This window comes from Miscanthus floridulus, chromosome 17 (assembly GCF_019320115.1).
Source record: "Miscanthus floridulus cultivar M001 chromosome 17, ASM1932011v1, whole genome shotgun sequence".
In the NCBI taxonomy this organism is placed as follows: domain Eukaryota; kingdom Viridiplantae; phylum Streptophyta; class Magnoliopsida; order Poales; family Poaceae; genus Miscanthus; species Miscanthus floridulus.
Window position 1 is genome coordinate 58,439,005 of NC_089596.1, and position 65,152 is coordinate 58,504,156.

Here is a 65,152-nt window from a genome sequence, read left to right on the forward strand (position 1 = left end):
CTTCTAGAGAGAGAGCGTGTGTGAGAAATGGGGAGGGGATGAGTGGGGCTGATGGTCTGGTGTTGGCAAATATCTCCCACTCGTGCTAACTTATGGGCCATGTCCCATAGTGGATGACAACTCATTTCCCACTCCACCTGCTACCTCTGTATATTTATCGGATGGTCCGGTAAATGTATCGGATTGTCCGGTAGTTTCTGGATTTGCTTAACCAAGCTCAGATACCTAATCTCATAACTCTTGGATCCATTTTGAAGCTTATGGTGACCTGCTTGAGATTGTTAGGGAATTCCAATTAACAGGATCTCTGGGTGACCAAAATGAGAGTCTATGATGTAACGTGACTCAGGCCGTTACAACAGCTACTAGCACACTACTAACGATAGGATTACAACTAGAGGTGGGGGCAAGAACAAGAGGGAATAGAGCTGCTAGCCTAGCACGGACACGGATTATTAACTCGCTTTGTTCGAACTGATGAACTACTACTTAGCCGAAAAAACTTAGCATAGATCCAGAGGGGAAAAAGAGGGTAAGGAGAGATGCGGATCTCTCTGGGCTCAGATCATGCCGCACGTCGAGCAAATCTGTGGCTTGCAGCACCAGCGGCGGTCTCCTCCTCTCACCGCCTTTGGGTGCGGCGTCTGGTGTGGTGCTAGGCGAGGGTGAAGTCAGGCATACACGACGCCGTAGGAAAGTGCCACGAGCAGGCGGCTGGTTGGGGGTCGAAGAAGATGCCCACACGTCAGTGAGTAGAAGGAGATACAGGGGTATTTTGGGACATACGAGAATACACAGACCTTTAGTCACCTGCGCGTGGATCCAACGCTGTCGAATACGTAGAAAAGGCAACATATCAGGTGCAAACCAATCACCCTGTACAAACTTGGAAACTGCCAATCAGGACCACTAGATGTTGATCCAATGGATGGGGTGGGAGGGCTTAAGCGCAAAAAAAGGTCAGCGGGTGGGGGGCTTAAGCGCAAAAAAATCTCATCTCTCACCACATCCATTACATTAGCCTCCAGTGATCCTGATTGGTAGTTTCCAAGTTTACACTAGTTGATTGATTTATACTTAATACGTTGCCTGTAGAAAATGGCACGATTCAAACTAAAGAAAAATTATAATGACATGTTTCTAAATAGGCAAATAATAACGGTGTTTGTCCAAACTCGTAAAATTGTAATGGCACCTATGAAAAAAACCATTATTTTTCTTGCAATTTTCCGTCACATCCATGGCCCCTGCCTCTTCCAGTCACCCCGCGCGCCCTCTCTCTCCGACTTTCTTTCTGGCGAGTGGCGGCGACGACTGGCGGTGCGCCGCCGCTCCGTCCTACGCCAGGTGCCAAGGTCTTCATCGTGCCTTTCGCCGGCGACGAGTACCCACCAGGTATGCCACCGCCACCTTGTCTTCCCTTCTTCTTGTGCGAAACAGAACACCCAAACCCTGATGTAAGCTATTTGTATTCGGATCTGATGTAATTAGCTGAATCCCCGTGCTCCCACATCAACCAGACTCTGCCTAACCCGCTTTCACGTCCTCCTCGTGACAGAGTAAGGAGATTGGAGATAGATTAAGAATGGCTGCGCGGAGCAGTTCTATGGCCGTCGAGGATGACTACGAGGTAGGTTCCAGTTCTTTGCTCTCTTCCTGGCTGTTGCTTTGTTTTGTTTCCCCACTTACTATTGCGATCAAATTGTACTAGTTTGGACACGTGTGGAGTTATGGCCTTATTGAGCAATTGATAATTGCTAGATGGTGGATGAACAAGTGAACATATTTAACTACTATATATAGGGCAGGATATTTAGGTAGTAAGGTAGAACTGGAGTTTTTTTTTTTTTGGATGAGTTCACCTTTAGTTTCTACTTGTACTTGGGTAGATTTCTCGATTGATGACTTCGTTTATACAAATTCTAGGGATACAATGGTTCTGAGAAAGTTTAGTAGCTTTGTACTCCTTTGGGGTGTGATTAGATTGAATGGAAACAAAAAATCAATTGTCAACGTATTTTTGGGTGATAGTGAAAACTTTAATGCCTAGGGTATTAGAGCTGGATATATATAATTGTAATTTCGCAAAAAGAAGAAATACTTATAGCACTATAAATACATATTTGTTTTGAGTTACATTGGACTCTGACTAGATCATGATGTTGAATCATGTGGCATTACTGCATTAGCATAATGGGGTTTTGTAGAGGATGCAAATATCATCCACAATAACATAGCATTTTTTTTGTCACGTCCATATAGGTCTAAATTTACTCTGAATTGTGATTGTATGTGCTCTTATAGTGAGTGATGTGATGCAGACTGAACAAAAGAAGCAAGCTGCTGCAGATGTTCTTTTTCACTATTCACAATTTGTTATGGTCTGCATTGGTGAGGATGTTCGCCCGACTGATCTCAGGTTGCATCTTATGAAGGTATATTTATATTTATTATAATCAAGGTTGACCTTTGTGGTTCCTCTATCTTAGGAATTTATCATATGCTTTTCTTTTGCGAAGAAGTGTTCCCCTTGTAGATAAATGCTTTGTTCTTGTTAGTTTCCTTCTTATTTGTTGTTTGCATGACTATTTGCTGGCACCAATGTATTTTATTGTGTCTAGATACTAAAATTGAGAGGTGCCTCTACATATTTAGTGAGAAAGGGTAAGCGATAATAATGGTTGCTCGGCTAGTCCAAGCAAAGGTTAAAATTATCCCCAAAACCAGTCATCTATGTTTTATAAAACGTTCTGCTTTATCTTCTTGTCATGTGTGCACCTCCCCTCTGTATTTTTTGGTTGTTCATAGATGGGTCTCATAATTTGTACAAAAAAACAGATGAAAAGTTTTTAGTATTCCCATTGTTCCCACCATCTCCATCCTGAGCAATGGCAACTCTTGAATATAACCATTGTTTTAAAGTACTTGTTGCAACCAGTAGTAATTTCATAAAATCAACTGGCTATTCTAAGTTGGGTCAAACTATATATACAGATAGCATGAACACAGGAAAGGAGCAAATTCTCTCATCATTTTGATCACGTGGTTGCTATGGAAGCACCATAATGCCTGTGTCTTTGTGGAGACTCCCCTTCTGTTAGTGAGTTTCTGTGACAGTTTAGAGATGAGTTTAAGCTTTGGTGCCTAGCTGGAGCTAAGAAACTTCATGCTCTCGGACTGCATAGGGTAGGAGCTTTTGGATGAGTCTTTGCCTTGCTGTTTGGTCATTAAAAGTTTTTTTCGAGTAATTGTGTTGTAAAGTGTTTCCAACCTTCTCATGTATGGTACTGGCATGAGTTGGCAATGTATACGGGCCATTTTTTCCTCTATAATACAAAGATGCGCAGCTCTCCTGCGTATTTGAAAAAATATACAGAAAGCATCCACTTAATCTTTTTTGGTGAGCTATGAAGAGGGGTTTGAGGAGTTGGATTTATTTTGATCGTGACAAGCTTGGTGAGCCTTAATTTATTTTGTTTTTCTATCATACAGATTCTTGCCTGATTCAGTTTTTTCTATGCAACAACAACAACAACAACAACAACAACAACAAAGCCTTTAAGTCCCAAACAAGTTGGGGTAGGCTAGAGTTGAAACCCATCAGAAGCAATCAAGGTTCAGGCACATGAATAGCTGTCTTCCAAGCACTCCTATCTAAGGCTAAGTCTTTGGGTATATTCCATCCTTTCAAGTCTCTTTTTATTGCCTCTACCCAAGTCAACTTCGGTCTTCCTCTGCCTCTCTTCACGTTACTATCCTGACTTAGGATTCCGCTACGCACCGGTGCATCTGGGGGTCTCCGTTGCACATGTCCAAACCATCTCAACCGGTGTTGGACAAGTTTTTCTTCAATTGGCGCTACCCCTAATCTCTCACGTATATCATCGTTCCGAACTCGATCCCTTCTTGTATGACCGCAAATCCAACGCAACATACGCATTTCCGCGACACTTAGTTGTTGAACATGTCGTCTTTTCGTAGGCCAACATTCTGCACCATACAACATAGCAGGTCTAATCGCCGTCCTATAAAACTTGCCTTTTAGCTTCTGTGGTACCCTTTTGTCACATAGGACACCAGACGCTTGCCGCCACTTCATCCACCCTGCTTTGATTCTATGGCTAACATCTTCATCAATATCCCCGTCCCTCTGTAGCATTGATCCTAAATATCGAAAGGTATCCTTCCTAGGCACTACTTGACCTTCCAAACTAACATCTTCCTCCTCCCGAGTAGTAGTGCCGAAGTCACATCTCATATACTCAGTTTTAGTTCTACTGAGTCTAAAACCTTTGGACTCCAAAGTCTCCCGCCATAACTCCAGTTTCTGGTTCACTCCTGTCCGGCTTTCATCAACTAGTACTACATCGTCCGCGAAAAGCATACACCAAGGGATGTCCCCTTGTATGTCCCTTGTGACCTCATCCATCACTAAAGCAAACAAATAAGGGCTCAAAGCTGACCCTTGATGTAGTCCTATCCTAATCGGGAAGTCATCCGTGTCTCCATCACTTGTTCGAACTCTAGTCACAACATTATTATACATGTCCTTAATGAGCCCGACGTACTTCGTTGGGACTTTATGTTTGTCCAAAGCCCACCACATAACATTCCTTGGTATTTTATCATAAGCCTTCTCCAAGTCAATAAAAACCATGTGTAGATCCTTCTTCTTCTCCCTATATCGCTCCATAACCTGTCTTAGTAAGAAAATGGCTTCCATGGTTGACCTTCCGGGCATGAAACCAAATTGGTTCATAGAGACCCGCGTTATTGCTCTCAAGCGATGCTCGATAACTCTCTCCCATAGCTTCATAGTATGGCTCATCAACTTAATTCCCCGGTAATTCGTACAACTTTGAATATCCCCTTTATTCTTGTAGATCGGTACCAATATACTTCTCCTCCACTCATCAGGCATCTTGTTCGATCGAAAAATATGGTTGAACAGCTTGGTTAGCCATACTATAGCTATGTCCCCGAGGCATCTCCACACCTCGATTGGGATACCATCCGGTCCTATCGCCTTACCTCCTTTCATTCTTTTCAACGCCTCTCTGACCTCAGATTCTTGGATTCTCCGCACAAAGCGCCTATTGGTGTCATCAAAAGAGTCATCCAACTGAAAGGTTGTGTCCATATTCTCACTATTGAACAATTTGTCAAAATACTCTTGCCATCGATGTCGGATCTCATCCTCCTTCACCAAGAGATGCTCCCTTTCATCCTTAATGCACTTAACTTGGTTGAAGTCCCGTGTCTTTCTCTCACGAACCCTAGCCATCCTATAAATGTCCTTCTCTCCTTCCTTCGTACTCAAATGTTGGTAAAGATCCTCGTACGCTCTACCCTTTGCCACACTTACAGCTTGCTTTGCAGTCTTCTTTGCCACCTTGTACTTCTCTATGTTGTCCACACTTCTGTCATGGTACAAGCGTCTATAGCATTCTTTCTTCTCCTTAATAGCCCTTTGGACTTCCTCGTTCCACCACCAAGTATCTTTAGCCTCGCGTCCCCTTCCTTTGGTTACTCCACACACCTCTGAGGCTACCTTCCGAATGTTGGTTGCCATCTTGTCCCACATGTTGTTTATGTCGTCTTCTTCCTTCCAAGAGCCCTCTTTGATAACCCTTTCCCTAAATACCTCTGACGTCTCCCCTTTCAGTTTCCACCACTTTGTTCTTTCAATCTTAGCTTGTTTATCCCTACGGGCTCAGTTTTTTTCTATGGCATTTTGCTAATTGCTTTGAGTTGTTGGGATCATATCAGTTGCTTTTATGTTGTTTCACTATCAGCAAATGATTTATCTCTTGTCAGATCCCTTCCATTCTTGTCTGTTGGTTGTGTTGCTTGTTTGGGACCTGAGGCAGTTAGCTGATTTGTCTGTTGATCTAACTTTTCCAAACTCAAGTTATGATTTATTATAATTGTTAGCTGTAAGCCAGTAACTCAACATATACAAGATTGAGTCTCAAAAAAGAATGAGAAAAGGAACTATTTGCTAGAAAAACTCTGAGATGATGATCTTGTTCACGTCGCACTGTGGAAAAGGTGAGGTGCGTGTCATTAGAGGGTCAGAACATCAGTGACGAACATGCATGTGGCACACTGTTTAGTAATTTAAGCTTCCAGTGCATTTAAACATAATTGGGACGACTCAGAAATTAAAATGGTGTGGTTCTATTGTCAAATTTGTGTGCCTTCGTATTCAGGCTATGTGATAAAGAAGTTCCTCAGCTTGTAGTGCATAAGGTGAGATGCATGTCACTAGGGTCAGCGCACCAGTGACTAACTCTTGTGTAAACTGCACGATTGGTTTGGGGTTCCAAGTTGCATGGGTTTTAGTTGGTGTAATGACTATAAATTGATATGCAATTTGTTTGGGTAAACAATAAGATTCGACTATGAGTTGTTTCTCCTTGTCTCTTTTTTTTTTCCTATTCTATAGTGCACATTTGTTCTTGATGCTTGCTGTGATCCATAAAGGCTCATATAATGATAACATACATCATTTGCTTTCTCTTTCCCCAGGAAGTTTCAGGAATGCCCACTTCTCTGAAGGAGCCTCAACAGGCTGCTGCCTCGCCGGCTTCCAGTGGCGAACCGTCTTCCTCTGGAACGATGAAAAGCGACAAGAACGAAATCTCCTAAGCTTCATAAATTATCCAGCTCTGTGAGAAGATTGTATCGTTCAGAACTCCAGATGATGAGGCCTACTTGCATTATAGGAATGTAAATCTGTTAGGAACATTGTTCATAGCTGTCTGCTGTTCTGCTGCTTTAGCTTCTTTCGTGACAGCCTGCCTGCTTCATGTTTGAATCCTTTTTTATTCAGGGGGGCAGTAACGTAAATGCTGTTGTATTTTTCTTCAAAAAAAATGCAAATGCTGTCTATATAAACATAAAGATCGCAGGTGAATAGTCATGTTTGCCTGAACTATTTCTTCAAAAAAAAAATGCAAATGCTGTATATAAAGATAAAGATCCCAGGTGAATACTGTGTTTTGAATAGTCATGTTTGCCTGAACTGTTGCTATGGCTCTGATTGGTTGGCTAGGGCTAATTGTTAGCTGCAGCTAAAATTTGATGGGGCTGTTTGGATCTTTGGCTAATAGTTGTGTAGATACCTAGCAACCGACCACAATTACCCTTGTCTTTGTCCTCTCACCTAGAACCATCTTCTCTACCCCTCATTTCTCTGTTCTCTTTCTCACCACACATGGAGTAGCCTTGAAGTTGCTTAAGCGAAGGCTGTGGTGGCTGGTGCTCCCAGGGCCAATGGATCTAGCACTGGGGCGGGGTGGACTCTAGCCCCCGCTACCACTACTCGAAATAGGAGCCCCTCCTATAAATTGGTATCCACGAAAGCTTGAAAGGAGGGGCTAGAGATAGATGGTAATGGAAGAATTCACTCCTAACTTTGTCTTAGATCCGCCATTGGTTGGGCTGGAGGTGGTTGTGGCGGCTGACCCTCGCTAGGTCGGAGGTGGTGCAGCGTCGAGGCTGGATATGTCTGGAGGAGGCAGCGACGTGGCGCTAGAGGCGGAGGAGGTGGTGCGGTTGGTGGAGATGAAGCCGACAGGGGTGGGCGGCGAGAGATGTTGGCATTCGGGTGTCTTGCATCCACGCCATCTTTGATGCCTATGTCTTTGGCCTCTGGTGCCCAAGGACTTCGAGCTGCTTTTAGCCATTGCCCTGGCATAGCTGGATTGATAGCTTGGGCAGCCGGATCCACTACCATGGTGATTGGATGGAAGGATAAGGCGATCGGATCTACAGCGAGGCGGAGCTGACACGACACCGTGTTTGAGGTCAACTAGGTTGATCTTCAACTTTTAGCCCCTTTTAGCCTCTCTATCGACTAATGGCTTCATTTTTAGCTGCCCATTTGGATTCAAGGCAGCTAGAAATTAGCCAACGAGGTCTCACTAGCTAGGGAGGAAACAAAGAAGAGGATGCTTGGTTGGGAAACTCAACCACCGTGAACTCATTCGTACTTAGGTGGGGGTTGGGCAGGCCACTAACAGACTTGTTTCAATGTTTATATCTACCTCAATTCACGTGTGTTGAAGTGGATTAGAACGAAAATTAAACTAAGTTTCATCCTAATCAACCCCAACACACGATTGAGGTGGATATGAGTACATCCAAACAAGGCCTTATAGCCTAGCTAGTTAACGAGACCTGCGTGGCGTATAATTAAAAGTCCTGTTGGTCCATTTTCTTCGTTTTTTTCTGCTATGACTAGCAAACATATTCATGCGTTGCAATGTGCATATAATTTGTTGCGCGGTGCTCATGTACATAATACGTGCTAGCTATTTTTGTAGATTTTAATTGGGTTTGGCCCACCTTAAAACAAATAAATTTTAACGCCTATAATAAATGCTAGTGTGATACAAATGATTAACCCGTATGAAAAATTAGCAAGAGAATAACTCAACTTAAATAGATGGCTATGGTGCGGACATGTTTTAATAAGTTTTAAAAAGGTGGAAGGCGAAACACGAAAACACTTAGGTGGCCAAGCCTAACATGAGTGCTGTGGCGCCAGCAATTGCTTTGTAGCTCCAAACTCAAAGTAAGAAGGGTAAGTGTGAGGGATGAGACGACGGATGAGAGAGAGAAATAGACAGACACGGATGGGTCAGATAGGAGGGACAACAGACCAAGATATAAGAGGAGTAAGAAAGAAATTCTCGCTCTTCAAGTACATATCTCTATCAGAAGGTTAATATCAGAAGCAATCAACTAGATGCCTAATTATGTTACTCAATATTGAGCATATGCGTTTGTAACTAGGTCTCGCAAAAAATATATATAGTGGAATATATTATGTTAGGTACCGAAATCACTAAGTCAGATTCAGCTATACCTAACATATAATAATATTATTGAAGATCAAAATTTTGTCTCACCGCTCACTACCCCGCTCTTCTCACTTTCATGGTTTCCTCGTATTTTCACCTCTCTTCTTCCGTCCCACGGTCCGATCCTTTGGAGCTGAAAAGACCGAGCTCATATGTGTTACGACACGCCTTGGGCCATGCGAGCATATGACTTGTCTTCTAAGGCTATGTTTTACTGCACTACTTCAACAGTATTTTTTAACAAATAAATAATATTTTTCTCTCACAATAAACCAACATAAGCCAAATAGATATGCACTGTAGCCACATTTAAGCTAAGTCAATCCCCTATTAATTTTTTATAAGTGATTAATATTTTTTCTTGCATATAGCATTTAAGGATTAATTATGTGGTCTGTCATAGTCATCCGTCTAGGACTAGGCAGCGGCTGATTTTCTTATAGGCAGAAGATGCCACGTGCGTTGCTGTGGAAATTGTAAAGAATTTAGAATAAAATTGAATGAAGATGATATATGTGGTATAGCAATTGAGATGTTGAAATTTAGTGGGATGACATGGCTATTAGTGAGAGGTGATGTGGATAGTTAGTATGACATAATGTGAATGACTTGTATGTTGAGATATATTTATAGTGGGGATTAACTTTATAAGAGGTTGATATGCTTCTTATTCATTTCCTCCTTTTTCTGTCTGTCACCGTGTCTGCAGTTTTTGTTTTTTTTTTTACTTTTTTCTCGAAAGTTTTTCTCTTTTTTTTCTTTTCTCTGGTCCACCATTACCTTGGTCGTTTTTTCTTGTTTTCAAGTCCGCATGTGTAATTTTTCTAGGAATGCTACGAAGCGGACATCTGTTCGTCCAGATGGACCGCTCTACACTCACTCCCTCTGCCTAGGCCTGGCCAGCAGCCCAACCGGCCACCCCACTTACTCCCTCCCTCTCTCTTACATGCGGGCCCGAACGTCAGCTCCTCTTCTCCTTCCTCTAGACGGGAAACGCAGCCGTTGCCTGCTCGTACGAGAGCACGCGTGATCACGCGCGACTCCCGCCCTTCATGCCTCGGATTTCGCCGCTCCACAACAAGCGTCCTAGCTCAAGATGCCGTTGTGCCCGGTTGCACGATGCCGCCCGCGCGACTGCTAGATGCTCGCTTTCCTCCCTCTCCATCGCGCTCACCGGCCACCGCACAGGCGTTGGCCACCGTGTGTGGCCAGGTGGCCAGGAGAGGGGGCCATCGCTGGCTGGGCCCGACGCAGGCGCAGCTGACTGCTGCCAGACCGTGCCAGCATCCTCGGCCACCGGTTGGTCAGAATTGGTCGTTCTCCGCTCTGCTCTGCGTCGTCCAGAAGAAGTGGGGTGAAAAACGCGTGTTGCAAGCGTATGTTTCAGGTGTTTCAGATGTATGTTGCAAGTGTTTCATATGGATGTTGAAAAAGTAGACCGAAATGCTCCATATGTTGCGAGCTTCTATTCCCAATGTTTCAACTGTTTTTTCAGACGCATGTTGTAAGTGTGTTTATCTGGATGTTGGCTCCGTTTGCTTTGCTGAATTTGGTTGAAAACACTGTTCCAGCTGAATTGTTGTGAGAGAAAAACTCTGTTCCAGCTGAAAAAAAAAGCCAAACAAGCCAACTTTTAAGGTCAGCCGAATGGGGCCGTTGCATATGTTTCACACGTATGTTGCAAGTGTTTTATCTGCATATTGCATATGTTTGCAATGGTTTCAAGTGTTTTTCATGTGTTTTTGCAAGTGTTTCATACGAATATTTTAAGTGTTTTATCTGTCGTCAGATGTATATTGCAAATGTTGTATGTGGATGTTTTAAAGTAGATCGGGTGTTGCACATATTGCAATGCATGTGAGATGCGGAAGGGGCGCAAGCGGTCCCTGCGCGTGGTCTTGCGGTGCGGGTGGCGTCCGGGTGGTGCGGGCCCCTTGTGGGCGCGCGAAACGCAGAGGCGGGTGGGGGCGTGCTGGCACGAGCGCGCAGGTGTGGAGTGTGGACGCGTAGTAGAACTGAGTGCAGTGCGGTGGACAATCTTATTTTTTCTTCTTTCTTTTTCCGTCTGTTTTCTCGTTTTTTTTCACGCCTTTCCGTTTCACTTTTCTTTTTTCTTCTCTTTAAAATTATAAGAAAAACTATATTAACTAATATCAAATAGACTTTTTTTCTTTTCGTCTCTTAAACAAGAGTTTTTGTCGTCCGGTTTAGGATTAGACACCTAACTTTGCTAGCTACCTGAGTTTCGGTTTTATTTTCACCTCTGTTTTCCCTTTTCAGCCGTTTTTGCCTTTTTTTTCCTTTTTTTTTTTTGCATTTTTTCGTCTCTTCTCGGATGTTATTTTTTCTTTTTCGGCTGTTTTTATTTTGTCCAACGTTTTTTCTTCGTGTATATGTTTTTCCTCTGTTCTTTTTTTGTTTTTCCTTTTTTTTCTTCCTGGTCGTTTTCTCTTTTTTTCTATATCATTTTTTCTCGGTTTTCTTTTTCTCACGCTTTACCTCATGCCAACATAACTGCACTCAAGTCACCAATTCTGTGTGGATGGACACCACGTATAAGTCACCAGTAAATACATGGTAGCTCATAATAAAGTAAAAAAAAATCATGTACTAATAAAATATTTGTTAATTAAGCCAGAATCTTAAGGTATATCCTGATCCGTGACCATTTAGGGCTGGCGCAAGCGGCGGCGGCACGCTGGCTTGATGATGTCCGGATGTTTTGACAGCCGAGGCATTGGCGGCAAAGGAGGGGCTTGGGCTGGCAGTTGAAAATGGCTACGACCGAGTCGTTCTGGAGATCGATGGCCGCAGTTTGAAGACTTTGCTTGACGATCGTGCTTGTATGAGGTCGTCTGTTGGAGGAATCTGTTCTGATATTAGGGCAGTCCCAATGAAAAAAACTAGTAGTTTCTATAACATAGGATATCGCACAAAAAAAGTACTGCTTTTCAACCCATGGTTTCTATGAGTAATAACTATTTTATCTTTCTCTCTCCCAACTCTATCTTTTCCTCCAATGGGAGTGCGACACGAGCTCCCTAGAAACTGGTGGTTTCTCCCCAATGGCGATTTCATGGTTTCTTGGTGCATTGGGTCAAGAGTGGACCTGGTTTCTTCATGAAGAAACCATTTCTATGATTTTTGCTCTCTTTCTTCGTTAATTACGTTGCCATGTCAGCATTTTGCCTACGTGGCAAGTCATTTAATAAGGATAGAAACTATCATCAATGCACCATTGGAACTGCCTTACAGAGCTAGGCTGGAGTTTTATTAAATTTAGAGTCGAGTGGGTGCATAGGGATGCCAACTCGGTGGCCCATCACTGGGCACGAATGGTGACGGCCACGAAGCTCTCCCAGTTTTGGTTTGACTATTTCTCAGATTGGTTATCGGGATTAGCAGCCGCTGATTATACTCCTGCTTTGGCCCTGTGATGCTAAAAAAAAGGTATATCCATATATTACCAGACAGGACAAGTGATTTTTAGAAATATTAAACGGAACTGAACTTCGTGGTGTCATTAGAAATTAAGACAAAAAGACATGGTATTTGTTTTATTCTCATCATAGTCAATAGCTTTAATCTTTTTGTTTTTAAGAATTACACAGTACAACTACTGAAGCACTTGTAACCACTGGGCTACGAGCCCTTTGGCAGTCAATAGCTTTAATCTGGCATCTTGAACCCTAAAACTTGAAAAGGCCAAAACGTAAGATATACAGGTACTAACTCCGTTCCAAATTATAGTTTATTTTACTATTTTGACTCTAAGTTTGACCACTTATCTTATTCAAAAATTTATATAAAATATTACTTTTTTTGTTGTGGCTTGCTTTATTAACAATTTTTTTTAAGAATGACTTAAATTTGACTATGTTTGCACAATTTTTTAATAAGAGAAGTGATCAAATTTGGTGTCAAAAAAGTCAAACGAATTATAAATTAAAACGGAGGGAGTATTAATCTATGTTTCTAGCCGTGTCCACACAGACTAAGAGGGTGTTTGGTTCCTCCTCGTAAACTTTAGTCGCTGTCATATCGGATGTTTGGACATATGCATGGAGTATTAAATATAGACTAATTACGAAACTAATTGCAAAGTTTGTGACTAATTTGCGAGACGAATCTTTTAAGCCTAATTAGTCCATGATTTGACAATGTTGTGCTACAGTAAACATGTGTTAACGATGGATTAGTTAGGCTTAAAAAATTCGTCTCGTGGAGTACTAACGGATTATGTAATTTGTTTTTTTATTAGTATCCGAACACCCCATGCGACATCCACATTTAACACCTCCTAAATTTTAGTCACTGGATCCAAACACCCTCTAATTAAGTGAGGAAGGCAGAGGGTCTTACAACTCTGAGGCCATGTTCGACTTACCCCATATTCGGCTTGTTCAACTTCTTTTTTTAGCCGGAACAGTATTTTTCTCTCATAACCATTTAGCCGGAACAGTGTTTTCAGCCAATTTCAGCCAAATTTCAGACCATCGAACGGACCTGAATTTCTTACCAAGGGCGACATTGATGAAGACAATGCTATGCTAGATTGGCTATAAAGTAGATAGCTACTGAAACAGTGTTCTGATATAATTTTATTCTCCCATAAATGGAAATGAATAACTAACGCCTGTAGGAAGTAAAAAAAAGCTCCATCATCCCAATTACAGATGCCACTATGTGTTCATGTCCCCTTTATACAGACTGATGCATGCGGCTGTTTTTTTTTTTTTTTTGTCCAACGTTTTTTCTTCGTGTATATGTTTTTCCTCTTCTCGGACAAGCTTATACCACTGCAAAATGGAGGAAGCAATTGCTCGCTACTTAGGGAAGAAAATTAACATTATAAAACACAAAAAAAGACAAGAGAATGGAAATGTAACAAAAAAAAACATCAATAGTTCGTAGACTAATGTACCTATGCACAACGGAAAAAAGAACTGCATTTGGAGATCAAACAAAAAAGATATATATGCACACTATGACTGTAACTTCAATAAATTGCAGAATAAGTCAACATGACATTTGCTTACTATATACAGTAATTGTCAATGAAATAACTTCTCCCTCATCGGATGGAAATCATCACATTCCGGAGGCCTTTTGTAGGTCAGTTATATGGTAATTTGTTTGCCATTTGTGCTTCCTTTGTAAACCAGCATGACAGAACTAGAGTCTGTTTGACAGGGCTCCTCCTCGACTCCGGCTCTGGTTTCTGCGGAGGAGCCTTGCCAAACGTTTTTCTGGAGGAGCCGTTTTTCAGTAAAAAGCAGAGAAGCCGGAGCCGTTTTGGAGGAGTCACAAATTATGGCTCCTCCAAAATAGCTCTAGCTTCTATGGACGAGCCCCTCAAGAAGAGTCGTGCTAAACACCCCCTTACACTTCTACACTACAGGAAATTGGAATTAACTTGAGTGCTAGGAATTTCCTTAAGGGACAGAATCAAACCGCCAAGGAATATATAGTTTCCTTGACGGTGCTAGTGAAACATATATTCCTTGCAAGTTGAAGTAAACTGCCAAGGGACATGTCCTTGGCGGTTTCCAATCACCTCTAAGAAAATGACATATTTCCTAGAGTGTAATTGTAAACAGTTAAGAAAAATACCTATTTCCTTAGGTGTTATTCTAAACCATCAAGTAAATTATCATTTCCTTGAGGTTATTGAATTTTCTTGGAGGTTGGCAGCCAACGAAATGCTTATAAGTATTTTGGTGACTCTGATAGGAAAAACAAATATCTTAATGGTGGCTGAAAATCCTAAAATTTGGCATGAGATCATAATATGGTTGTACTATCTTGGCATAAAATTTTCAAATCATATATACGATATATCTCTCATATAGTTATAACTGTGTGAGAGCTATATCTATTTGTTAACAATGTATAGTGCCACTTTGTTTAAATCATTTGGCTTTTTAAGATTATACACCAAAACCATGTTGTCATGCAAGTTAGTAGAATTTTCTAAGAAAGTTTAGATATTATAAATATCTTATGGTAATTTAGAGATAGAACTATGAATTATCCCTACCAAACAAATGATTTTTTTGTCTAACTACAAGATATTGGCTTAAATGAAATGTATGATCCAAAATCTATTTTTATTATTTTTTTGAATCTAACTAGAGCTACAGGCAGTTCGATTCGGAATTACATTTAACAAGCACATAGAAATTCATTTAAACTATAGAAACTAGTTAATCTGTTCGAAAATTTCTGAAACTCCTACACAACAACATATTCTTGAGTGCCAAAACCGCCAAAGAAACTAATTTCCCTTGTCTTCTATTCTTGAGTGAGTTTACTTGACGGTTTATGGCCAAGAATCATTTTCTTAGCGGTTTTACCCCTTTTCTTGGCGGTTTTTGGCACTCAGGCAATTTGGGATTGTGGTAGTGCTAGATCTCCATACATACAGTCAACCTGGCTGTGCATTTCTGATCAATCGTTTAATAATGAATCCATTTTGGAAGACAACCAAATCGGAAGAAGAGTAGCAGGAGGCATGCAGCAGCTAATCAGTCTTACAGAGGAAACAACGAAAAAAGTTACATCCTGGAAACAACGAAAAAATGTTACATCCTGGCGTGAGTGATCCTTGTGCAACGTTTTGAGCTAACTATATATGCATTATTTTTGTAACTTGACGGCTTCTAGAATCATTTGCTACAGCATCCAGCTCAGCGCCTAAAGTGAAAGGGCGAGGATCTGGATAGTGCTATAAGGTGTGCAATTGTTAGGAGCAGACAAATTCACATATATACATTCCTGATGCCACCGAAAACAGTCCAGACTCCAGAGGCATACACACAATACTCAAATTCACCACAATTAACTGGGCAATGTTATAAATCAGTACTCATAAACAAGTCGCCAGTGCAGTGCTGCATAAAACAGATTTTGATTGAGCTATTTGTTCATGCATGCGTAAATCACTGAGATTGAAGGATAGAGAAAAATCAACTATTAGCATTACCTTGGATCGGACCCCGTGCGAAGTATCCGGCCTCAAAGTTCTGGACTTTCGGCCAGTCCCAAGACCCCTGTGGGATGTATGTTCCCGCTGCAGTTGGAGTCCGTCAATCCGCGGCCGCGCCCAGCTGCCGTGATAACTTGATGAGCATGTACGGAGACTAGAGGAGGGCTGCGCGGTGTAGTACGTCGGGCCGCTGGCTGCCGCTGTAGTGGCGGGGTCTTTGATGATGACGGCGGTGAACCAGCGCGTGGAGAATGATGGGGGCGGGCGAAGCCGATTCATCAGAGCTGGGCCGGAACACATAAAGAGGCACGATGGCAGGTGGACATGTCAGCCGGAACTCTCTCCGGCGGCCGGAATTCTTCCGGTGAACTCGCTTACCAACCCTAAGATGCAAACGAGACTCAGAAGTTTTTGGTGCTGCACAAACTGTGACAACTTTTCTCAATATATTAGCCAACTATTTATATACAACGCTGACGCTAATTCTGGAAAGTAAAAGAAAGGAAAAACAAAGATGCATACGGGAGGAACAAGCAAGCTAATCTTGCCGTCCACCATACCATACGTGCATGTACATGTACGTATACCATACAAGGACGCGCTCGGGAGGAGAATTTCCATGCCAAACTCAACGCTATCTGTAAAAAGGAAATAAGCAGGAACTCAGGATTACATGCCTTGCTTACATTTCACCCCCTAAGCCTGAAGTTCCTCGCCGATCTCGACAACGCCCAGCTTTATACGTAGTTCGCAGAAACGATCTCGCGGGAGCGGCTTCGTCGGAATGTCGGCAATCTGCTCCTCAGTGCGAACGTGCTTAATGTCCATCTTCCCATCTCCAACACACTCCCGAATGAAATGAAATCTCACATCTATGTGTTTACTTCAGTCGTGGAAAACAGGACTCTTACTGAGGGCTATAGCCGATTGGCTATCCATCTTCAGCAGGAAAGATGTGCGTTGCTCGCTCTTCAGCTCTACAAGCAACTACGCCAACCATATACCTTGATAGGCCACCGTCGTCCCTGCAATGTACTCCGCTTCGCAGGACGATAACGCGACGACCTTTTTGCTTCTGGGACTGCCAAGTCACGGGGCAGGAGCCAAGAAAGAACAACACGCCAGTGGTGCTCTTCCTTGTATCAATGTCGCCGCCCATGTCGGCGTCGCTGTACCCGTGCAGCTTCAGCTCCTTGCCGCCATGCTTGTAGTAACAGCCGTAGTCGATCGTGCCCGCGATGTAGCGTAGAATCCGCTTCACCGCGTTGAGGTGCTCAGTAGTGGCATTCTCCATAAACCTGCTGACGTAGCCGATGGCGAAAGCGATGTCCGGCCTAGTATGCACCAAGTACCGGAGGCGGCTGACAAGACCTCGGCACTCAGTGGGATCAACCGGCACAGCTGTACTGGCCTTCGACAGTGAAAGGTCCTTGTGTGATTTTGGTAATTGAGTGACAACCTAGGTGGACTAATGGTGTTTATATGAGATACACAGGTGATTAGTCCACAGGTACATGTGTGTGAGCAACATATGCCATGAAGGTGAAGATGGCTTGAAGATGTTGCAAAGCTCGCACATGTGATGATAAAGGAGCTTATTGTACATGAGACATGACATTGAGTCATGTGATCAAGATGGAGAAGATCAAGACAAGACTTAGCTTAATGGACCGGTTGCAAGCGTGAAGGGTAAGTCGAAGGCTTTGGAATGATGGACCGCGTGGTGGTGAAGCTTGAGCAAGACTTGGCGCCGATGGACGAAGGCAACGGTGAAAAGCAAGTGAGGTCAAGATCGATGAACCAACAAGATCACGTGGTGATATGAAGTGGATCATATCATTGATGATCATGTTGGCGCATGTGTTGCATCGACATTGGAGGAGATGGAATGGAATGCGCAAGGCAAATGTATAACCTAGGGCATTTCATTTCACCGGTCATAGGTGTGTAGAGAAGTTTATGACCGGGTTTAGGATAGATGGCCGTACTATCAAGAGGGGCAAACTTGTTTGCATATCGGTCATCTAGTGTCACTCGAGTGATCTAACTTTGCATCGTCGCTAGGATCGAGTGGCGTGGCAAGTTGAGTGGCCAACATCCTTTTGGGAAATGATTGTGAAAAGCTAACACACATACACATGGTGGTGTACACTTGGTGGTGTTGGCACATTTACAAAGGAGATGGAGTTGGAGTTGATGTGGATCAACTTGGTGAAGAAACTCCACCGGCGGAGTGTCCACCTGTAGAGTGCGGACAGTCCGACGGTGCCACCGGCGCCCTACACAGAAAAGACAGGGTCTTACTGAGTGCATCGGACGCTGGCACTGGAAGTGACCGGACGCTGGCAGGGCGCGTCCAGTCAGGCTGACGCATGGTGACGCAGGAGCTAGAGTATGACTGGACGCTAGGCTCCATCCGATCAGTGCGACCGGACGCGTTCGGTCAAGGTCGGTACATTACTGTAAACGACCGGACGCTGAGGTCCAGCGTCCGGTCAGTTGAAGCTGTTGCGTCCGGTCAGAAGATGACCGTTGAGATCGGAAGAATGCCGTTGAATGCAGGTGACATGTGGCTGTCATCGGGCGACCGGACACTGAGGTCCAGCGTCTGGTCAACACGACCGGAGCGTCCGGTCGACCCGACAGTTGCCCAGTGAAGGGGTAACGGCTAGTTTAGCCCTTGGGGCTATAAATAGAAGTGGCCTTCGGCCATGGCTGGTGCTGAGCACCTTGGGGGACTTTGTGTCCATGCTTGAGAGTGCTTAGGAGCCCTCCATCTCACACATACTTGATAGTGATCATCCGATCGTGTGAGTGAGCGATTCTAGTGCAATTGCATCGTGAGGTTGCATCGAGTGGCACTAGGTGATCGAGTTGCAAGCCGATGGTGCTTGTTACTCTTGGAGGTTGCCACCTCCTAGATGGCTTGGTGGTGGTCTCCGTCGAAGCCCGCAAGAAGCTTGTGCGGCGCTCCGAAGAAGTGCTTTGTGAGGGGCATTGTGCTCGCCCCGCGGGAGCCGCGAAGAGCAACTTTAGTAAAGCGTGTCATTGAGCTACCCTCACCTTCGGGGTAGGTTCTTGTGGCGCCCGACGTGCGGGCTTGGTGGGTGATGCCAATTAGCCGCCGAACCACCAAGTGAGCGGTCGACACAACGGGGACTAGCGTGTTGGCAAACACATGAACCTCGGGAGAAAAATCATTGTGTCAACCTTGTTCTTCCCGTTGGTTTGCATCCCTGTTACACAAGCTTGCGTTTACTTTCATATACATTAAGCTTGTGTTGTTGCTTTTGTAATTAGTTAGCTTGTGTAGCTTGCTAGTTACCTTCATGCTTGTGTATCATAGAAGTAGCTCCCTTGCGTGGCTAATTTGGTTTGTGTAACCTTGTTAGTCACATTACTTAGTTTGTGTAGCTAAGTAATTGCGCTCTCTAATTTGGCATTGGTTGCCTTGTTATTGAGCATTGCTAGTGAGCTTAGTTGGCTTTGTGCTTTTGCTTACTAGCATGTGTAGGAGCTCCCTTGTAGCTTAAAGTACTAGTGGCATAGGTTTGTGTGACCTTGCTTCTAGAATTAGTTAGGAGAGCTCTAGCTAGCCCGGCACCTTTGTTGCTTGATTAGTATCTTTGCAAGGTGCTAGTGAACATAGATAGAGGGGTGTAGTCTTGGCTAGACCGATAGTTTTAATTCTACACTTATTTCGGTTAGCCAACGTGATTAAGTTTTAAAAAGGACTATTCACCCCCCCTCTAGACGCCATCTCGACCTTCAGACAGCTTCAGGCGGGGCTCCATTGGAGTATGGCACGGATTGCAGCTCGCCATGCCCGCACGCTCTAGGATCTTGCGCGCGTACGCCGCCTAAGACAGCTTGATGTCGTCGCCACCCTAACGCACCTCAATACCAAGATAAAAACAGAGTAAACCCAGATCACTCACCTTAAACCTGGCACTCATCTCTCGCTTGAACTTCGTGATCTCGCTGGCGTCGTTCCCGGTGATGATGAGGCCATAGACGTAGACCCCCACCAGCAGATGGGAAGCGCCTTTGCCACGAGCGTAGACAGCGTGCTCCGATGCGCTGTGGCTGAAACCAAGCGCCACCAGCGTCTCATCGAGCTTTATATTCCACACACGCGGTGCCTGACGAAGTCCGTAGAGCGCCTTGTCCAGGCGCAACACCTTGTCCTCATGGCCATCGACGACGAAGCCAGGAGGCTGCCTGACGTAGAACTCCTCGACTAGCTCGCCATTGAGGAACGCGGACTTGACGTCCATGTGTGCACCGGCCACCCTTCCTAGGCAGCGAGTGCCAGCAGCAGCCGCACTGACTCGATGTGAGCTACGGGCGGGAAGACCTCGTCGAAGTCCACGCCCGGCTGCTGGACATACCCCTTCGCGACGAGCCGCGCCTTGTGCTTGATCACCTCACTAGCGGTGTTCTTCTTCACCTTGTACACCCACTTCAACCCGATCAGCCGGTTGCTCTTGATGGAGTCCATCTCCTCGATCATGGCACGACGCCAGGACTCGTGCTTCTCAGCCTCAGTGAAGGTGGCTGGCTCCTCCTCAATCTACAGATGGAGCTCAGCAGCTACCTGACGTGCAATGAGGCCAGGCGGTGATGCCGCTCCGAGGATGTTGTCGATGGTACGGTACCTTGGCTCGACGTCATCATCGTTATCAGCGTCCAAGTACTCCTCCATGTTCGGAGGTGGCAAGACAAACTCGGACTGGGGTAGCCAAGTTGTTGCCGGTGCTGGAGTCGTAGGAGGAGGAGTCGGTGCAGCGGGCGACATCACCGGTGTGCCCGCCATGAGTGTGTCGAGGATCGCTGCAGGGGCTACTGTCGCTAGGGGATCTGGTGTGCCTACAGTGGTGTTGATGTCGACGTGCCCAGTACCCAGCTCCATCGCGTGGTACTCCACGACGAGGTCCGCAATGACCTCCAAGTCCTTGCCCTCATCCTTCCAGCTCCAGAACATCGGTTCGTCGAAGACCACATCCCTGGACACGACGGCATGATGCGTCGCTGGATCGTAGAAACGCCACGCCTCGGTGCCTGGCTCGTAGCCGATGAAGACAACCAAAGTGCCACGGTCGTCAAACTTCTTCATGTGTGGCTTCGTCGCCTTGACGTACGGCACACACCCAAATGTGGGCAAGAAGCTGACATCTGGCCTGCGACCATGCCAAGCCTCATACGACGTCATGTCGTCGATGGCCTTGGTGGGCACCTGGTTCAGCAGGAAGACGGCGGTGGCTACCGCCTCGCCCTAGAACATCGCTGGCATGTTTCGGCTCTTCAGCAGACTATGCGCCATGGTGACGACAGTCTGGTTCCTCCGCTCGACGACATCGTTATGCTGTGGCGTGTACGGCGCCATGTGCTGCCGCTCAACGCCGTGCTCGGTGCAGTACTCCTCGAACGCAATAGAGGTGAACTCACCCCCATTGTCAGTGCGCAGAACGCGCAGACGCCGGCCTGTCTCCACCTCCACCTTCACCTAGAATTTCTTGACAGCGGCGAGGGTATCGCTCTTGGCAGCGAACAGCGTCACCCACATGTACCTACTCTTGTCATCAACCAACAGAAGAAAATATTGCTTGCCACTGGGTGTGGCTGGCGTAATTGGGCCACACAGGTCGCCATGGACCAAGTCCAGCAACCCCTCTGCCCGCCGCTTCACCTACGATGGGAACGGACTCCTCTTTAGTTTGGTGGTAACGCAATCAGCGCAAAGCTGGTGGACGTGCTCAATGTGGGGCAGCCCATGCACCATGCCCCGCTGCTCGAGCTTGCGTAGGGCGTCGAAGTATCAATGATCGTAGTGCTCATGCCATAGCCATGCGCTGTCACTAGCATGTGCAGCTAGGCAGAGTGGTCGCCTAATCTTGACACGTAGCAGGTACAACCGGTTCGCCGAGCGCTGGACTCACACGATCAACCGGCCCTTGTCGTTGTGGATCCGAAGGACGCCGTCCTTGGTGTGGACGTCGTAGCCACCTTCGTTGAGCTGGCCAAGGCTGATGATGTTGGTGATCAGCCTTAGGATGAAATACACCCCCATGAGTGGGAGGTGCTCGCCAGTCTTGCCCTCGAACAACACAGTGATAGATCCCTCGATCATGACCTCTGAGCCATCGCTGAACTTGATGGTGTCACGGATCGCCATGTCTATGTGGATGAAGGCATCTCGATAGCCCGTCATGTGGTTGGTTACCCCGCTGTCGAGGTACCATAGGCTGTCGTCGTGCTTCGTCTCACCATCGAGCTGCACGAAGACTTTCTCCTCGACGACGCGTAGGGGTCAGCGCTCGGACGGAGTGTTGGGGAAGACGGTGGCTCAAGCCATCAGCAGTGTCGGCTCCGAGTCTTCTTCAGCTTGTGCGACGTGAGCCTCGCCCTTGGGCTTGCTAAAGCAATCCTTGGCCCAATGACCGTATTTGCCGCAGCGCTTGCACTGGTCGTGGTTGAGGGCCTGTCCACTGCCAGATTAGCTCTTGTTGCTGTCACATGACGTGGAGCCATCGCCTTTGCCACGCCCACGCCCATGCCCGCGGCCACCGCGCTTCTTTCTACTAGAGCCACTGGAGCTGCTCCCGCTACCCTTCTCCTTGGACTCGCGGAGCTTGAGCCTGGCGAGCCACTCCTCTTCATAGAGAAGCCAGTCACCTCCTTGACAAAGATGTTGTTGATGTCGAGCAAGGTCTCGATGGAGATCGCCACCTGAGCGAGGTGCTCTGGCACGACCTGCAGCATCTTCCTCACGACCTCGGCGTCGATGACATTGTCGCCAAGGAGACGTAGATCAGCGGCGAGCCCGGTGATGCGGTTTGTGAAATCTTCCACGGTCTCCGCCTCCTTCCACACCAGGGCACTGAACTCATGCTGGAGCTGCTGTGCGTTGGCCTCGCGCACCCGCTGGACCTCGACACGGATCCTCTTGATTGCCCCCATGCTTCTGCTGCCGTCCTTTTCTCGCGAAGACCTGCAAGCATCTCAGGTGGAACGGATCGTAGGATCGTGGCGAGCGCCAGACGATCATGGCGGTAAACGATCTCCTCGTCTTCCTCCGGCTCAACAACATACCACCACCCCGCCGCCTCCAAGTTCACCTGCATCAACATTGCCCACTCCTGATAGTTGGTGCGTGTGAGCATGGGGAACTTAGTGCCGGTGTCATCCACGGTGCGGTGGATCATGACCTCGTTGCGCCCTCTACGCGGCGCTGGCGAGGGCGAGACACGGCGACCTCGTCGCCAACCACGGCCACCGGGTGGAATGGAATAGTGCTCCATCCCTTCTTGTGGTCAACGGCTCTGGTACCAAATGTCAGCTAAAACTCTCTGCGGCGGCCAGAATTCTTCCAGTGAACTCGCTTACAAACGCTAAGATGGAAATGAGACTCAGGAGTTTTTGGTGCTGCACAAACCGTGACAGCTTTCCTCAATATATTAGCCAACTATTTATATACAACGCTGACACTAATTCTAGATAGTAAAAGAAAGGAAAAACAAAGATGCATACGTGAGGAACAAGCAAGCTAATCTTGCCGTCCACCATACCATATGTGCATGTACACGTGCGTATACCATACAAGGACGCGCTCGGGAGGAGAATTTCCATGCCAAGCTCAACGCTATCTATAAAAAGGAATTAAGCAGGAACTCAGGATTACATGCCTTGCTTATAGGATAGAGGGTTGGCTAGGCCTGGGGAGGGCACACCCGTCATCGTCCATCACCCGCATTGGGCTAGGGCGTTTGGCTAAACAAGGTCGGAGGTGCGCGGGGAGGAGGCACGCCGAAACGTGGGTGTTACGATTCCTCGTGTATATAGAGAGAGAATATAGAGATAGCCAGGTAGGTTAACCATGCGCCATCTTGTTTGTTTCTATTACCTAGGAATATACACATACGGTAGCATGGGAGAGGAGGAGGTGGCGAGGCTAAGCAAGAAGGCAGGAGAGGAGGCGGCGGCAAGGCCAAGCAAGAAGGCATGCGGGGCCGCCGCTTCTGTCCTAACAACATGCACGCTCCACCTAGCGAAGCGTCTCGCCGACGACACTGATGAGGGCGCCAGCGTCGTCGACAGCGATGGCCAAAACGTTGTCTTCTCGCTGGTGTCCATCTACGCGGAGCTAGCCCTAATGTCCGCCGCCGCACGTGGTACCAACCTAGATGAGGTGCTGACCGTGCTCGGCGCGGCGTCGCGCGACGAAATCACTGAGTTCATACGTGGCGTGGGGAGTGTGCCCTTGCCGACCGTTCTGAATTCGGTGCGCCGCTTGTCGCGTTAGCGTGCGCACTCTGGCATGAGAAGACGCTGGCTCTAAAGACATCTTACAGCGCAGCCGTCGTTGAATCCTGTTAGCCCACAGGATCACCGGCCTTAGGTGAGTCGATCACTCACCAGTCTTGTCGAGCACCTGCTAATGTTGCCGAGCACTCACTAGCTATGCCGATCATGAACAAGCATTGTCCGATCACACACACTATGGCTCGCGGTAGAAGAAGAGGGAGAACAGAGCATACACACACAGACAAAGCACCAGCATTGGCCAAAGCCTTGTATAGGAGATGGCAAATCAGAACTCTCTTTGTTGAGTTGAAGTGGCAAACTATATATACAACTCTATCCATCTAGTCCTAATACAGCTGCCCTGCTACAACAGTGACTAGATAACATAGCAGGACTGACTTCTGTGCCTGCCCCTGCATGTGGCTACAGTACGGTAGGTGAGCCCTTCGACGCCTGCCCTACAGTGGCTACAGTACCATATCAGGGAGCCTTTTTGGTGCCATCTTACCTTGCTGTGTGTTCACATAAGAAAGCAGTATGTCTACAATTCTTCCCCTAATCCTACTACTATCCTTTGTACCCCTCCATGCCGATCATCTTCTTCAGCTCCGTGAGTCAAAAACGTCCGAGTGGCTTGGTGAGGACGTCCGTGAGTTGCCGGCCAGTTTTCACGAACTTGATGACGATATGTCCTTTATCGACACAGTCCCTGAGGAAGTGGAACTTCATGTCGATGTGCTTGCTCCGGTCGTGCACAACTGGATTCTTTGCGAGGGTGATGGCGGGCTGGTTATCCACCATCAGTACTGGTGGGTGAGCTTCCGCACCGATCAGCTCGCCCAGCAGCCGGCGCAGCCACACAACTTGGCACGCCGTTGTGGCCGCCGCTACATACTCTGCCTCGCATGTTGATAGCGCCACCACCTTCTGTTTTAGCGACAGCCATGAAATTGGAGCCGACCCAAGGAAGACGAGCATGCTAGAGGTGCTCCACCGTCCGTCGATGTCTCTCGCCATGTCTGCATCGCTGAACATAGTGAGCTGTAGCCTACTCCCACCGGTCTTGGGAAAAATGATCCCCTGATCCACCGTCCCCTTGACGTAGCGTAGTAGCCGCTTCACCGCAGCCTAGTGATCCTCTCTAGGATCCTCCATGAAGCGACTGACATAGCCCATGACGAACGCAATGTCCGACCTCGTATGGACTAGGTAGCGCAGACTGTCGACGATGCTCCAGTAGAGTGTTGCATCCACCTTCGCCGCGGTACTAGCCTTCGTCAGCTTAAGCCACTCCTCCATCGGAGTCATGCATGGCTTGCACTTAGTCATGCTGCTCCGCTCCAACAGCTTCGAGGCATACGCGCTCTGATCGAGCATGAGTTCCTCCTTCCCTTGTCTCACCTCAATGCCGAGGTAGTAGGAGAGTGCGCTGAGATCGCTCATTCAAAAATGAGCCGCCATCTCGCGCTTGAAGCTATTGATGTCCTCCGTGCACGCGCTGGTGACAATTAAGTCGTCCACATACACGTCGACGACGAGCTCCTCCTTCCCCCATCGCCACGTGTAGAGCGCATGCTCGGTTGCGCACCGCTGAAACCACTAGCGAGCCCATCATGTGGTTGCTGGCACCAGAGTCCAGATATCACCGCTGCTCCTGGTCGGCGCCCACACGTTCGAGGTGAACTTGGGCGCGTGGTTCGTCGAGGTTGACAGTCTTCAGGGCCTTCATCATGGATTGGGCCATGCCGACCACCGTCTGGTTCCGCCTCTCCACCACGCGCACCGGCCCGATCCATGATGAAGGCCCTGAAGACTGTCAACCTCGACGAACCACGCGCCCAAGTCCACCTCGGACGTCGTGGTGGAGAGACGGAACCAGACAGTGGTCGGCATGGCCCGATCCATGATGAAGCCTCTGAAGCCTGTCAACCTCGACGAACCACGCGTCCAAGTCTACCTCGGACGTGCGGGCACCGACTAGGAGCAGCGGTGGTATCTTGACTCTTATACCAGTAACCACATGACGGGCTCTGAAGATGATGGTGCCACGCTCTTGGATTGCCACCCTTGAGCCGTCACCAAACTTCACCGTACCGGTACGGTGAAGTTAGCCCACAGGATCATCGGCTCAGGTGAGTCGACCACTCACCAGTCTTGTCGAGCATCTGCAAGTGTTGCTGAGCACTCACTAGCTATGCCGACCACGAACAAGCGTTGTCTTATCACACACACTATGGCTAGAGGTAGAAGAAAGGGAAGAATAGAGCATACACACACAGTACAAGCACCAGCGTTGGTCGGAGCCTTGTATAGGAGATGGCAAATCAGAACTCTCTTTGTTGAGTTGAAGTGGCAAACTATATATACAACTCTATCCATCTAGTCATAATACAGCTGTCCTGCTACAACAGTGACTAGATAACATAGCAGGACTGACTTCTGCGCCTGTCCCTGCATGTGGCTACAGTACGGCAGGTGAGCCCTTCGACGCCTGCCCTACAGCGGCTACAGTACCATATCAGGGAGCCTTTTCGGTGTCATCTTCCCTTGCTGTGTGTTCACATAAGAAAACAGTAGATTATCTAACAATTCTTCCCCTAATCCTACTACTATCCCTTGTACCCCTCCATACCGATCATCTTCTTCAGCTCCGTGAGTCAAAAACGTCCGAGTGGCTTGGTGAGGACGTCCGTGCGTTGCCGGACAGTTTTTACGAACTCGATGACGATATGTCCTTCATCGACACAGTCCCTGAGGAAGTGGAACTTCACGTCGATGTGCTTGCTCCGGTCGTGCACAACCGGATTCTTTGCGAGGGCGATGGCGGGCTGGTTATCCACCATCAGTACTGGTGGGTGAGCTTCCGCACCGATCAGCTCACCCAGCAGCCGGCGCAGCCACACAACTTGGCACGCCGCTGTGGCCGCCGCTACGTACTCTGCCTCGCACGTTAACAGCGCCACCACCTTCTGTTTCAGCGACAACCATGAAATTGGAGCCGGCCCGAGGAAGACGAGCATGCTAGAGGTGCTCCGCCATCCGTCGATGTCTCTCGCCATGTCTGCATCGCTGAACATAGTGAGCTGCAGCCTACTCCCACCGGTCTTGGGAAAAATGATCTCCTAATCCACCGTCCCCTTGACGTAGCGTAGTAGCCGCTTCACCGCAGTCCAGTGATCCTCTCTGGGATCCTCCATGAAGCGACTGACATAGCCCACGACGAACGCAATGTCCGGCCTCGTATGGACTAGGTAGCGTAGACTGTCGACGATGCTCCAGTAGAGTGTTGCATCCACCTTCGCCGCAGTACTAGACTTCGTCAGCTTCAGCCACTCCTCCATCGGAGTCACGCATGGCTTGCACTTAGTCATGCCGCTCCGCTCCAACAGCTTCGAGGCATACGCGCTCTGACCGAGCATGAGTTCCTCCTTCCCCTGTCTCACCTCGATGCCGAGGTAGTAGGAGAGTGCGCTGAGTTCGGTGCGTCGCTTGTCGCGTTAGCGTGCGCACTCTGGCATGAGAAGACGCTGGCTCTAAAGACATCTTACAGCGCAGTCGTCGTTGAATCCGGTTAGCCCACAGGATCACCGGCCTCAGGTGAGTCGATCACTCACCAGTCTTATCGAGCACCTGCTAATGTTGCCGAGCACTCACTAGCTATGCCGATCATGAACAAGCGTTGTCCGATCACACACACTATGACTCGCGGTAGAAGAAGAGGGAGAACAGAGCATACACACAGACAAAGCACCAGCATTGACCGAAGCCTTGTATAGGAGATGACAAATCAGAACTCTCTTTGTTGAGTTGAAGTGGCAAACTATATATACAACTTTATCCATCTAGTCCTAGTACAGCTGCCCTGCTGCAACAGTAACTAGATAACACAGGAGGACTGACTTCTACGCCTGTCTCTGCATGTGGCTACAGTACGGTAGGTGAGCCCTTCAACGTCTGTCCCTGCAACGGCTAAAGTACCACGGCAGAGAGCTTTTTCGACGTCGCCTTCTTTTGTTGTGTGTTCACATGAACAAACAGTACATTATCTGACAAATCAAGGCCGAGACGCACGCCGCCGATTTCCTCTATAAGGTTCAGTTCAGTCCCCTGATCTATCTATCAATTACATAATTAGCAACAGCAAGAATTAATTAGATCAGCTAATGCGTCCAGTCCGTGGTAAGCTAATCGATCTATGCATATAATGATGCATGCAGCCAGAGGAGGCAAGAGAGGAAATCAACGCATGGGTTTCCAAAGCCACGAAGGATCTCATCACCTCAATCCTTCCTCCAGATTCTGTAAACTCTGACACCGGCCTAGTGCTCGCCATCGCCAACGCCATCTACTTCAAGGGCAGGTGGTCCATGCCCTTCGCCAAGAAGGACTCCGAGACCAGGCGCTTCCAGCGGCTCGACGGCAGCCACGTGCGCACGCCGTTCATGCGCGGCCGTCAGGATCAGGCGGTGGCGGAGTACGACGGGTTCAAGGTGCTCAAGCTAGCCTACCATCCATACCGTCTACCCCGCTGGGAAGACAGATATGGGAGCGGCCGTAATCGTCAAGCTAAGCAGCAAGACGGGGAGGCGGACTCCCGGTTCTCGATGTGCGTCTTCCTCCCTGACACCCACGACGACCTGCCGAGCCTCGTGGAGAAGATGGCCTCCTGCCCGAGCTTCCTGTGGGACCACATGCCGACTGAACGCGTCGAGGTTCGCGAGTTGCGGCTGCCAAAGTTCAAGCTCTCACTACTAAAAAAAAGGTCGGTAATAATGAGATTATTTTTTTTTATAGGGACGGCGGGTGATGGAACCGCTCTTACGGTGGGCATGCTCGAGACCCACAAGACTAGCCGTTCCTATAAATAGCACAGTAGGGGCGGCTGGTAATACAAGTCGCCCATACAAATTGGTCGATTTGTAGGGACGACTCACTCACCAGCCGCTCCCGGTGTTGCGATTTGTAGGGGCGGCTCAATCACCAGTTATCCCTACAAATGCCCCACGTATAAAAACCTGCAGCCCCTTCTTCATCAGGTCACTCACTCCAACTTGTGAAAAAAAGGTAGGGAGGCCTTGGGCACCTTCCAAAAATTGCTCTACTAAGGGGGAAGGTTTTGGTCTCAAATCCTTTGGTGGAGATGTTGTAAAAGGTAAGAAAATGTTATTCCACACTTTTTTTTTAAAGTTTTAATGGTTGGTTAATGAGTAATTAGAGTTTTGTTTTTCTCTCTCTTCGATGGTGCTTGAGCTACTTATGAAGCAAATTAGACTCAAGTTTTAAAAGTACTAGGGTAAATTAGACAGGGGAATAAGATCATACCCTTATTTGGTCCATGTTTCTTGATTTTAGTGAACAATTAGTTAGTTTTATGGATGTTTCATGTATATGTAGATCTAGATCTAGATCTAGGGTTTGATTTTTTTATTAATTTCGTTTTTGTAAATTTATGTTTGATGAAATTGGACTAGGGTTTGCATGAAAGATATTGGGTAAAATATTAATTGTTGCTAATTATTATCTTTGAAATTGTTTATTATAATCAACAAATATATATTTTAATTATTTATGGATAAATAGGCCATTAATTATTTTTCCTCTACCATGGTATGTTTGTATGCATCATGTAATTATATTTGATTTATATTCATATATATCCGAAGTATATACAATTATTCTCAAGTAATTATTAATTTGATTCATTTATATATATATATATATGAATAAGTAGTTCTTTAATGTTTGTTTTGTTGTTGTTGTAAAAGATAGAGTATAGGAACTCTTGGATGTATGGTTCGTTAAGGTTCAAGGCAGGTTTCCGTGAAGAAGTGGATAAATTTATTGAAGCCGTAGAGAAGCATGCAACGACGTTGATAGAGAATAAGGATACAATTATTTATCCCTGTAAAGATTACAAAAACCGTATGGCATGGACAGATGTGACTATCATCAGATCACAGTTGATTATGCGAGGATTTGTTGAGGACTACATAGTGTGGATTCATCATGGTGAAACGGTTATTGTTAACGACGAGGATGAGGATGAATACGACGACGAAACCCTAGAATCCCTGTCCCAATATTCAGCAGAGCTTGATGCACGAATGGATCCCGAGTTTGGCAATAAACAAGATGGTGATGCTGGTGGTTGGGATAGTAACGACGAAGGTGGTGCCAATAATGATGGCGGAGCACGTGTCGGGGATGAAGATGATTTGGAGGACATGATTCGAATCCTTGGACCAGAGATTTTACTAAAGAGCCCGAAAGATCTAGAAAATTTAAAAAGGGTAACAAAAGCATCGAAGAAGACTGTGTATGGTGTTGAAAAGGGTTGTCCGATACATTGGACATTGCTACGTTTTGTGCTTGAGCTACTCATCGTGAAGGCTAAGTACGGTTGGTCAGACTGTAGTTTCAATGATCTATTGCGCCTCCTGTTATGGGTGCTGCCACAACCAAACTCACATACCAAGCGAAGAAGGTCATAAGTCCATTGACAATGGGGGTTGAAAAATCCATGCATGCCCCAACCACTATATTTTTTTTCGTGGCGAAACATTAAGTCACTGGATAAATGTCCTCGATAACGACAACTAAACCAGTTATCATACATGTATCACCTCATAAATGAACCGTAGAATTCTACGATGCTTTGAACGCCACCAATAATCCGTCGTGCAGCCTCTCAAATGAAAAACAATACATCGCGTGTGGTTGCCCCATGAGTCAGCCTTGTGTTCGACAAATCAGAAATCACAGCATCATCACATCTACTTTTGGCAGTTCACTTTGTTTTGTTCTCCGTCTTTATGTCCTCGTCTCACGACAGCAAGTCGCAAGCCTTCAACTCTTCAAGGTTTGTAGTTAGTATATCGTATAGATTATTAACAGTAAAAGATCGATGGATTTCATCTCTTGGCTCCTTGCATGGTTCCTGATTCCATTTAGGTCTATTGTTGTTGTTTTATTTTCCAGTCAATGGTAGTTATTTACTTAGGCTAGATCTTATTCTATCTCATCCTCATAGTGATTGAAATCTAGAACCTAGATAAAAAAACGAGGCCATGTTTGGATCTCATTCTCATGCTGGTTATTGCATTTGCATAGTGGAAAACTAAAAACCTACAAATAGTAGGTTTTAGGTAAATAATTGGATTCTATAATCTCATCCTAGAATCAAAGTGTTTGGATTCATTGTTATTTTCACACCTCATTCTCAGTTTTGTTTAAGAGATCCAAACAGGACCTTAGTATCTTAAATTGTTAGAATGTTAGAATTCTAAACTTTTAATTTTAGATTAGCATTATCATCTTATTTAAGGTAATCACACTAGTTACTTTATTGGTTTTTAGTTTCTTGTATTATCTTTTATATAAACTAAATAAATCCAAGGTAACTCTTACTAGTACTACTAAATGCTTTATCATGTTATAAATAAAAAAATCATTTAGCGTAGTGTCGTGTTTAGTCTTAGAACCGTAGAGATAGGCGAGAAGCCATTGCTTGGCTTTCTCAACCACCCTTTTGAACGAGGCAGGTGAGACTCGATGCTGACAAGAGATGCGTTCATTCCTTCGTTCCTAAATAGACAATCATATAATAGCAAACGAAGAACATGAACCAAGGGACTCAATAGTCAATATACTCGACAGTACAACCAGACCACAAGTTCACCACAACGTCAAACCACACAAGTTAAACATATTACAACAGTAGGAGTTCCAGCATAGCAAGACGCAAGACAAACATATTGTTACAGCAACAACAAACACATTATTTTCCTTCCTTCCTGCTTCAGATTGCTCTATTGTAGTTTCTTCGCAACCAGAACCAATGCAAATAAGATTGTGGGAACCTCAAGTGGATATATCATAGGTCACTTGGTTCCAACAGTATTCTTTACAACCAAACAGCTCCAAACTGAACATTTACAGAACAGTATCATCGTACAGCTCCACTGTAGCAACAAAGATTACAGTTCAAGCACATATAGCATATTAGCACAACATGCTTGTCACAGTACAACTAAAACCAAGCTTACCATGATTAATCTTTTCCTTCAATAGAAAATGCTAAGAATGGCAGGGAGCCTCTTATCCATCACTTTTCGTGCTATCTTGCTCATAGTTTGACTTGGATAGAAGGACCAAGGACAGCCAATGATCTAAGAGATAAAAGCTGATCTATATATACTATACAAAACGCTGTTGCATCCATCTGTATGAATGTATCTCCAATGCAAAGAATCCATGTTACTCCTGTTCTTTGATGTACAATTTGTATTCATTTTCTTCTTTTAGGGAGTGTTGAACGATAGTTCAACCTGCAAAGGAAACAAGAAATTTTAATTAGAGAATTAGAAACTCAAAGAAATTAGGCATGAAGCCAATAACATGACCTAACTAAAACATGCAGATACCAGTTGCAAATGAAAGGAATTTAGCAATTGTTGCCATCAACGCTGGTGTGATATTATTTACTTGCCTGAGCTTCTGAAGAACCATCTGGCATAGCCATACAACGATGGCCTCTCGGGTGTCGGCATAGCAGCCTCAAGATCCCACCTCCTGGACCATGTGTCTGTTTCGCTGTGTCCACTTGATGCCAGGGTCTCTGTGACATGCCTCGAAGTCACCGGCAACCCCATCTCAGAAGAACAGCTGCTGGAGCACCCACTCCAGCTGCCAGAGAGCGTGACCAAAGATCTCGGCCACCCGATAGAGCCCCTGACAGCCTCTGGCACCTCCTTACTATCTGGAACTGGCAGCGGCTTCTGTACCTTAGCGCAATCTGAGTCATTGTCGAGTCGGCCACTCGAGCCCTGGCTCCAACTTCCAGTGGTGCGCCGTGAGGACACTGGCACAACCGCTGCAGTGGCACGATTGCTGGAGCATCCTCTCCAGCTGCCAGATAATCTGTCCAGGGAAGAGCGCAGCCACCCATGAGATCCTCCAACAGCCTCTGCTACTGCCTCGCCAGGTGGAGTCGGCATTAACATCTGAGACTCAATGTCGTATTCAACTGAGCAGAAGGTCGGAGCAACTTTAGTCTTGTTAGAGGCAGGGATGGTGATAGAGGCATGGCAGGACGGGCAGCATGACGGTGTGGTGCGGCGTAGCCAGCTGATGATGCATGACTGATGGAACATGTGCGAGCACGCTGGCAGTATGAAGAGCACATCAGTAGGTAGAAACTCTTTGCACATTGCACAGTCGCTCCCAGGCTTCATCGGCACTGCAGGTAGCACGAGCAACTCCAATATCAAACGCTCCACCTCTGGAAGATACGGCGCCGATGGCACCAGTGTGTCCATCCCACCCTTTGGCATCTCAGCAGAGACAGGCATGGATGCTACCAGTTCAGACCCCTTCACTGGCACTTCTGCAGAATGTGCCACAGACGACACAGCTGAGGCAACAGCTGCTGATGCAGCTGACCGCATTCCAGACTCAGAACTGCAGCAAGAGAGGGATGAGCTGGACAAGCGGCCCTGGCGACAGAGACAACCTTGGCGCAGGAGCACGACGCAAGTAGTCAAGGTGATTGTGGCAATTACGACAATGAAAATAATGGCAACACTGGCCCCAATCGATGAAGACTGTGGGTCTGATGCCGGCAGACTTGGTGATCCTGTAAACACCGAAGGCAGAGGTGGAGGTGGGAGAACGGGGCCTGGAAGCATATCTGCAAAATTAAAACACAACAACTGTGCTTAATAAGGCAAAGATATTCAAATACGAATCTAATCCGTTCTAAAAAAAAATAAGGCAAAGATATTCTGCTAATTCAATAAACTTAGTAAATGGAGATTGTAGCAAACATATAATAATCCAACAACCAATGGAAGGTAAAATGTAACCAAGCATGTTGTGGACGCTTGTATTTTGCTGGATAGATCTGCATGTTGCACAAAGAAAGAGCTTGGTCTGGAATTGACATCCCTTCCCTTTTGATAAGACAGGGACATGTTTCATGCTTAAACTTTGGTCACAGCAAGAAAGGGAATACAGTTTGATTCTGGTTCTCAAATTGGATTTAAGTGAGTGCACCTAGAAACATTGGTCCACTGCTATTCGAAAAGGCAAAGAGGAAGAAAATCTAGGTGGAAATAGCTCTGAAAAACAAACGGTGGGTTAGGCAAGTACTTCCAGTATCTATCAACACCGGTTGAGACACAAGAGTTTGTATTACTCTGGGAAGCTATCGGTAGGATCCAGAGATTTAGAGATTCAAGGTCAAATTGTTAGATAATCTACTGCTACCTTGTGTGAACACAACAAGAGAAGGCGGCGCCAAAAGGCCCCCTGCTGTGATACTGTAGCCGCTGCAGGTGCAGGCGCCGCACGGCTCACCTGCAGCACTGTAGGCACATGCAGTGGCCGACGCAGAGTCGGCCATGTATGTTATCTAGTTACTGTTACAGCATGTGCGCTGTACTAGGACTAGATGGATAGAGTTGTATAAATAAACTACCACGGCAACTCAGTAAAGAGAGTTCGGATTTGCCATCTCACAGACAGGGCTTCGGCCAACGCTGGTGTCTTGTATTGTGTGTGCATGCTCTGTTCTCCCTTCTTCTTCTAGCTCCAGCCATAGTGTGTGGGAACGGATAACGCCTGTTCATGGTCGGCATGGCTAGTGGGTGCTCGGCAACACTAGCGGGTGCTCGGCAAGACTGGTGAGTGGTTCACTCACCTGAGCCGGTGATCCATTGGGCCAACACAAATAAGCCAGTGATAGACATCTCTCGGAGTATATACAACCTGTGTATCTAATACAATTCATGTGGGGACTCTAATAAACTTAGTATCAGCCCAATTTGGTGGCCCAAGGGTGCAACCAGAATGTAATTTTTTCGCTAGGAATTATTGCTTAAAAAGATTGACTGCTGAAAACCTAAAAAGAAAATGGCTAGCGAAATAACCCTATTTGCATATTGTTTAACTCTGTGCCGGAGACTTCCACTAACTTGTGCAAAGACCGTCCTTAAACAAGAGTATGGGATACCTTGCTACACAGGAGCAACCTATCTGTGCTACAGAACATCAACCATGGTGGATTAATTTGTAGTTGGTGGTGGAGATGCAGGGCAAAGATTGTTAAGGCTATGAGTAGGCATTTTGATGGCATGGTGATATTCTTCTGGTGGAATATCTGGAATAAGCGCAATTGGAGGACCTTTCACCACCTCAACAAAGCAGCCTCTGGAAGTTGCATTCTTGATTAAGGAGTCGGTTCATCAATTTAGTTTAGCTATGTCAAAGTTTACTCATGGTTGGTAGTTTGTGTGGGCGTTTTCTCTTGTTTTGATGTCGCTCTCTCTCTCTTGGTTTCGCCAGTTGGGTGGAGGAGAAAGTTGCAGTGGTGCAAGTGTTGTTTTCTAATTTTTTTTGTTTTATTCTTCTACGAATAAAAATAGAAGTTAACCTCTTGCGGGAGCGTGAACATAGTAGAAAATTCGAAATGCAGCGACCTGATCCCGCCCCCCCCCCCCCCCCCCCCCCCCCCCCCCTAACCCGGTAACCCCCGAATGAAAATTTGTCATCTACTTATACCTAAATAGGAGAACCCCACCATCACATTTCTCTGTGATTCCGTGAAGCCACGTCATCTGGGCCCACTTCTCTTCTCCTTTGGTCAACGCAGCTGATTGGTCATCAAGATGACCTGCACTAGCATATGTTCTAATTCTGTGTCCATCCACAAGAGCCCCTCAATGTTATGTTTCTTCTCCTTCCAAAAGAAAACGGTCAGTCACCAAGCCACTAATTAAGCAAGGTTTCTCCTTCCCAAAGAAAACAGTCAGACACTAATCCATTAATTGAGCAAGGCCCTCCACTTCGTGATGGCCTTATTAATCACCCTCCAGGCCTCCACATAAAGCTGTTGTCCGATCATCTCCTATAATCGTTGATCGGCCTATTTATCAGAAGAGCGATAGAGCATCCCAGATTTGCTTCCATGTACGCCATTCCGCCCTCTACGCGACCTTGATGCCCAGCTGTGCTTGCGCAATGCATGCACCTTGGTGGTGACTATCCACGACAACGGCGATGTGGCCATCTCTCCACCTTGCAGTCGCACAGCACTAATTACTTTATCATTGTCCCACAGCACCAATTACCTCATCATCGCAAAAACTGCAGCCATGTTTCGCTCCAATCGTGGTCATCCCCAATCCAAGCATTCTATGAAGCTGGTCGGGACTGCCTTCTATTATTAGGAGATCCACCATCATGAGCTCTATCCAGGTATTTTCTCTCTTTCATGGATGCATGATCTCAATGTGTTGTTAATTTATTTAAACCAAGTAGCATCCTACGACCTACGCACAGGAGCACTTTGGAAGTGTTATGCCATTCTGCATCTGTATAATATGGAAATTATGAAGTGAGACTATTTTCTACATTCCCTCCGTCATTAACTTTCATCCCTGTTTGTTATGTTGTCTTCTAGATGATGCAAGCCCTATAATGCATTGAAGGATACAAATATCCAATTGGACTGGGGTATCTACTCAATCTCAATCATATAAATAAAAAGAGATGATTCGATTGCAGATTTGAGGATTAAGGACTCTATGCTATCGTAAAGAGTATCGAGGAATATATTTACTGCTACAGTAATACTGCAATATATTCAATATGCTTAGATATCTACTTGGCAGTTTCATCAAGCAAAAAGCAAGAGAGATGCATCTGTCACAGCTATTGCATTTTTATTTTTATGTCTCCATTTATTTATTATGTCTTTTGAGTTCTGAAGGCAATGATCGTGTTTTTTATTCTGTATGATCCTCTAGATTCTTTAATTTACATTTTAGGAAGTGTTTATTATATTAATTAGTATTTTATATATATACTTCGTACTGTAATTTCACATTTAATCTCGCAGTAGCGCACGGGGTATCATCTAGTTGAATTGTAGAGGTAAATACACAGGTCACCGGACATCATTACAAGTTACGATCTTATAAATGAAGTTTACAGAAACGAAACGACAACTGAGAAGGCACTTAGGCTCCTAAGAACAATGGAATTCAAAAGTCTTTCTAAGAATAAATTTATGCTCAGGAAGATTCCCAGAAAAATTGTGGTTTACGAATTCAGTTTCAAAGTTTGGGTAAAGGGTGACAAAGTCGTCTAAGTTGATCTGTAATATGCCTATACATACACGTACAATACTGAGCACGAAATTATTGATTCCACAAAAAAAAAAGTTGGATCTGTAGGTAAGAATTGGTTGTTCACATCAACAGCTCTAGTTCAACATATGTGCCCCCCAAAAATGAATTTGGCTGCGACAACCTAATTGCAATTGGCCTAACTGATCCAATTGGGTGATCGTGTCCTGCTTCTACCCCGACACCCGACTGAATCGAACCAGTTCAATTTTCTCATGTGCATCAAGCGGACTGGGAGCAGGAGCTGGGTAGAAGAGACACAGACACCGACACGCACCTCGAACGTCACGAGGCGGGGACGGTGGGCGACGCAGCGGTGGTGGCGGAGCCTTTTCGATCCTCGGCACTCGCGATGAACCTGTAGGAGAAGGAGGACAACGATTGGTCGAGGGCTAGGGTTTCGCAGCGAAGAGAAGCGGGGGCGGAGGAAAGCAGCAGTGCTAGCGCGGGACGGGGGCATACCCGGCGATGTACGGCCGCGGGGCAGGGTCCGCGGCGATGAGTTGCGACCGTAGCCGCGGCCCGAGGTTTTGCCGGCGAGGTCGCGGAGGGGAGGCGGTGGTGGTGGCGGTACCGGTACCGGTAGCGGTGGCGTTGGTGGGGAATGGTAGGCCGGGAGGGAGAGGGGTTTTGGCGTGGGGTTTGGAAATGGTGCGGTACGCGGGACGCGGGACGCGGGAGGGAGAGGAGCAGGACAGCAGCAAGGAAGAAAAGGCGAAGAGGAGGGAAGCGTGAGGTTTGAGGGCCCACTGTCGGTCACACGGACTGTGTTGCGGCAGCCTGCCTGGTCGGGGAGTTTTTGAGGGGCTTTCCGCGCCGCCTGATTGTTCCGGCGCAAGAGAATTTTTTTTTAATTTTAACCTTTTTTTAATATAATTTTAAATCTAACACTGTTGGGTTTTTTTTTTAAACTAACACTTTTGGCCGTGCCTATTGCCCTGGCGCGGCCAAATGCCTGTGCCGCGTTATGCATGGTGGCGCGGCAGAGGGCTGACGTGGCGTGGGCCGGCCTGGGGGACCGATGACGTGGCAGGTCTTGCCGCGCCACCGAACTTGGCGCGGCAGTGCCGCGCGACGTGGCGTGGCAGAGGGCTGACGTGGCGTGGGCCGGCCTGGGGGACCGATGACGTGGCAGGTCTTGCCGCGCCACCGAACTTGGCGCGGCAGTGCCGCGCCCTGATCCGTGGCGCGGCTGGACCAAATATATACCGCACGAGTAGCCACACCACCTGGCCGCTGCGCCTGCCACCCGCCCGGGCTACCTGGATGGTTGAATCGAAACGCGTCGCGCCCGTATTTTGTTGAGTTTTTTTTCACGGCCGAATAGAGAATTTGATAAGCCAATGATTAGTTTTTCGTCTTTCATAATACGGTTATGCACCATTTTAACTAATCAATTACGAAAAATTGTCGCCGGCGTCCAGATACGCCGGGACTGTCGGTTCCCGAACGCAGGGTACTTAATCTCGCCGGCAGTGCGGCCGCGACTCAAAGAAACGAATAAGAAGCAAGTTGACAAGCTGGCATATAACATATTCATTGTTTTGACATAAGTTTGAGATAACATAACCAAATAACCCCGCAAGTTTCGAATACCAATATTCGTTTGACCTAACAAACTAAGACCTAGGAGTGTAAGGATCCCTCGGACGCCTCTATCTCTTCGGATTTGTTGGCAACATATTAGGGGTGTAGCCAACGTCGGTATGGTCGTGTCAACGGTGCGTACGGCTCGTACCCTGCAGGTATATGATACGCACGATTACTTATAATTCTTTATGATCGTTAGTTCATGGAGCGTATGTATTTAAATAAACTATCTTTGATAGTACCTGTGAGGCTCTTTGGGTACTAAGCGGGGCACCACCTAGCTGAGACATGTCGATCTCGTGCTGCGGCCAATCGTCCCACTAGGCGTGCTGTCTGTGGAAGCCCGGGGGGTCGTCGTCATCGTCGTCCTCGGTTGCAGGGTCCTTCCCAGCGCTATGATGCGGTGGTGTACGCACCGTGGAAGTGGCACCCGACCGCGCCGAAGTCATCGGCTGAGAAGAGCCGGCTGGTGTCCTCAAAGAGGCTGAAGACGTGCCACCCGACCGCGCCGGGAGTGGCGGTTCCTTATAAGGAGTGTCCATGCAGCTCAGCTTCTGAGCTAGCTTCCTGCAGCTCTTCTTCATCTTCTGCATAAATAGACATTAAAGTTAGTGCATTACCCAAACGCATATACATTAAAGAAACATTTTTGAAACGGACAAGTTTATGTTTACCTCCACAAAAGCCGCGAGAACGCCTGGCCCCTGCCCTTTAGACTCATGAAGCCGGAACGCTGCTTCGTTGGACAGCCTTGATAATTGTGTCGTCTGGGTACAGAAATGCGGTTGGACAGTTTTAGTACACATACTTAATACCAAAAGGATAATAAATTGTACCATTCAAGTATCTTACCACGTATCTTTGAAGCAGGGTTCTCTGTAGCTGTGTGTCCTTCCTAGTGGTAACGTCGTACACATCTTCGATGACATCTTCCTCCGAGTCCTCGTCAATCGCCACGTCAGTGTACGGGGGCTTGATATGTGTCCTCGTAGACCTGTGAAGCCACCGTAGGTACTCATTGAAGGTGTGCTAGTCGTGTGAAGGACCCGCAAGGACCGCATGTGGTACCCTGGTCTGCCACAAATGGATGTACGAGTTATGTGTCACGCGCCAATCCTTGGTCTTGTACATCTTCCTGCGGTCAAACCTGCAACAAAATGATGTTAGTTGTACCAAACACACCTCTAAATTATAGCATTGTTATTAATCGATAACGCACCCGTGCAATTCTTGATTGGTGGAGTAAAGCGGTGGTGGGCAGCCTGTCATTCTTCCAAACTGTCTACAGACCCAGATGGGCAAGTGAATCTTGACCACATGAAAGAAAATAAGAGAGACGTCGCAGCGATACTCGTGTGACTCATCCCTAGTGATAGGACTCAGATAGCCTTGGAGCTCCGGAGAATCCCAAGGACACCAAAACACCTAAAATTTCGTAATTGTTTTAGGTTGTGATATAGTATACATCGAAGAAGACACTGCTACGATAGTATAGAGAGCGTAACCTAGTGCTGTGTCAGGACATCGAGACCGTCTGTATACTCCCTGTACTTGCGCCACGCATTCTCTCTAACTAACTGTGCTTCCGTTCAGATATACAGAGCTGTAGGGAGTGTATCATGCCCGTTCCATCGCTGCATTGAACACGATAATGAATTAGCAATAAATAATCTCATCATATCTAACTGCCTGGAAGAATATAATGAACCAAAGTACTTACCGGTAAACCATTATTAAGGGGCCTCCCAACTGGCAATCGTTCCCAACACCAAACCTGGAGTAGGTAGGAGCAACCCCCAAGGTTCGCATGTCCTGAGGTGCGATGGCAGGCAACGCATAGCTGTCTATACGTCCATGCCAGGACTGCGCTGCCCCAGCTATACCCCGCTATGTTCTCCCACGGCTGGCGAAGTATGTCAAGAAAGATCCAGCTGATAGTGTTGCCCAAGGCGTCTGGGAAGAGGAAAGCACCAAGAAAGTGCCAGAGCCACACTCGAGCGAACCTGTCGATTTATGCCTCCTCAGCTTGTGGGTCCAAGTACTCAAAGCGCTCTGTGATCCAGGACGACGAAACACCAGAACTTTTCCTGTAATTGATCAAAGAAAATGAGACCTGATGCAGCTGTAAAGCAATGCAAGTATTAAATAGGCTTGAATTACTCACTTATTTTTCTTGGAAGCATCGTCGTCCGGTGAAAGAAAGCCAGTAAACTGAGCCACCAGCTCCCTCCAGTGATCGTTGTCAACTATCCCTGTCACTAGAAGTCCCCCCAACCGAAGGCCTAAAATACCTTCACGTCCTGCAACGTCAAGGTCATCTCCCCACGAGGTAGGTGGAACGTGTGGGTATCAGGCCTCCACCTGTTATAAGAATAGAACGACTATTAGTTGCCTCTAATTTGTTACAAGAAAGTTTACGTACAAAGAATGCACTCGCACCTGTCTACAGTTGCAGTAAGTAGTGCTGGGTTAAGGGGCGGAAGACCGTGGTTGACAACACGGATAAGCTTGAGGAAGCCCTGGTGTGAGTACGGGGCCTCAAAGGAGACAAGGACACCTCTGCGTCGTTGTCACTCAAGATGTGTGCTCGGTGCTGGTCGTCGTACTCCACCTCAAGAATGGGGTACAACGGGTGCTGCGTGGGAGGGGTCATCCTGTTACAAATTGATAAACAAAGCGTTAGAGTATTCAAATTAACAAAATTCAAGTTAACATTAGTAAGTTCACAAACAAATCACAAACAAATTCACTAACCTAACTAGCCTAAATCCCTAAACCCAAAATCCTAACTATACTAGATAATAAATACATAATCAATTCATATAAAACTTTGGTTCCAAAATTACAAGTAATCCCTCCGTCTCAAAATAAATACACATCTTGCTTCTCGAGTAGTCAAATATGTTTAAGTTTGATCAAAACTAAAAAAACGGTATCAATATTTGTATCTCCTAATAAGTTTATTACGAAAGTATACTCCATACTTAATGTAATAGTACCTATTATGTATCATAAATATTAGTACGCTATTATATAAATTTGGTCAAATTTTTTAAAAAAATTTAACTTCATGAAGCGAGATGTGCATTTATTTAGGACGGAAGGGGTACTTCCTCCGTCACATAACAATAGTCGTTTTAAGATATCGCAAAGACACTAATACTCAATGAAAATAGCTTCGATGCCCCTACATGCTCCTAGAAATGCTAGCACTAGCAAACCATCATCAACTCTTTTGCTTCTGCGCCGGCCGCTCGAGGATTGCGAGGGCACGTAGGGGTACCGTAGGGATATAAAAAGTACTAACTATACTAGATAATAAAAAAATATGAAATCGAGAGGGAGGTACCTTATGAGGGGGCGGCCTCGACGCGCCGGCGTTCGTGGCGCGGCCGGCTAGGGCGCTGCGTGGCGGGAGTGGCCGGGCGCGGCGTGGGCGAGCGGTCGAGGCCGGGCCGTGCGGGCGCCGGCGGGGCGAGGCGAGGCCGGGCGGGCGCATGCGGCCACAGGCAGGGCGCTGGCGGCGGGGCGCGTGCGGCTGGCGGCGGCGGCGGCGTTCGGGCGGGCGGGCAGGGTAGGGGTGCGTGCAGGCGGGTGGGCTCGCACGCGGTATATATTTGGTCCAGCCGCGCCACGGATCAGGGCGAAACACTGCCGCGCCCAGTTCGGTGGCGCGGCAAGACCTGCCACGTCATCGGTCCCCCAGGCCGGCCCACGCCACATCAGCCCTCTGCCGCGTCACCATGCATGACGCGGCACAGGCATTTGGCCGCGCCAGGGCAATAGGCGCGGCCAAAAGTGTTAGTTTAAAAAACCCCGACAGTGTTAGATTTAAAATTATATTTAAAAAAGGATTAAAATTAAAAAAAAACGCGCAAGACGCTATTAGGACCAAGGATTGGTAATTTGGTATGGATGCTCAGTCGTCTCAAACGGTCTAACTAACTAGCTAAATCATGTATTTTACTTAGGACCCGTTTGGATCATTTGCTCTAAATTTTAGTGCTCTAAAAACTTTAAAGCACTTTAGCTCGTCTAGAGCTCTAATGTAATATTGGCTAAAGTTTAGAGCCAACTTTAAACTATTTGTTTAGAGCGGATGATCCAAACAGACTATTATTGGATCTTAAAAAATAAGAAGCTAACATAGAGTTTAGAGATAAGTTCTTATATTTCACGATGCGTCGATGCCTCTCTCACACCATGATATGCCCACGTTTGCTAGCTTAGAGCTGGTGTTAGCTCATATTGTTGGAGACACCATGACAAGACGTAGGATTTGTATCCGTGTATGCGTTGTTGTATAGGTACTAAAATAGTAACATAGATAACATCATTGTTGAGAGGCTAAATATAGATGCCGAGGAATCAAATATGGCTATCGAGGGACAACACTACTGACCAGAAACAGATCGTATCATGCCGGATGTCGCCGATGATTTCTTTGGTGGCAACAGCGTCGATGAAGAAGATGGTGATGATAACGAATAAACATAATTATTCATGGCATTATTCAAGCGCTCATAAGGATGAAAACGGACGGAAATGGACGGAAAAATCGCTCTACCGTTTTTGTTTCCATATTTTTAGACGGAAACGGGAGCGAGAGCCGGACAACTGGGAGCGAAAACGGTTACTGGATAAACGGTAATACGAAAACGGGTAAATACGATCGAAAAATAGACGGAAATGAACAGTAAATGAAAACATAAGCCGGAATTACATTTTCAAATATAATAGCCCCAATACATAAGTAAAGGTGAATGAGTAGATATTAAGAAACCTAGCATGATTAGTCAGCAAGTACTATAAATCATTGCTCCATCTAAACTGCTTAGGGCATGTTTGGAACGCAGGAATTTCACAGGAATAGCGTAGGAATTTCACAGGATCAATTCAATTTCACAGAAAAAATACAGAAATAAGAAAAAGTTTTCCGCATTCCAAACAGGCTATTAGCTTCCTGGCTGCTAAGGCTCCTAAGTCTAACCGTACACATACTGCCCACCTGCAGGCTCCGGCCAACAGCTACATGCCCAAAAAGCAAGGCGCCAAAGCTAATTACAGAAGACAAAAAACATGACGGCCAATTACATAAGTTTATTGATGTGGCTAGGGGATGAAAATTGCATAGTACTGTACGTAGGATGCATGCAGCTAGCAGCAGCCTGACACGCTGCAATTCTGCAGTCCTGCATTCCGTCGAATGGCTGGACGGAAAGCCAACCGGGGGGCAGCAAAGTACTGGGCTTATCCCGTTTACAAAGAAAACGGGATGAATACCGGATCATCCGGGTAAAATACGGTATACCGTAAATATGGCCGGAAAATCTATCGTCCCGTTTTGGATCATGGTCCCGGTGCAGCCCGCCTGTTTCCGTATTTTCTCAAAGAAACAAAAACAGTCAGGATAAATGAATACTAATTGAAAGTAGTGACATCTAGTTACCAGAGGAATTTGGGTCCATAATATTCACTAACACACTTGACAATGATTTTGTCCATCATGATACACCCCATGAAATGCACCTAAACTTTGTTAAGTCTCCAAATTCCCCGAGGTCCGACGGACTTCTCACTTCCCTTTTGGAATCCAAACCTTCTTGGTGCTCTTCATGTTTGAAATGATTTCCTTTGGCACCCAAAAGTGTTTGACCCCATTGTTGGCTTGCTTGTTCACCTTGATGGCCACCACCTTGTCATTTTTCTTCTTCTTCAAGAGATAAGGTGTGGAGGCCTTCTTGTCCACTTTGTTGGTGTAGGTGTTGGAGAGCTTGCTTGTTTGTTTTTTCTCCTTCTTTGCTCCTCCCCTATTCTTCACCTTGCACTCATAGGACTTGTGACCTTCCTTATGGCATACGTAACAAACCACGGTTTGTCCTTCATCAAGCTTCTTCACTCCCTTGACGGTGTTATCTTGATGAAGTTGGATTTGCTTCGCTTTGCCTTTCGCTTGAGTCAAGTCCTTGGTAAGACGAGCTACTTCTTGCTTGAGTTGCTCATTCTCCTTTACAATCTCTTGCGTGCATGTATCTACAACAACTTTCTCAACACAAACTTGGTTGCATAAAGGTGAGTCTAAACATAAATCATTACAAGAAGTAGAGGCATCCTTTTTAGGCATGTTAAAGATAGAACTTTTCTTTTTAGATGTCTTAGTGGGGGTTGTGCTAACGGCTTAAAGATTAGCAACTTTATTAGTTAGCTCATCATAATGTTTGCACATGGTTTCCATTTTAGCAAGCAAACTATTATATGCTTCTTGTGAGCTAGCTAACTTTTCTTTTAATTTTTTATTTTTCTTTTCAAGTTGCTCATCATTGATTGTGCATGCATTTGTTGTTGCACTAGTCTCAAGTTTCTCAATTTTAGTAGATAGTTCAACATTGAGATTAACAAAGTTCTCATATTGTTCAAGCAAGGTATTATATGCTTTTTGTGAACTATCTAGCTTTTCTTTTAAGCTTTTGAGCTTCTTTTGTTGACTAGTGCAAGCTTTAGCAAATTTAAGATTTTCTTGCACAAGTTCATGATAAGAAGACATATCATCATCACTATCACTCTCACTAGAGGAAGAGCTTTCGTTACCTTGTGCCATAAGGCACACACGAGAAGAGCTTGATGATGAATGCTTGCGGCCTCGCCTCTTATGATGGGGTTCTTCTTCACTTGAAGAATCATCCCATGATCTTATCGATGTGAGGGCTTGGTTCTTGCATGCCTTCTTCTTTATCTTGGGTGTGGGTTTGTTTAGACAAACTTCCACAAAGTACCCCAACTCGCCGCATCCATAGCATCCTCTCTTTCTTTGTTCATTTCTTTGATTTGAGAAAATGAAATCTTGAATTTGGATGGGCACACCCTTGACATTGAGCCTTTGGATCATCTTCTCCACCTTGTTGATCACTTTGATTGATTCTTCATTAAGATCGGAGGTGGAGGAGGAAGATTGATCATCACTTGAGTCTTCATCATCATCATCATTGTCCTCATCTTCTTCTTCTTCACTTGAGGAACTTGAGCTTGAGCTTGTCTCAACTTGCTTGCCCTTCATCTTCTTTTTCTGGCTACAAGCGAGAGCTTTGCCTTTGCTTGATGAAGAAGCTTCTTCTTGACCCATCTTACGTGACATTTCAAATGCCACTAACTTACCAATGACTATGCCCGGGGTCAAGTTGCTCAAGTCCTCCATGTTGTGAAGGATGGTGATGATGCTTGCATATTTCTTTTATGGTAGCACGGAGATGATCTTCCTCATGATGTCCGCATCATCTAGCTTTAATAATCCTATAGAATGGAGCTCATTGATAATTAGATTCAAACAAGAATACATATCACGAACAAGCTCATCATCATTCATAGCAAAGGAATCATAATTTTGCTTAGCTAGACAATGTTTTTGCTCATGGACATTACTTGTGCCGTCATGGAGCTCTTGGAGTTTTAACCAAATTTCATGTGCCGTATTTAGGGTGAACACTTGGTTAAACACATCCATGCTAAATGATTCAAACAAGCAATTCTTAGCTCTAGCATTAAAGTGCATTTCTTTTTCGTCACTCTTTGTGGGCTTTTCGGGATTCTTAATGGGTTTCATCCCATCATGAGTGACTCTCCATACACCTAAATCAACCGTCTCAAGGTGGCAAGCCATTCTAGCTTTATAGTAGAGGAAGTTAGTGCCATCAAATTATGGAGGCCTAGCGGTATCCATCCCAACCACTCTACAATAGCGTCGGCTCAACGGCGGTTAAGCCAAAGGTCCAAATATGAGCCAACCGGCTCTGATACCAATTGAAGGGACCGTGACGCCTAAGAGGGGGTGAATTAGGCAACTTAAAAAATCTAACTCTAAACTATGGCCTCTTTTCTTAACCCTAGTGTCGGGTACCTTAGAATGGGGTACCCCAAGCAAAACATCCAATGGGTCGCTAAAGTCCCATCTAAAAAATAAAATCTAGAAGGTAAGTCGTGGGCCCCTCACCCGCCATGACCAAGCCCACTGGGTCCTCCCCCTCCTCGCCTCGAGCCTCGAGGAGGGGGTCTCGGCATCCTGACGCCAACCCCGCTTCGCGCGAGGCTCCCCAGGGAAGGCCTCGGCAAGGGACGTCGTCTCCGCCTCGCCCGAGGCTCTCCACGGAAGGCCTCGGCAGGAGGCGCGTTCTCCGTATCGCGCGAGGCTTCATTCTTCGTGTCGCTCGAGGCTGGCTCGTCCGCGGTCCGTCGCCCCCCGCCTCGGCCGACCCTCCCGACAGCGTGTCACGTCTCATTAATACTTTCAACCACTCCCGCGATCTCAGCCGGACAGCGGCTCAACGTCACAGAATGGCCGACGCGACCCGAAGTCGCATCAGCGCCATACCGACCGGGACAGGGTACGGCGGGGATTACCGGTCACTGCGTCCTACCACTGTGTCCACGATCAGCGCCATACCGGCTGGGACAGGGTACGGCGGGGGTTACCGGCCACTGTGTCTTAACGCTGTACCCACGACCAGCCGCTCGCTTAAGGCCTCGGCACTATACATCGAGGCCTCGGCGATCTCGGGGTTCGTGCCTGCCGAGACCCCCCACCGCAATACAAGCCTCGGCACCGACCAGGCCTCAGCCTTGCGCACAGTCTGTCCGCCGTGGCTTGCACGTTCGCCACCACGACCGCTTACCGGCCACTGCGTCCTACCACTGTGTCCACGATCAGTGCCATACCGGCTGGGACAGGGTACGTCGGGGGTTATCGGCCACTGTGTCTTAAACGCTGTACCCACGACCAGCCGCCCGCTCAAGGCCTCGGCACTGTACATCGAGGCCTCGGTGATCTCGGGGTTCGTGCCTGCCGAGACCCCCCCACCGCAATGCAAGCCTCGGCACCGACCAGGCCTCGGCCTCGCGCATAATCTGTCCGCCGTGGCTTGCACGTCCGCCACCACGACCGCTCCGAGACATTCCCGGGACTCCCCCGACGCACAGGATCTGATGGGATGACCACGCCGCCCCTTTACTCCCAGGACAGACTACTCCGACGACCACGCCGCCACAGGAACAGGCCACAGGGTCCAGACATGCCGCCCCTGTTGGCACGATGCCGCATAGTAATACATGTACTGTACCAGTCCTCCCTTCAACTATAAAAGGAGAGGACTTGGGCCACTTAGAGGGGGGAACACCGGATAACACACACACACATATTCCCGCCGCTTGAGAGCAACGTCTTAGACGGCCCACACGACACCCCGCCGAGACCTGGGACTAGTTCCCTCTCTCCCTTAGCTTGTAACCCCCTACTACGAGCACTTCGGTGCAAGAAATACAAGTTCTATCCCTTAGACTGGACGTAGGGCGCCGATTGCCTGAACCAGTATAAGCCTTGTGTCTCTTTGCATCACCATCCGGTTCGGGAGCACGCAGAACAAATTCACTAGTCGGTTGAGGACCCCCCGGTACGAAACACCGACAGTTGGCGCGCCAGGTAGGGGCTGCGCTGCGTGTCAGTTTCGTCATCCCAGCAGGTTCCGAATGGTAGATCCCATACGACCATTGCGTCTCGGCACCGTAGTTTGGTTTGGGAGCCTAGAGTTCATGTCTCTAGGGCACGAGTACGACATGGTACTCCTCACCCCTCGAGCCCCACCGTCTGATGATGAAGCTACGCACCGGCAGTCCAGGCGCAGGCGGCGCCTGGGCGGCCGCTCTCGCCGCGCTCGCCAGGCACGACGCGAGCAAGGCCACCCTGACGCTACGCGAACCCGGGGCGGCACGCCACTCCCCGCCGATATCCTACAACCAGCTGTTGGTACGGGGTCCCTAGCTGGGGACCTATCTGGCCTGAGCTTGGACAAAGGGAAATCGCCGGTGGCTCGCGATGATGCCTAGTCGTCAAGCTCCGCTCCACCACTCCCTGAAGGACCGACCCCGGCGGAGCAGAATCTGGCGACGACACCATCCCCATACCCCTTTGGGTTGAGAAATGCCGCCGCTTCTTACACCTACGCATACGCTGCTGCTCATGAGGGTCCCTCAGAACGCTGCCAGCGCTTTGGTCTCGACCTAAGCACCCACGCTGACTCCTCGGATGAGGACGAGGCATGGCCCGGAGTGGATTTCTCCGGGCTCCACGACCCTAGGACTTTGCGCCAGTTCTTGGCCGCAAGCGACTACTGCTTCGGTTACTCCGACTCCGACGACGAAGGCACTTACGACCCCACTCGCGAATATTTTCACGTCGGGCTCGGGATGCCGAGGGCAGGCGAAGAGGATGAGGGGGCAGGTAGCCGCTCCCCACTTCATCCAAGGGCGGGCGCCGTCACGCCCCCACGCAATGTCCTGACGGCCGTGCGAAATGAGAACGTCGCTCTTGCGCGAACTCAGCGCCCAGACCTAGAGCAGCTCCGTGAGCTCCAGGCCAAGGTCGAACAAGACCAACTCCTTCTGCAGCAGCTTCAAGACTCTCTCGAACAGGAACAGCGAGGCCGCGGCGAAGGCGGGGGAGCTCGACGAAGAGCCCGCGATGTGCATCACCGCATCCATGATGACGAAGGGAGTGAGCAACCCCCAATCTTCAATCGCGCCAGCTAGAACGTCGCGGTTGCAGCAATGCTGGTCCGCACAATGCCTGAGCCTTCTACCACGGAGGGGCGACGGGTCCGCGGCGAGCTCCGCGATCTCCTAGAGACCGCTGTGGTTCAGCAGGCCGAGAATTCCGCCTCCCGACGGCACGGGGGCGCCTCGAACCTTCTCACGGCACCGCCTCGGCAGGACAGGGAAGCCCCGGCTCATCCCAAGCCCGACCGAGCGCCAATAGCCCACAGGGTCCCCGTGCTTCTGGACCGCCTCAGCAATCGACGCGAGGTGCAGGGAGACCATGAAGTGGTCAGCAGGCGACGACGCCATGACAATGAGGGGCCCGCTCGGGGCTACCACCCACACCAAGGCGGTCGCTATGACAGCGGTGAGGACCGCAGTCCTTCCCCTGAGCTGCCAGGCCCTTGGGTCTTTAGCAGGGCCATCCGCGCTGCTCCTTTCCCCGCCCGGTTCCACTAGCCGGCCAATCTCACGAAGTATAGTGGCGAGACCAACCCGGAACTCTGGCTCGCCGATTACCGCCTGGCCTACCAGCTAGGTGGTGCGGACGATGACCTGCTCATCATCCGCAATCTCCCTTTGCTCTTGTCGGACTCGGCACGAGCCTGGCTCGAGCATCTCCCTCCCTCGCAAATCCACGACTGGCGCGACTTGGTTAGGATCTTCGTCGGGAACTTCCAGGGCACAGACGTGTGCCCTGGGAATTCCTGGGATCTTAAGAGCTGTCGCCAGAAGCCAGACGAGTCCCTCCGAGACTTCATCCGACGCTTCTCCAAACAGTGCACCGAGCTACCCAATGTTGGTGACTCGGAGATCGTCCAGGCTTTCCTCTCCGGTACCACTTGTCGGGACTTGGTCCAAGAGCTAGGTCGCAACGTCCCGTGCTCTGCTGTCGCGCTCCTCGACATCGCCACCAGCTTCGCCTCAGGTGAAGAGGCTGTCGGGGCCATCTTCCCCGACACCGACACCAAGGGTAAGCAGAGGGAAGAGGCCCCTAAGGCCTCAGCCTCCCACCTCCCTAAGAAAAAGAAAAAGGGGCGCCTGGGGAAGCAGGAGGTCCTGGAGGCTGATCTGGTCGCGGCCACAGAGCGCAAGAATCCCCGAGGCTCCAAAGGCCCTAGGCCCTTCGACGACATGCTCAAGAAACCCTACCCTTACCACCAAAGCCCGGTCAGGCACGCTCTCGAGGATTGCACCATGCTGCGACGCTACTACGCCAGGCTCGGGCTCCCCGGCGACGATGCCAAGTAGAAGGGCGCCGGCGACCGGGACGAAGACAAGGACGACGGGTTCCCCGAGGTACGCAACGCCTTCATGATCTTCGGTGGGCCCTCGGCATGCCTTACGGCGCGGCAGCGCAAGAGGGAACGCCGAGAGGTCTTCTCGGTCAAGGTGGCCACCCCCCAGTACCTCGACTGGTCTCGAGAGGCGATCACCTTTGATCGGGATGACCACCCTGATCATGTTTTCGAATCCCGAGCAGTACCCACTAGTTGTCGACCCGATCATTGGCAACACCCGACTCTCCAAGGTGTTGATGGACGGAGGCAGCGGCCTCAACATCCTCTACGTCAATACCCTGGAGCTCTTGGAGATCGACCGGTCGAGGCTCCAAGGCGACGTCGCCCCCTTCCACAGCATCGTGCCAGGGAAGCGCACGCGACCCATCGGGCGCATCGACCTCCCTGTCTGCTTCGGCACCCCCTCCAACTACCGCAAGGAAGTCCTCACCTTTGAGGTCGTTGGGTTCGGGGGGGCCTACCACGCCATTCTGGGGCGGCCGTGCTACGCCAAGTTCACGGCAGTGCCCAACTATACCTACCTCAAGCTCAAGATGCCAGGCCCTAATGGTGTCATCACGATCGAGTCCACGTACGAACATGCATACGACTACGACGTCGAGTGCATCGAGTACGCCGAGGCTCTTGCGGAGGCCGAGACCCTCATCGCCCACCTTGACCAACTCAGTGGCGAGGTGCCTGACTCCAAGCGTTGCGCAGGGGCGTTCGAGCCCGCGGAAACCATCAAACTCATCCTGGTTGACCCCGCCTACCCCGACGACCGAGCGCTGAGGATCAGCGCCACCCTCGACAGCAAATAGGAAGCCGTGCTCGTCGACTTTCTCCGTGCGAACGCCGACATATTCGCATGGAGTCCCTCGGACATGCCGGGCATACCAAGGGAGGTCGCCGAGCACGCCCTGGACATCCGGGCTAGATCTAGACCGGCGAGGCAACGCCTGCGCTAGCTTCGACTGAAGAAAAGCGCAGGGCCATCGGAAGAGGAGGTGCAGAAACTCTTGGCGGCCAGGGTTCATCAAGGAAGTGTCCCACCCAGAGTGGTTGGCTAACCCCGTGTTAGTCAAGAAGAAAAATGGGAAATGGAGGATGTGTGTAGACTACACCGGTCTGAACAAAGCCTGTCCAAAGATCCCCTTCCCATTACCTCGAATCGATCAAATTGTTGATTCCACCACAGGGTGCGAGACCCTATCTTTCCTTGATGCGTACTCTGGTTACCATCAGATCAAGATGAAAGAGTCCGACCAGCTCGCGACTTCTTTCATCACACCGTTCGGCAATGTACTGCTACGTGACGATGCCCTTCGGCCTCAGAAACAGCAGGTGCCACAGTACCAGCGGTGCATGACCCAGGTCTTTGGCGACAACATCGGGTAGACCAGTCGAGGCCTACGTAGATGACATCGTGGTCAAAACCAGAAAGGCTGAGAATCTCATAAATGACTTGAGGGTAACCTTCAAATGCCTTAGAGAGAAGGGCATCAAGCTCAATCCCGAGAAGTGTGTGTTCGGGGTCCCCCGAGGCATGCTCTTGGGATTCATAGTCTCGGAATGCGGCATTGAGGCCAACCCAGAAAAGGTCTCGGCTATAACCAGCATGGGACCAATCAGAGACCTCAAGGGGGATGCAGAGGGTCATGGGATGCCTTGCGGCCTTGAGCCGCTTCATCTCGCGCCTCGGCGAAAAAGGTTTGCCTCTATACCGACTCTTGAGAAAGTCCGAGCGTTTTTCTTGGACCCCCGAGGCCGAGGAAGCCCTCGACAGACTCAAGAGGCTGCTCACCAATCCTCCCGTTCTGATACCCCCGGCCATGGATGAGGCCCTCTTACTCTACGTCGCCGCAACAACCCAAGTGGTCAGCGCCGCCATAGTAGTAGAGAGGCAGGAAGAAGGGCATACTCTGCCTACCCAGCGACCTGTCTATTTCATCAGCGAGGTGCTCTCCGAGACCAAAGCACGCTACCCCCACATCTAGAAGCTAGTCTACGCCGTGGTCCTGGCCCGGCGCAAACTATGCCACTACTTCGAGTCGCACCCAGTGACTGTGGTATCATCCTTCCCCCTGGGCGAGATAGTTCATAACCGGGAGGCCTCGGGCAGGATAGCCAAGTGGGCTATCGAGCTTATGGGGGAAACCTTGACCTTTGCGCCTCGAAAAGCGATCAAGTCTCAGGTCTTGGCCGATTTCGTGGCTGAATGGACAGATACCCAACTGCCACCTGCTCAAATTCAGACAGGAGTGCTGGACCCTGTACTTCGACTGGATCCCTGATGAAGACCGGGGCAGGCATGGGTCTGCTCTTCATTTCGCCCCTCGGAGTACACATGCGCTACATGGTGCGGCTCCACTTCGCCGCCTCCAACAACTGTGGCCGAATACGAGGCCCTCGTCAATGGCATACAAGTCGCCATCGAGCTTGGGGCACGGCTGCCTCGACGTCCGAGGCGACTCAGCGGCTCGTCATAGATCAGGTGATGAAGGAGTCAAACTGCCTCGACCCTAAAATGGAGGCTTACTGCAAGATAGTACGACGCCTAGAAGACAAGTTCGACGGTCTCGAACTAAATCACGTCGCGCGAAAGTACAACGAGGCCGCCGACGAGCTGGCAAAGATGGCCTCGGCACGGGCCCCGGTCCCCCCGAATGTCTTCGCCAGTGACCTCCACAAACCTTCCATCGGCTGCACCTCGGTAGCAGAGGAGGGCCCCCTGGGGAACCCATGGCAAAGCCCGATGCCCCCTCTGCTGCCAAGACCCCCTCGACCGAGCCCGAGGTCATGGAAGTCAACGCCGAGCCTCCGCAGACTGATCAGGACTCGGATTGGCGAGTCCCATTCCTCGATTGGCTTGATCGGGGGGAGCTTCCCGATGACCGAACTGAAGCACGACGGCTTGCAGCGCCGAGCCAAGACCTACGCCCTCTACGATGGCGAATTATACAGGCGAAGCCCCTCAGGTGTCCTTCAATGATGCATCAGTTCCGAGGCAGGCCAAGCCCTGCTTTGGGACTTACACGCAGGCGCCTGCGGGCACCATGCGGCGCCTCGGACACTCATAGGGAACGCTTTCCGCCAAGGGTTCTACTGGCCGACGGCGGTCAGCCGACGCTACCAAGCTAGTACGCTCCTGCGAAGGATGCCAGTACTATGCTCGGCAGACACATCTCCCGGCCCTGGCTCTGCAAACCATCCCCATCACATGGCCATTCGCCGTGTGGGGGCTCGACATGGTCGGGCCTCTGCAAAGGGCCCCCGGGGGCTACACCCATCTACTGGTATCAATCGACAAGTTCTCCAAATGGATCGAGGCCCGTCCGATCAATCGAATCAAATCCGAGCAGGCAGTGCTGTTCTTCACTGACATTATCCACAGGTTTGGGGTCCCCAACACCATCATCACCGACAACGGGACGCAGTTCACCGGCAAAAAGTTCCTGACGTTTTGCGACGACCACCACATCCGTGTGGCCTGGTCGGCCGTAGGACACCCAAGGACCAACTGGCCAAGTAGAGCGTGCCAACGGCATGATCCTACAAGGCCTCAAGCCAAGAATTCACAACCGGTTGAAAAAGTTTGGCAAGAAATGGCTCGCCGAACTCCCGTCGGTCATCTGGAGCCTGAGGAACACTCCAAGCCGAGCCACTGGGGTTCACGCCTTTCTTCCTAGTCTATGGGGCCGAGGCCATCCTCCCCACCGACCTGGAATATGGTTCCCCGAGGCTACAATCCTATAACGAACAAAGCAACCGCACCACCCGAGAGGACTGCCCTCGATCAGCTGGAGGAAGCCCGAGACGTCGCACTACTACACTCGGCCAAGTACCAGCAGAGCCTACGGCGCTACCTAGGCCCGACGCGTCCGAGGCAGAGACTTGAAGGTAGGCGACCTGGTGTTGAGGCTAGCACAGAGCAACAAGGGTCGCCACAAGCTGACCCCACCATGGGAAGGACCGTACATCATCGCCCAAGTACTGAAGCCTGGGACCTACAAGCTGGCCAACGAGAAGGGCGAAATCTTCACCAACGCTTGGAACATAGAACAGCTACGTCGCTTTTATCCCTAAATTTCCAAGCATTGTATATGTCGTCTCTCGAAATACAATTACTAAGCGTTCTTTAATTGGTCTCATTTTTCGAGAAACCCCCCGGGCCCATCGTAGGTCTCGGCAGTACAATAAACACGACAAGGGAGACTCGGCTATGCCTTGGCAGAACCAAGCCTCCCTCGGGGGCTAAATGGGGGACTCCCCCTAGGTCCCACGCACCACTCCTTAGTGTTTTTTCGCAAAAATTCCTACGCCAAGACTCTAGCAGGCTCTGACAAATCATTTGTAGAGACTCCTCGGACCAAGGTCTGTTTCCTAAGCAAGAGGCCGGTAGAGTCGCGAGACGGCCTACGCCCCCGGGCTACGGCACTCCCTCACTACCTCTCGCTCAAGGGACGGCTTAGGCCCCAAAGGGGTGTTTTGCAAACGAAATCTGATCAGGAGCAACAGAGGGCAAAGGCTCGGAAACATGAGAAAAACAACTAAGAAACACAAATACGTCAGAAATAAAGGCCTCGACGGCCACAAACGTTATGGTACAAAAATAACCCCTATTCTATCTTTACATAGCCCCCGGGGCCCAGATCAAGGCTCAGGGCCTCCAGCGCCAGCAGATGGTAGGGGAGGAACCACCTCCTCTTCAAAGAGCGTCGCCAGCGCCGTGCCAGGGCCTTCCGCCGCCTCCAGCAGCTTCGCGACCACCGTGTGGGCCTCCTCGTCATCATCAGGCAGAACATAGCCATCACTGATGGCCGGGAGGTCGACGCCAAGGTAGTGAGAGGAGAAGATGGCCATCGCCCGCTTGACACCCGTGTGCAGCGCCCCTCGGAGCCACTCGCGCATCTGGCTGCTCAGCGCAATCAAGCGGCTCCCAAGGGAGCTGCCCGACTGAACCCCCTCGACCTCCAGGGCCTCGCAGGCGGAAAGGGCAGCACGCTTTAGCGCCTCGTGCTCCCCGATCTCTGTCTCGAGCACCGTCTGCACCGCGCTGGAAGCCTCGGTGGCCCGAATGATCTCCGCCTCTGACTCTGCACCACGGAAAATGGAATAAGGTCGAGTAGAGAAAAAACAACCTAAGTTAGGGACGGAAACCCACGGAGCTCACCCTTGGCCTTCAGCTCCTAGCGTCGGGTCTCGGCCTGACAGGCCTCGGCTTTCTCCTTCAACCGCTGGGCCTCGACTCGAGAGGCCTCGGCCGCCCTGGAAGCTTCACTCCCCAGCTCTGCGTCATACAAGGAAGTTAGGGAGCGAACATAAGGAAAAGAAAACAAAACAAGGGGACTCAAACTCACCCTCGACCGTCCCCCTCAAAACCACAGCCTCGATTTGCGAGGCCTCAACCATAGCAAGGGCCTCGTTTTAGAGCACCTTTGGTCAGCCGATGCGCACTCTCCTCTGCCCCCAGCTGCCCGGCGAGGGCCTTGCCCGAGTCCGTCGCTTCTTTAGCCTGGGATCTGAAGGCATCCCGATCGCTGACGGCGCGGGTAAGCTCCTCCTCCAGCTCCTTGATCCGCGCCGCCAAGGGGGCAAGCTGCGTCTGGGCGGTGGCCGCCTCGACCTTCGCATCGGCATAGCGAAGGCGGAGGTCCTCCACCTCCGCGCTTTGTGCCGACAGAAGCTCGTTAGCATCGGCAAGAAGGCCCCTCTGCCTCTGAAGCTGGTCCCAGATTCCCCTCTCCCGCCGAAGGAAGACCGACTTCCCAAGGGACCGGGTCTCGAGCTCCTGAGGAGGCAGAGCAGAGGTCGTCGATTGCAACAAAACCAAGGAAAGAACAACGTCGTGCGAGAAAGGAAAACACGAACCTAGGTGACTCCGGGCAGTTTGTCGGCCACCACGGACAGCGCCGTCTGTAGCGACCGCTCCGCCAGCTCACGGTACTGCTCGAAGGTACTCCAGCGCCTGCCCTCGGCCATGTCCTCGAGGGCGAACAGAGGCTCCCCCTCAGGGTCGTCCCGGCTTGCCACAGTACCCGCGGGTGATCCCACCTGCGGGGCTCGGGTCGCACCCGCACGAGGGCCGAGCTTCCCTCGTCTAAGAGCGGCGCCGGCTGCTACACGGCATCGGTCTCCTCGACGCCGACCACCTCCTGCGCCCGGGAAGTGTCGTTGGAGGAGATCGGATAGACCTCCGCCTCCCGGACACTCTCCCGCAACAACGACGGGCCCTGAGCCAAGGGCTCGGCTGAGGCCTCCGCCTCCTGCACAGACGGCCTCGCCGCCATCACGACGGCTGTGGTGACCTTGGGGGCTCCGGCCTCTGCAATCACGGCCTCGGCGGTCTCGGGGGCTCCGGCCTCCGTCGTTGTGGCCTCGGCAGACACAGAAACGCCGACCGTGGACACTACGGTCTCGGCGGTCATGGGCGCCGGGGCCTCCGTCGCCTCAGCCCCAGAGGCCCCGAGAGCCTCGGCAACGAAGGGTACAATGGCCCCATCCGACCGTGTAGGGGCCGCCTCGGCAACCCCTCCTTGGGCGGCCAGTTCCTTTGGGTCGACCCTCGCCGACGCCGCGCCGCGTTGGATGGTGGCTTGTGCCTCCGCCACCCAGTGGGCAGAGGAGCCAGGACTAGCCTTAAGCGCCTTAAGGGGTGCCAAGGGGAGGTCGTCCGCAGGCCATTTCCGACTAAAGAAAATTAACCTACAGGGTCAGCGCGAGACCAAAAAAGCGAACGGAAGACACCATAACCCTGCCAAAAATACACTTACTTTGAACGGGGCAGCCCCAGCTTCGCCACAGCAAACCTCATCCACGACGGCGGAGGCAGCGGCAGTGGCGTCGCATCCGTATCCATCGGCGCCGGTCAGTCCTCAGCGGACCCCGGCGCCCCTTCGGTCCTCTGCGGGGCCGGTGGCGTCGCCTCCACCGCCACCGGCTCCGCCGCGACCGCCGAGCTTACCGGGCTGACGACGCGTTTGCCTAACGCCCGCGCCTCGGGCGTGTCGGCCTTGGCCCCGGAGGGGGCCACCGCCGGCCCCGAGTCCGCTTCCTCTCCCCTTCCCGGGGGTGCCGGGCTGCTTACTGACGCCCCGGGCGCCACCTCCTCGACGTCAGGAAGGTGGTCTAGGGGGCCTCGCCCCCCCCCCTCGCCCTTGTCGTTCCCGTCCGAGGCCTCCGTCGACAACGACATCGACGGGGATTCCTCCAATGGGAGACCATCCTTCCGTTGCTGACGGCGGCGCTTATCCAATGCCTCGCGCGCAAGGATGTACTTCGTGTGCTTCGCCGCCTTAGCGTCCTTTCGCTTCTTCTGCGTGTCGGCGTGAGCGCGGTTGATCGCCCGCTGCCCCGCGTCCTCGGGAACGGGCGGCGGGGAGGAGCGCACGTCCCTCATCCCCTGAAGAAATGACAAATGCGCATAAGGAAACAAGGGATAAAGGGAGATTGAGGAGGCTTAGAGGCTGCAGCGGCACTCGACTTACCAGCGAAAGAAACCCCCGCGACAGTCGCATCGCGAAGGGGGTCAAGTTGCCGCCCCTCAACTTCGTGTCTACCGTCTCCCCCACCCGACGGTGAATTTCCTTGTCGGAGAGGGCGGAGGAAGACATCCGGGTGCCTTCGATGGGCTTGCCCGGCCTCATCTCGAACAACCGCCGCCGCCGAGCCATCAGCGGCAGCACCGTCCGGCGGTGGAAGGTGGCCACGACCACAGCAATCGTGAGGCCATGGCTCCACAGCCTCGCCAGCCCCTCCAGGAGCGGCTCTAGCTTGGGCTGGTCGACCTTCGGGACGCCCCACTTCCATTTCTCCGGGCAACTCCCCACAATCCGCCCGGTGTAGGGGGGAAGTCCTTCGCCGTCGTTGCGGAGGTAAAACCAACTCGTGTACCACCGGCGGTTGGAGGACGCGAGTTGGGCCGGGATGTAGAAGTGCAGGCGGTCCTAATGCACTTGGAGAGTGCAGCCTCCGGCCCTCGACGCCTTCCTCTTACCCGAGGTGCCCGTCGGCTTGGTAGTATGCCCCGCCCGGAACAGGTGGAGCCACAAATCCCAATGGGGAGCGATCCCCAAATACCCCTCGCAGACGGCAACAAAGATAGCCGCCTGAGCGATGGAGTTAGGATTAAAATTATGGAGCTCCACGCCGTAGTAGTGCGGGAGCGCCCGCATGAACCGGTCCACCGGGACGCTGAGGCCATGCTCGTGGAAGGAGACGAAGCTCACGACATAGCCATCACGGGGCCTCGGCTCCGGCTCGTCATACGGAGCAATCCACTCCGGCCTACTAGGGTCTGTCACCGGGCGGAGGAGTCCACCGTCGACAAGCGACTGGAGCGTCTCCTCGGTGACGTCCGATGGATCCCAAGGGTCCGCCTCGACAACGACGACGTTGCCGGCCATAGGTACGATGGAGGAATCGGGCGCGGTGGTGAGTTTTTCTCTCTCCTTCCTACGCTCTCGCTTTTTCCTCGCTTTCTCCCGAGGCTCGCTCTTCCCTCCCCTTCCCGGCGCCCGCTGCTCTGGCGATGGCTCGACGGAGACGGTGCTAATGTAGGCAAGGTAAGACAAGGAGGGGTGAGATTCTTTGGGTATTTATGCAGGAAGGAGGCGAAACGAACGGGCGATGAAATCGGGGAGGTTTTTCCCCCCGTCCGGCGCAGTTAACCACGAGCCGGTTTCAGCGGCCCACGCGCCCACGTCTCCCACATTAAATGCGAGGATAGTTACGTCCCGTCCATCACGTCGCGCTCGGCCACTATGGCAACAGGCGTCGTTTCGCCTCCCCATGAAACCGCCTCAAAAGGCGCGCCACCCGCGGCCGAGCCGATAGGGAAAATATTTCCCGCGGCCTGTTCCTTTCATAGGAAGGAACCGGGCTCTGAGCCTATTACGATCTAGGGGTTCAAAGGCTGGACCCCAAAGGGTTTCGACAGCCGCCCCAGGATAACAGAGCCAGGGGCGACTGCGGGCGAGCCTATACGGGGCCGAGACCCAAGCGAGCGAAACGCTTGGGACGCCCAAAGTCGTGTCCGAGACCGGCAGGAAAGTATCCGAATGGGATCCCACCGTAGGGAGGCACCGAGCCACCGAGGCCCAACGAACGGCCTCGGCACCCACTAGAGAAATCCTCTGGTACTCTTGGAGTGTGTCTCTGGACCGCTAGCCGTCCCCTAATGAACGGGGTTCGGGCCTCCACTCGGACTACCCGATAACAGCTCACCGGAAGTGCCACCGCTCGTGCCCATCGAGGGTAGCGAGGCACATTCCACCCCTCCTTCCGAGCGAAAAGGAAGCGCGAGGGTCGCATAAAAAGTCAGGGGAACCCCTGACGGCCTTCTCGCCCTATGCAGAGGCTAGGGGGCTCCTCCTGCAAAATCAAGGGGCCTCGGCAAACTAACCCTCATGCGCGAGGGGCGTGTAAAAAATCAGGAGAACTCCCGACGGCCCTCTCACGTAGAGGCTAGGGGCTCTTCCTGCAACCTTGCCGAAACCAGAATGGGCTCGGCAAACTAACCCTCCGTCCGAACAAAAAGGACATGTGAAGATCTGATGAAAGGGCCAGAACACCCAAGACAAAGACAAACAGTCCAAAACCGCGCTAGAGGTTTCGTCACAAACACGATAAAAGGGCACCGAGCCCGTTACGGTCCAGGGGTTCGAAGGCTGGGCCTCCAAAAGGTTTCGACAGCTGCCCCAGGGCAACAGAGTCAGGGACGACATCAGGGCGAGCCTACGAATGGCCCAGGCTCGATCGAACGATCGCTCGGGGCGTCCTAAGTCGTGTCCGAGACCGGTGGGGAAGTATCCGAATGGGATCCCACCATAGGGAGGCACCGAGCCACCGAGGCCCGCGAACGGCCTCGGCACCCACTAGAGAAACCTCCTGGTACTCTTGGAGTGCGTCTCTGGACCACTAGCCGTCCCCCAGCGAATGGGGCTCGGGCCTCCACTCGGACTACCCGCTAACAGCTCACCGGAAGTGTCCACGCTCACGCCCATCGAGGGTAGCCTGGCACATTCCACCCCTCCTTCTGAGCGAAAGGAAGCGTGAGGATCATACCCAAAGTCAGGGGACCCCTGACGAACCTCTTGCTCCGCACAGAGGCTAGAGGGCTTTTTTCCTGCAGCCTCGCCGAGACCCCCACAACCCGAACTTGTGCTTGGGGGCTCGGCAAATGCAATAAGAACTACTCGTTCAGACACGGAAATGAAGAAAGCCCCTGGAGGAGTAACTCCACTCCCCCAGGGGCTCGGGGGCTACACCCGGCGGGTGCGCTCGCGCGCACCCACCAGAACCTCAAAAAACAAACCCCAATTCCTACGGGGCAGGTATGAACCAAGCCTCGGCAAACCCTCAGGGGGAGTGCACGCACTCCCCCCGAGGCTCGGGGGCTACTGTCGGGTACCTTAGAATGGGGTACCCCAAGCAAAACATCCAATGGGTCGCTAAAGTCCCATCTAAAAAATAAAAGCTAGAAGGTAAGTCGTGGGCCCCTTACCCGCCATGACCAAGCCCACTGGGTCCTCCCCCTCCTCGCCTCGAGCCTCGAGGAGGGGGTCTTGGCATCCTGACGCCAACCCCGCTTCGCGCGAGGCTCCCTAGGGAAGGCCTCGGCAAGGGACGCCGTCTCCGCCTCGCCCGAGGCTCTCCACGAAAGGCCTCGGCAGGAGGCGCGTTCTCCGTATCGCGCGAGGCTTCATTCTCCATGTCGCTCGAGGCCGGCTCTTCCGCGGTCCGTCGCCCCCCGCCTCGGCCGACCCTCCCGACAGCGCGTCACGTCTCATTAATACTTTCAACCACTCCCGTGATCTCAGCCGGACAGCGGCTCAACGTCACAGAATGGCCGACGCGACCTGAAGTCGCATCAGCGCCATACCGACCGAGACAGGGCACGGCGGGGATTACCGGCCACTGCGTCCTACCACTGTGTCCACGATCAGCGCCATACCGGCTGGGATAGGGTACGGCGGGGGTTATCGGCCACTGTGTCTTAACACTGTACCCACGACCAGTCGCCCGCTCAAGGCCTCGGCACTATACATCGAGGCCTCGGTGATCTCGGGGTTCGTGCCTGCCAAGACCCCCCACCGCAATACAAGCCTCGGCACCGACCAGGCCTCAGCCTTGCGCACAGTCTGTCCGCCGTGGCTTGCACGTTCGCCGCCACGACCGCTTACCGGCCACTGCGTCCTACCACTGTGTCCACGATTAGCGCCATACCGGCTGGGACAGGGTACGTCGGGGGTTACCGGCCACTGTGTCTTAAACGCTGTACCCACGATCAGCCGCCCGCTTAAGGCCTCGGCACTGTACATCGAGGCCTCGGCGATCTCGGGGTTCGTGCCTGCCGAGACCCCCCCACCGCAATGCAAGCCTCGGCACCGACCAGGCCTCGGCCTCACGCACAATCTGTCCACCGTGGCTTGCACATCCGCCGCCACGACCGCTCCGAGACATTCTCGGGACTCCCCCGACGCACAGGATCTGATGGGACGACCACGTCGCCCCTTTACTCCCAGGACAGACTACTCCGACGACCACGCCGCCACAGGAACAGGCCACAGGGTCCGGACATGCTGCCCTTGTTGGCACGATGCCGCATAGTAATACATGTACTGTACCAGTCCTCCCTTCAACTATAAAAGGAGAGGACTTGGGCCACTTAGAGGGGGGAACACCGGATAACACACACACACACATATTCCCGCCGCTTGAGAGCAACGTCTCAGACGGCCCACACGACACCCCGCCGAGACCTGGGACTAGTTCCCTCTCTCCCTTAGCTTGTAACCCCCTACTACGAGCACTTCGGTGCAAGGAATACAAGTTCTATCCCTCAGACTAGACGTAGGGCGCCGATTGCCTGAACCAGTATAAGCCTTGTGTCTCTTTGCATCACCATCCGGTTCGAGAGCACGTAGAACAAATTCACTAGTCGGTTGAGGACCCCCCGGTACGAAACACCGACACCTAGCAAAACATATGCAATAGATAAACTATCTAGATGTTTAACTATGATTTTGCTAGTGTGTTGCTATCTCTACCGCAAACGTAGTAAAGTAATCAATGTAAATGTGGAAGCTAAAGAGCAAGGTAGAGATATGCAAACTCCCGTCGATGACTTCGGTATTTTTACCGAGGTATCGAGAAGCGCGCAAGTTTCCCCCTAGTCCTCGTTGGAGCCCCTTATAAGGAATCCCTCGCAAGGGCCAAGCTCTCGGTCGGGTAACTCCGTGGATAGCCTCGGGCCTTCCCCACGCGCAAGTGGGTTTCCGACGTGCCTTCCGGCAAGCCTCTCCCGGATGCTCCCCGCCGTCTTTACTATCAAGCTTCTGGCCGAAACGCCACGGGCCTTGTTCCCTCCGGTACACGGTGGCGGCCACACCACAAATGCGGTTGGTGTGATCTCGCAAGACTTCAAGCCCCTCCGATGTACAACACTTGTGCTCGCAAGCACGGGGTGGCAAGAGGTATGTAAACCTCACTAAACACTAGGCATACACCTAGAGCAAGCGCATAAGCGGTGGTCTAATCAACCTAAGCACTTCGCAAAGCACTTATGCTAATCACCTAATAAAACACTAAGTACTATGCATGTGGAGATCACTAAAATGGTGTATCAACACCCTTGGTATGTTTCCTCTGCTCCACTCACCTCAAATGGCCGATTGTGGGTTGTATTTATAAGCCCCACTGAGAAAGTAGCCGTTGGGGTTGAATTCCCACGAAACCGCTACTGACCGGACACTGAATCGTCCTGATCGGACGCATCCGGTCGTCCTGACCGTTGAGCCGGCAATATACTGATCGGACGCTGGCCAGCGTCCGGTCGCCTGCCACCGGACGTGTCCGGTCGTAGATTTGCCGCTCTGGAACCTCTCTGTACTTGATCGGACGCTGCTGTCCTATGTCCGGTCGGTTGCCGCCAGCGTCCGGTCCAGTGTTCGGTCGCCTGTCTACCGAGCCACTTGCCCAGCGTCCAGTTGCTTGTCCAGCGTCCGGTCCTGCATCCGGTCACCAAAGTGAGTTCATTTCTTCGCGATCTTGCATACGGCTTGGTTCTAATCTTCATGCTTGGACTTTGCTTGATCTCTTGGGTCTTCTTGTGTGCTCCTAAAGTCTTGCTTGAGGTGTTGATCATTGGATCATCACGTCGCCTTTGTCTAAGTTACGTCTTGCACCCTATTGAACTACAAAACAACCACTTGCAAATTCATTAGTCCAATTTAGTTGTGCTGGTTATCAAACACCAAAATCCAAAGTAAATGGGCCAAAGGTCCATTTTCCTTACACCTTCCGACTGGAGTCCGACCGGACCTCTTGTACCCCCCATCTTTCTCCTTCTCGTTTGTAACCCCACTACAAACTTTGAGCACCTGGGCTCAGGAATAAAGTCACCGACCGACTCAAACTGGACGTAGGGCACGTTGCCTGAACCAGTATAAACCCTATGTCATTGAGTGCTAGGCCACCTCCGATCATAACGTACGACAAAACTACAAATATTTACTTGTTGGTCAGTTTTTGCACCGATACCCCCGAACCCCTGCCCCACACTTACACAGCGGCACCGTCGCCCTGTGAGAACATGCCGGTCCTTAGACCTATGCTTTGCCGTGGGACAGACGAGGGGATTTTTTTAACCCCAGCCTGAAATTCGCTCCCACGGGGAGTCGAACCCAGGACCTGAGGAGTGCTGCCGGGACGCTCTAACCAGTTGGACTTCCTCCTAGTATTTTTTCCATTGGGATTTAGAGGAGGTTATTCCCATTATGATCCACATATCATACTATTGTTCTCTAAAGAGCTTTCCCTCTTAAGATTTTCTCATGTGAATTTACAATGAGGCAATAAAAATATATGTTGTATCATTTTCTCCTGACTTTTCCATTTGGGTTTTACAAGAGTTTCATCAGCATGTAAATATATCATTCTTCTCATATGTTTCGAAAGGTTTTTGGAGGAGTTTTGATATTCCATGTTGCATTTCAATTTTTTTTGTCATGGGGGGTTTAAAATGGGATACCAAAGACATAGTGATTTACAGATCACACCTATTGTTCTTTAAACTCGTTTACGGTTTTTCTTTCACCCGTGTAAGTTCAAATTGAGCAATAACATATATATACCATACTATTTTCTTCTTATTTTCCCAAATGGCACATCAGTATATTCTTCATATTTTTTCCATAGGGTTTTTTTTAGGAATTTCAGCTACATAATTTTAGTTGCATTGATTTTAAAGGAAGATTCAATCAAGGAAAAGTGTTGTGAAACATGTGCCTCTTTGAATAAACACCTCTTCGTGATGCCTCTCCAAATAGATACTTCTCCACGAGTCATCTCGTC

At 49.8% G+C, this 65,152-nt stretch overlaps 4 protein-coding genes across 6 annotated transcripts; 2 read left to right on the forward strand and 2 right to left on the reverse strand.

Moving 5' to 3' along the window:
• Positions 1–1,247: 1,247 nt before the first annotated feature.
• LOC136518467 (uncharacterized) lies at positions 1,248–6,995 on the forward strand. Of its 3 annotated transcripts, none has more exons than XM_066512129.1 (4): positions 1,248–1,395; positions 1,492–1,630; positions 2,322–2,435; positions 6,532–6,995. In XM_066512129.1, exons 2-4 carry the CDS (start codon positions 1,586–1,588, stop codon positions 6,649–6,651), a joined length of 279 nt encoding a protein of 92 aa, XP_066368226.1. In that variant the 5' UTR covers positions 1,248–1,395; positions 1,492–1,585; the 3' UTR covers positions 6,652–6,995. The 3 variants fall into 3 exon arrangements, with proteins under 3 accessions (XP_066368226.1, XP_066368225.1, XP_066368224.1); XM_066512128.1 differs by having other exon boundaries at positions 1,512–1,630; XM_066512127.1 differs by having other exon boundaries at positions 1,559–1,630.
• Positions 6,996–23,785: 16,790 nt separating this feature from the next.
• LOC136515660 (serpin-Z2B-like) lies at positions 23,786–32,476 on the forward strand. Its single transcript, XM_066509189.1, has 3 exons — positions 23,786–24,139; positions 28,380–28,924; positions 32,467–32,476. Exons 1-3 carry the CDS (start codon positions 23,786–23,788, stop codon positions 32,474–32,476), a joined length of 909 nt encoding a protein of 302 aa, XP_066365286.1.
• Positions 32,477–32,484: 8 nt separating this feature from the next.
• Positions 32,485–33,848, reverse strand: LOC136515661 (uncharacterized). The gene is made up of 2 exons (XM_066509190.1): positions 32,651–33,848; positions 32,485–32,489 (listed from the first exon to the last, which is right to left on the reverse strand). Exons 1-2 carry the CDS (start codon positions 33,846–33,848, stop codon positions 32,485–32,487), a joined length of 1,203 nt encoding a protein of 400 aa, XP_066365287.1.
• A 23,068-nt stretch (positions 33,849–56,916) lies between these two features.
• Positions 56,917–58,314, reverse strand: LOC136515662 (uncharacterized). The gene is made up of 3 exons (XM_066509191.1): positions 58,285–58,314; positions 58,075–58,199; positions 56,917–57,502 (listed from the first exon to the last, which is right to left on the reverse strand). The coding sequence occupies exons 1-3, from the start codon at positions 58,312–58,314 to the stop codon at positions 56,917–56,919; spliced, it is 741 nt and encodes a 246-aa protein (XP_066365288.1).
• Positions 58,315–65,152: the final 6,838 nt, after the last annotated feature.

Coding starts and splice junctions, on each gene's coding strand:
- LOC136515661 (XM_066509190.1), bottom strand. CDS start 33,848: ATGCTTCCAGGCCCCGTTCTCCCACCTCCACCTCTGCCTTCGGTGTTT.
- LOC136515662 (XM_066509191.1), bottom strand. CDS start 58,314: ATGCGACTGTCGCGGGGGTTTCTTTCGCTG. Junction 58,200..58,284: donor CGCGGGGGTTTCTTTCGCTG/GTAAGTCGAGTG, acceptor TCATTTCTTCAG/GGGATGAGGGACGTGCGCTC. Junction 57,503..58,074: donor AAGGCGGCGAAGCACACGAA/GTACATCCTTGC, acceptor CTGACCCTGTAG/GTTAATTTTCTTTAGTCGGA.
- LOC136518467 (XM_066512129.1), top strand. CDS start 1,586: ATGGCTGCGCGGAGCAGTTCTATGGCCGTCGAGGATGACTACGAG. Junction 1,631..2,321: donor CCGTCGAGGATGACTACGAG/GTAGGTTCCAGT, acceptor GATGTGATGCAG/ACTGAACAAAAGAAGCAAGC. Junction 2,436..6,531: donor TCAGGTTGCATCTTATGAAG/GTATATTTATAT, acceptor CTCTTTCCCCAG/GAAGTTTCAGGAATGCCCAC.
- LOC136515660 (XM_066509189.1), top strand. CDS start 23,786: ATGGGAGAGGAGGAGGTGGCGAGGCTAAGCAAGAAGGCAGGAGAGGAG. Junction 24,140..28,379: donor TGCCGACCGTTCTGAATTCG/GTGCGCCGCTTG, acceptor TGATGCATGCAG/CCAGAGGAGGCAAGAGAGGA.